Consider the following 72,089-nt stretch of genomic DNA (forward strand, 5'->3'; position numbering starts at 1 on the left):
CCATATGCACTTACAAAAACCCACATCTCCCTTCCCAGTTTCACCTTTATCCACATTATCCTTGAAGAAACCTTCCACTCCACTACACACCTATATCTTCACTTACTAGTATAGCCACCCTTTCTCTCCCTTGCCCTCTCCTCACTCATGAGAACCTCCCAACTACACTCCCAAACTCACACTTGCCCCTCCCTTTCAACTTAGTTTCACTCATAGCCAACACATCCATCTTTCTTCTCACAAACATACAGCCTATCTCTTCCCTTTTACTCTCGTCTGTACCACATCCATGCACATTAAAAGACCTAAACCTTAGGGTACTGGTTAGAAAACTCCTAGACCCTCTTATGCCTTTACTTTTTTAGGAATGTCCCCATTGGGGCTACAGGGAGAAGGATGCCTAGTCCTAATCCCCGTCCCATTTTTTGTCACCTTGTACAACTCAAGTGGGAAGACTTGCTGGCAGTATTCTTTTCCTCATCACAGAGAAAAAAGTATATAAATAATAATAATAAGCCCGTACCCAGTTTGGACGAGTGACAGAGAGTTCAGGCAGGATAATTAAACTCTTCATTAAAATTTCTTAAAAAAGAAAAAAAGAAAAATGGACATAGAACAATAAAAAATGGCAATAAATATGACATGAATTAAATGGTTAATTATTCTGGTTGCTAGAAGTCGCATCAACAGCTGATTTTCCAGTGTCGGGAACAAATGGGTAGTTTGAGGTGAGATGCTGATGCACAATAACTTCAGGTAGGGGGTTCTCCTGGTAGTTGGGAATATGTAAGATATTGGTTGATGTTTCCTAGTTGAGAATTAACAGAGAGTGTCGAGTCACACGTTGTCCAGAAGCAGTCTTGAGATGTCCGGATCAATTCGGAAAAAACACAAAGGTCTTGCACTTTGCATGGAGATAGGCAATCATTCTATTCACAATAAGGATGTGACACATATCTAGGTTTTCAATTATTGTCCCCTAGGCTATCAATTGTTCATGTGAACCCACACTACAGTATTCTTTGTCCTTACCATGTTTCCCACTATTGTCATCACATTTTGTTCATTTAGGACATTCTCGTTCTTGGATGGTCTAGATTATTAATATCTTTGGTAAATCTACTATAAACAAGATTCTGTTCTTGATTAGAGCTTGTCCCAAATTCACTACAACTCTCACTATTCACCATTTTTGTTGACTCACGGCTTCACCTGCCTTCCAAATTTTGGTATTCCTTCCTTCTGCTTTCCTTTAAATATCCCTCCAAAAATCACTTAATAGAACTACACTTTTCCCCCTCCAAATCCATGCCTATTTGTTATGTATATCACAATAAAGGAAGAGGAAAACAATAGTCATTCATTGTTGAAACTGTGACAAGTTGAGGAAGGTGGAAAAAAAGACATGGGTCTAATTCTGAGTTTATTCTGGACTGGTTTTGCTTTGAGCTCTGAAGAAGCTCAAAGCAAAACCAATCAGGAATAAACTTGGAACTAGATCCTTGTCTTCTTTTTTCAGCTTCCTCATATTAATCACTCTTGCATATTTTGGTTCACACAGCTATCATCTCAACATCACACCCCAGAGGCGGTTAAATTGATGCTCTGCTTCTCTCTTTACAGTTTCCATGTGACTTTGACAGCGAATGTCAACTGAACTGGAAGTGCTGCAACAATATTTGTAACACAGGGCCGGGCTGCCGGCCTCCCATTCTTTTAAAGAAATAAATTTAGATATTGTATATGCATATTACTGAAGCAAAATTGCCCTAACTAAAAGATGATTACAATATGAGAGGGGAACTTGGGTGATTTAATCTCCCCCCATACACACACTCTCTTTTCCTCTCTTCTGCATGTTTTGTGCAGTCAATATCTTAGGAACTTCAGTGACATCCCTACAGACCAAATCACTTAGCATTCTCTTTTTTAACTGAGAGTGAATTCTCTTCAGTATTCAAACAAGAATTGTTCATGATTGATGATGTGAGGGTGAACCTCATGTGTCTCTCCTTATGAGGTGGATAAAATCACTTTGCATCTGCCACATTAAAAATTTGAATGAGTACACTGTGCTTTCAGTTAATCCTTGCAATGTGATCTTCTTCCCTGCTGAACAAGATGGTCTGGTGACAGCAACAACAATGTTTGTAATGGTGTGACTGCAGTGAAAGGTGGAGGAAAGGGAAAAGGTCCAGGGGCATATATTCAGGGTGTGCTAGATGTGCCACACACCTTCAGCCAGAGAAATGCATGATAGTTATAATTAAATTCAGCAGTAAGTGGGAAATGATATTTTTCTTATTGTTTTATCCCTGTTATAATATTTGGCACTATAGCTGTTCTGTAGAAGCACTGCACACCCAATGATTTGCATCATTATGTGGCACAGTGTGTGCAATGGATTATGAGGGGAGACTGTACAGATCAATGAACACACACTGCTTGAGTTTGTTTTTGCTGCTGAAATTTTATGTTGGATAGAGAGTATAAAGTGTCTGTAATTCATTACATGGGCATAATCAAGATTTGTAGGAATTATATCATTTATTATGAAACCAAATGATAATTCACTCAATCAGAAATATAAGGTTTTTAGTGAAACCTAAGTCATGGACGCTGTTTATGAGTGAAACAAATGGAATTTTCTACCCTTAAGAGGATAAATTCATGCTACCCTGGAGCACAAAGTCAACAGAGGCCATATGGTTCCAGTTTGCTCTCCATAGAAAAGAACTTCCTGACTCAAAGTTAAACAGAGCCTCTTTCTAAAATGAAGTCATAAACAAGTTTATATCCCAAAGACAAAGAACAGTTTAATCATAAGTAATCAAATATGTCAACCAGTCTACTGTGTAATATAGATAAGCTAATCAAAATTAATAATTTTCATTATTTAGGATTTACACATATAATTTGCTTTATCTTCCAACTAATATACATACATATACCTAAGGCTTTTTCCCCCTACACAGGGGGTAGCCAAAAAGAAAAAGGCATAGAAACCACTCCCACCCATTCCATTTCCTATATATTCCACTCCCCTCCACCCTCCCTCTTTTCTTGGCACCTCCTGGATGATGGGTCATCCCTGCATCCTGTCCACTGCCCTGGATCAGAAGCAGTGTCGCAAGACAGCACATCCACAGCAAGGCCGCTTCATAAATTCGACGACCCCCCCTCTCCATCCCCCCATGCAGAAGAGGAGAAGACGGAGAGAAATCCCTTCGGGGAGTGTCAATTTTTTCTCATACATACTTCCTCACCCCCATCCCCCACCCACTCCCCCTCATGCATCACAGCATCATCCATACACAACCCCTCTCCATTCACCCCTATCTTCTGTCCTCTCCCTTCCTTCCTCCACAGACATTCCTCTCTTTTATAATGCCCCTTTCACCCCATCCATCCATTTCATCCTAGGATGCCCCCTCATATTCACTCCTTCCACCTCTGCCATCCACACTTCTTTTACTAATCTTTCTTCACTCATTCTTTCCATGTGTCCAAACCATCCTAATACTCTTTCATCAACCCTATCTCCCAGTTCCCTCTCCACCCCTGTTCTCCTCCTTACCTCCTCCAAGTAACAACATGAATAAATATAAAATTTTAACTATACACACACACAAACACACGTCAGTCAGAGTGGCAGCAAAATCTGGGCCCCAGTGATTTCTTTAAGTTTCAAGGATCACAACAAGGAAGTACCTGTGTTGTATTTATAGGGAAGGGGAAAGCTTGTGGTGTAGTGGGAAGGTGAAGAAAAAGGAGATGGGGAGGGATTACTGAGGAAAATGGAAGGAAATGAGGAAGGGGAAGAGAGGGCCCAGGAACAACTCAGACGCTATGTAAACAAGAGACGGCCTGACGGTGAAGTCGATGTGATTACCGTATTTTCCGGCGTATAGTGCGTGACTTTTTTCTGTTGGAAGGGCCTAAAAATGGGGGGTGCGCATTATCTACGGCCCACGATAAAAATTCTGCGGCTGTGTGTGTAATTTTTTTCACAACAACGTGACGATGTTGGCCGTCACAAAGTCGGGAGGCACACTTCTCCATGACGTTCCATGAGAACATGAAGAACAGCCATGGTGACATGAAAGAATACACCAGCATGGGCTACCGTATATAAATATTTGGTATAGGTAGGTATCTATCAAATCTTATTTTTCATGTTTAGATAGACCTAAACACCATGAAACATTATCAATATTCATGATATTTGCCCATGTTCACAGCATCCTAGTTTGAATTTTATGTTGGCTTTGTTGCTTCACTTTAGGTATGGTACAAATTCCGTTGCGGCCGTTCATAAAATCGTGTCAAACACCTGACTACAACACCCTCTTTCGGGAGTTATATTAACTAAATGTCACCTCGATGAGAGACTGTCCTATTTCACCACTGTCATTGCAGGTTCAAAGCTAATATGAAACAGTCTGTAGTTTCAGTGTTAGATGAATTATTTCCTCAAGATATAAAATGAACATTTTCTGTAAAAATCCTGAAATTTTTCTGTATATTTTACTTTCAATAAACTTTTTTTAGATCATATTTCCTACAAACTATTTAAGCTACAAACTAATAAGGGACCAACGCACAACATGAGTCATATACCGGTACATGTAGTTCCGACTTTTTCTTAGTTGTGTCCTCATTGATGCCTAAACTGACACTTAATTTAGTGACAAATCAACAGATTTCCCAGCGGTGGCTCTAGCCAATGAAAAATACTTCTCCATGTAACCTCGATCACATGATATAAATACCGAGGTAAAACTGCGTTATAGACAAATGCAATCGGGCATGTGTGTTATATGTCGGTGTATCTGTGTACTGAGATAACGAAGTGCATGGGTGCGCATTATAACCCGATGCGCATTTTAAGCCGGAAAATACGGTAGTAAAAATGTAAAAATTAGAAATATAGATATGAGCAGAGCAATGGAAGGTGAAGATAACTATTTCCATGGATTTAATGAGGAAGGATATGACAACCTCCCCCAACTAGTAAATTTAGAGGAGAAATTAAAAGAAATGAATGAAAATTGGGAAGCTAAGGTTAACCAAATGAAGTCAATTACTCAAAGAGTTGATAAGCTGGAAGAACTAAAGGAGAATCAAAACCTAAATAAAGAAATAGTAGAATTAAAAAGACAGTTAAGAGAAGTAAAGGAAGAGAATGAGGAATTGAAAAGGAGTAATAAAGAGAATAAAGAGTCCATAGCAAAAGCGGTAAGTGGTTGGAAAAAAGTACAAGAGCACAATAAAATTGAATTTAGAGGTATAATGGAACAGCAGATGAAAGAACAAACTGAAGACACAGTTATTAAAGTGATGAGGGAGAAGGAGAACATAGTAAGAGACTTAGCAAATAAAAAGAAATGTATGATAATATTAGGGATGGAAGAGAAGTATAATCTAAATAGGACTACAGTACAAGAATAAAGAAGGAAAAGGAAAAAGTAAACAAGATATTAGAAGTAGTTCAATAAGATGAACCAGAAATAGGGAAAGAAATATAAGAAATGTATAGGCTCAGAAAATACAATACAGATAAGACCAGACCAATAAAGGTTAATTTCAGGTCACAAATGACAGCAGACAATATCTTAACAAAAACAGGGAAATTAGCAGACAGTGAGCAATGTAAAAAGGTATGGATAAAAAGAGAAATGAATAAAGAGGAAAGAGAGGATGAGAAAACAAAAAGACTAGAAGCTAAGGAAAAAAACGAGAAAAAAAAGTCAGAAAAAGATAAATTCTATTGGAGAGTAGTGAATATGAAAGTGAGGAAATGGTTCATAGAGGAAAACAGAAAACACAATGGAAGTAGGAGAAAATTAAAATTGTCTTACACAAATATAGATGGCTTAATAACAGGCTTGAATGAACTGAATGATTCTCTGAAGGAAAAGGAACTGGATATAATGGGAATTGTAGAGACAACATTGAAAGGTCCACTACCACCCGACAGTGTAGGACATGGTGCATATAATTGTTGGATTAGAAACAGAGAGGTAAAACATGGGGGTGGAGTTATGTTCCTGACTAAGAAGGATATAAATGTGAGGAATGTCACATGTGGAAAGAATAGAGTAGAGATGATTATGATGGAAGTGGAGGACAGGGATGGGAAGAGCAGGAAGTTTGTAGTAAATTATGTGCCTCCTAAAACAGCCTTGTGGGAAGAGAGAGAACACAAAAGTATGTTAGAAGACACAAGGATAACACTAAATAAGATAATGGAAGATGGAGGAAGAATAGTTATAATGGGTGACTTTAACTGTAAAGAAATCTGCTGGGAAGAGATGACAGTGAAGGGTGGAGACAACCTATGGGGAAATGTACAACTTGATATGATTACAGAACATACAATAATGCAATGGATTCAAGAGAATACTAGGTATAGAAATGAGGAAGAACCATCGAGACTAGACCTAATAATCACATCAGAACCTGAAACAGTGGTCAAGATTGAATATATGACACCAAAAAAGTGACCACATATTGGTTGAACTGGAACTAAATGAGGAAAAATACATAAAAAAAATGAATATAGAAAGGGAAGATTGATGTATGAAAAAACAAATTTTGATAAAATAAGAAAATTCTTTAAAAAAAAAAGTAGACTGGGAAAGAATACACAAGGAGGAAACAACAGTAGAAGAGAAATGGAATATTTTGAGAAAAATTTATAAAAAAGGAGTGGAAAAGTATGTCCCAAGACAAAAGCAGGAAAAAGAATGCGTAAAGTTCTGGTACAACAAAAGATGTAGGGAGCTAAAAGACAAAAGAGATAAAGCTTGGATAAAATGGAAAAAAAGACAAAAGACCTGAAAAATGGAAAATATATATTATTTATAGAAATGAACATGTACAAGTGTGCAGAGAAGAAAAGAGAAAATACGAAAAAGATGTCATAGAAAAATGTAAAGATCAACCAAAACTATTTTACAGATTTGTAAACAACAAACTGAAAAACAGGCAGGAGTTGGAAAAACTACGACAAGGAGTTGAATACACAGAGGAAATAGAAATGGCAGAAATTATGAACAAGCATTTTAAATCAGTGTTTACAAGGGAGAACATGCAACCTAGAGATATCGAATGGGAGAAGAAAGTCCCCCCTATGAAAGAGATAGAAGTATCAAGGAATGAAATAATGAAACACTTGAGTAATCTTGATGTCATAAAATCGCATGGACCAGATGAAATAGCACACTTGATTTTGAGAGAATGCAGGAATGAACTGACAGACAAAATACATAGCCTAATAAACAGTTCATTGAAAGAAGGAAAAGTTCCAAAAGATTGGAAAAGAGCAAATATAGTACCAATATATAAAGGGGTACACAAGGAAGACCCTAACTATAGACCAGTCTCTCTAACAAGTACGATAGCATAAATTTGTGAAAGAATTATCAAAAGTAGATGGATAAGGCATTTGGGAAAAAAAAAAAAAAAAAATGTACTAAATCCAAGGTAATTTGGATTCAGACAAGGACAATCATGTGTCACAAACTTAATGTGTTTCTATTCAAGACTAATAGATGTAATATAAGAAAGAGATGGATGGGCTGATTGTGCATTTCTAGACCTGAAAAAAGCTTTTGATAAGGTGCTACATAAGAAGTTGCTTAAGAAATTAGAAACTGCAGGAGGAATACAGGACAAACTACTGAAGTGGATGGAAGACTTCTTGCATGAAAGAAAAATGAGAGTAGTGATAAGAGACAAACACTCTAATTGGGATGAAGTGATAAGTGGTGTTCCACAAGGAACAGCTCTGGCCCCAATAATGTTTGCTACATATATTAATGATATGGATAAAAGAATTGAAAGTTATATGAACTTCTTTGCGGATGATGCAAAGTTGTTGAAAAAAGTGAACACTGAAGAAGATTGTGAGTCGCTACAGAGTGATCTCAATAAAGTATGGGAATGGAGTAGGAAGTGGGAGATTGAATTCAATATTAAGAAGTGTATGATGGAATTTAGAAGAAGCAAAAAAAGAATAGTGGGATCATATAAATTGGGAGAAGAAATAAAAAAAAAAGTAGAAAATGAGAAGGACCTGGGAGTCATTATTATGAATAATATGTCACCTGAGAAACATATAAAAAAAAATTGGAGAAACTTATAATCTAATAAGAACAATCAAAGTAGCATTTACATACCTGGATGAAGAAATGGTGAAAAAAATACTAATCACTTTGATAAGACCAAGATTGGAATATGCAGCGATGACATGGTCACCAAGTACAAAAAAAATATATAACAAAACTTGAAAGAATACAAAGAGCAATTACAAAATTGGCACCAACACTCTCAGAACTATCATATGAAGAGAGACTAGCAAAACTTGAGCTACAGACATTAGAGCAAAGAAGAGAGAGAGGAGACTTGATAACTATTTATAGAATCATGAAAGGCATAGAAACTATTGATACAGAGGATCTAATAAAATGGGACAGTAGAAATACAATAGGACACAGAAAGAAAATCAAGAAAGACAGTTAAAGAAGAGACCTGAAAAAGAACAGCTTTCCCCACAGAGTGATAGACATTTGGAACAAGTTAGATGAGAAAGTGGTGTGTGCAAAAACAATAAATGAATTTAAAAACAATCTAGACAAAATGAGAAATGAAGATGGGACACCACGAGCATAGCTCCCTCTCCCGTAAAATACAACTAGGTACAACTAGGTAAATACACACACACACACACACACTTTCGTTGGATGGACGGCGAGAATTGGAGTTCCGAAGAAAAAGCAAAATCTACATGGATCTCAATGTCAAGGAAGTACCTTATTGTATTTATAGGGAAGGGGAAAGCTCGTGGTGTAATGGGAAGGTGACAAAAAAAGAGAAGGGGAGGGATTACTGAGGGAAATGGGAGGAAATGAAGAAGGGAAGGACTTGGTCCAGGAGGCCAGCCATCTTGTAAACAAGAGAAGGACCGAGGATGATGATTTTGGAGATGAAGGGACTAACAAAAATGTAAAGATTAGAAATATAGATAAGAGTAGCACAATGGAAGGTGAAGATAATAATTTCCAGGGATTTAATGAGGGGGGGGGGATACCAACCTCCCCCGATTAGCAAGACTAGAGGAAAAACTTGAAAAAATGACCGAATATTGGGAAAGTAGGTTTGGTAACAGCAAAGATTGCCAAGAGAGTTGAAAAATTGGAAGAACTAGAGAAGGTGAACAAAAACTTAACTAAAGAAATAGAAGAATTAAAAAGACAGTTAAAAGAAGTAAAAGAAGAGAATGAGGAATTAAAGAGGAATAATAAAGACAATAAAGAGGCCATAGCAAAAGAAGCACAGGGTTGGAAAAAAATCCAAGAAAATAGTAAAGTTGCATTTACTGACATAATAAAACAGCAAATGAAAGAACAAACTGAAGACTCAGTTATTAAAGTGATGAGACAGAAGGAGAATATAGTAAGAGACTTAGCAGATAAAAAGAAATGTATAATTATATTAGGAATGGAAGAGAAATATAACCTAAATAGAACCACAAGAATCAATGAGGAAAAAGAAAAAGTAAGCAGTTTACTACAATTAGTTCAGGAAGATGAACCTGAAATCATGAAACAAATTGAAGATGTATAGACTCGGAAAGTATAGTACAGATAAGACCAGACCAATTAAGATTAAATTCAGGTCACAAACGACGGCAGAGAATATCTTAGCAAAAACAGGGAAACTAGCAGCAAGTGAACAATATAAAATGGTATGGATAGAATGAGAAATGACTAAAGAGGAAAGAGAGGAGGAAAAAATGAAAAGACATGAAGCTAAGGAAAAAAACAAGAACAGAACAGTCAGAAAAAGAGAAATTCTATTGAGAGTAGTGAATATGAAAGTAAGGAAATACGACATACTAGAGAAAAACAAAAGGGAAACAGAGAATACAATGGAAGTAGGAGAAAACTAAAAGTGTCTTACACAAATATAGATGGATTAATAACAGGATTGAATGAGCTGAATGATAATTATCTGAAGGAAAAAGAACCGGACATGATGCATATAATTATTGGATTAGAAACAGAGAGACAAAACAAGGGGGTGGAGTTATGTTCCTAAGAGGGATATAAATGTGAGGTGTGTCACATATGGAAAGAATACAGTAGAGATGATTATGATCAAAGTGGAAGACAGAGATTAGAAGAGCAGAAAGTTTGTGATAAATTATGTGCCTCCAAAAACAGCCTCGTGGGAAGAGAGTGAACATAAAAGTATGTTAGAAGACACAAGGATAACATTAAATAAGGTAATGGAAGATGGAGGAAGAATAGTTATGATGGGCGACTTTAATTGCAAAGAAGTCTGCTGTGAAGAAATGACAGTAAAGGGTGGAGACGGCTCATGGGGAAATGTTCTACTCGAGATGATTATTGACTATACAATGACACAGTGGATACAGGAGAACACTAGGTATAGAAATGAAGAACCATCGAGACTAGACCTAATAATCACATCTGAACCTAGAATAGTGGACAAGATTGAATATAAAACACCAATAAGTAAAAGTGACCACATACTGATTGAACTGGAACTAAATGAGGAAAAATACATGAAAAGAAATGAACAATATAGAAAAGGAAGAATGATGTATGAAAAAACAAACTTTGATAAAATAAGAGACTTCTTTCAAAAAGAAAACTGGGAAGGAATATACAAAGAAGAAACAACAGTGGAAGAGAAATGGAATATTTTGACAAAAATTTATAAAAAAAAAAAAAAAAAAAGGAGTGGAAAAGTATGTCCCAAGACAAAAACAAGAAAAAGAATATATAAAGTGCTGGTACAACAAAAGTTGTAGGGAATTAAAAGAGATAAAGCTTGGACCAAATGGAAGACAAAAGACCTGAAAAATGGAAAATATATATATATATATATATATATATATATATATATATATATTTTTTTTTTTTTTTGCATCCAACCTATGTAATATGTACAAGTGTGCAGAGAGGAAAAGAGAAAATATGAAAAAGATGTAATTGAAAAATGTAAAGATCAACCAAAACTATTTTACAGATTTGTAAACAACAAACTGAAAAACAAACAAGATTTGGAGAAATTAAGACAAGGAGTTGAATACACAGAGGAAAAAAAATGGCAGAAATTATGAACAAGCATTTTAAATCAGTGTTTACAAGGGAGAACATACAACCTGAAGAGATTGAATGGAAAGAGAAAGTCCCCCCTATGAAAGAAATAGAAGTAACAAAGAATGAAATAATGAAACACTTGAGTAATCTTGATGTCAGGAAATCGCATGGACCAGATGAAATAGCAAACTGGATTTTGAAAGAATGCAGGAATGAACTGGCAGACAAAATATATAGCATAATAAACAGCTCCTTGAAAGAAGGAAAAGTTCCAAAAGATTGGAAAAAAGCAAATATAGTACCTATATATAAAGGGGGAAATAAAGAAGACCCTAACAATCATAGACCAGTCTAACAAGTACAATAGCAAAAATTTGTGAAAGAATTGTCAAAAATAGATGGGTAAAATATTTAGAAAAAATGTGCTAAATCCAAGGCAATTTGGATTCAGACAAGGACGATCATGCTTCACCAATTGAATATGTTTGTATTCAAGGCTAATAGATATAATACAAGAAAGAGATGGATGGGCTGATTGTGCATTTCTAGACCTAAAAGCTTTTGACAAAGTACCACATAAGAAGTTGCTTAAGAAATTAGAAACTGAAGGAGGAATACAGGGCAAACTGCTTAAATGGATGGAAGACTTTTTGCAAGAAAGAAAAATGAGAGTAGTGATAAGAGACAAACACTCAAATTGGGATGAAGTAATAAGTGGTGTTCAACAAGGAACAGTTCTGGCCCCAATAATGTTTGCTATACAGACGCTCCTCTACTTATGTTCATTTGTTTTATGTTTTTTTCGATTTTACGTTTGAACTGACTAAGAAAAAAAAAAAAAAATTGAGTGAATTTTTTAGTTTAGCGCGCTCTCTGTCGTACGAGATGTTCAAATGATACGCATGATGCTGCGTCCATTGTTTACATGGCACAAACAACAGACTGAATATGCCTTCCCTCCTCCTTCTCCTCCACAATCTCACTTTAAGCACCACTGCCAAAGGTAAGTAAATTTGAATTAAACTCCAATTAATATTATTATTTTACAATGTTATGTTTATAATTGATGATTCAGGGGTGTTTTATAAGATATGGTAATAGAATTTATGGATGTATAGTACAGTATGAATGGTCATACATTACTGGAACGTACAGTAACAGCTTACGTTCATTTTCATGTTACGTTTGGCCGTTCGGAACGTAACTACAATGTAAGTTGAGGAGCGTCTGTATATATTAATGATATGGATGAAGAAATTGAAAGGTATATGAGCTTCTTTGCAGATGACGCAAAACTGTTAAAAAAAGTGAACACGGAAGAAGATTGTGAATCACTACAGAGTGATCTAAATAAAGTCTGGGAATGGAGTAGGAAGTAGGAGATGGAGTTCAATACTAAAAAGTGTAGTATGATGGAATTTGGAAAAAGCAAAAACAGAATAACAGGATCATATAAATTGGGAGAAGAATAAAAAAAGTTGAAAATGAGAAGGACCTGGGAGTCATTGTTATGAATAATATGTCACCTGAGAAACAAATAAATAAGATTTTTGGTGAAACTTATAATTTAATAAGAACAATCAAAGTGGCATTTACATACCTGGATGAAGAAATGGTAAAGAAAATACTAATCACTCTGATAAGACCAAGATTGGAATATGCAGCAATGATGTGGTCACCAAGTACAAAAAATGTATAAAAAAAAACTTGAAAGAATACTAAGAGCAATTACAAAATTGGCACCAACACTCTCAAAACTATCATATGAAGAGAGACTAGCAAAACTTGAGCTACAGACACTAGAGCAAAGAAGAGAGGAGATTTGTTAGCTATTTACAGAATCATGAAAGGTATAGAAATTGATAGAGAGGGCCTAATAAAATGGGACGATAGAAATACAAGAGGACACGGAAAAAAAATCAAGAAAGACAGCTATAGAAGAGATCTGAAAAAGAACAGCTTTCCTCACAGAGTAATAGACAGTTGGAACAAGTTAGATGAGAAAGTAGTGTGTGCAAAAACAATACATGAATTTAAAAATAGTTTAGATAAAATGAGATATGAAGACGGGACACCATGAGCATAGCTCCCCTTCCCGTGAAATACAACTAGGTAAATACTAGGTAAATACACACACACATATATATATATATATTTATATATATATATATATATATATATATACACTGTACAGACGCTCCTCTAATTACGTTCATTCATTTTACGTTTTTCGATTTTACGTTTGAACTGACTGTAAAAAAAATTGTAAAAAAAATAAATAGAAAATAAAAATTGAGTAAATTTTTGAGTTTAGCGCATTCTCCATAGTACGAGACGTTCAAGGGGACCCCCGCCCCCAGATTTAAGAAAAAAAAAAAAAATTGTTTTATTGCATAAATACATAGTAGGGATCTTGCTCTAGATGCTGGTAAAGTGTTTTTATTGTACCGCCATTTTTAAAGGGTTTAAAGGGCCTACCCTCCCTCCCCCCGGCAGCCACATGCTGCGCACGACCATTGTTTACATACGTTTTGACCATATTTTACTCTATTTTTTTGCGTTTGATGCACTCATAAAGTTTTCTCTTACGTCCGGCATGCACGTGAGTATGTGGTGTGAGGAAGTTCAGCCTGTACGACTGGCAGTGGCCTGAGCCTTACAAAATAAAGGACATGTACACGTTAGCTTGCCGCATTCATTAATTTGCCATGTGAAATTTGCATCTATTTTTCAGTGAAGAGATATATGAAGATATTAGCCATGCCTAAGCTATCCAAACAAAAGGCACACTTGCAGAAGATAAGAACGTCTACATTAGCAACTCAAGGGGAGAAAGAAAGAACCCCAGCATCAACTTTGTTATCACCACCTCTGCCACCACCACTAGTAATCCCTCCAGCAGCTCTCTCCCTCCCATCTACATCCACATCCTCAGCACCTGATCCTCTGTCCTCTACACCTATATCAGACACGTTGTCTCTACACAAACAACTGTTTGCTAGCAAGTGGCTACAAGGATGCCTCCTTGTGGCAACACCTTGGGTTTAGAGTCTCAAACCTCACAGTGATGTCCCTGATGCAGCAAGAGCCTGTTCCAACACCAGAAAAGAAACCCAAGAAAAGAGAGCTGAATCCCAGCAATCAGACTACCTTGCTGGGTCATTCTAGACCAAGAACTCAAACTTTGCGACAAAGAGTGAGGTGGCGGCTTATGAGACCCTCACTTTGAGTGAATAATATCCTACACTGTAGGAGGGTACAAAGTGCCCAAGTTACTTGAAAGATGCAAAATCATCATGAAAATACAATGGAACCTGTTTTCAATGGGTCTTAGGAGGTCCAATGTAAAATTTAGTCAAACTAAGGAAAAAAAAACTTTAACACTTGCTTCTGAAAAATGTAAGTTTTTGACACACAAAGTCTATCTCCTCCCTCAATTTTCAACCGATTTTTGCATATGAGGTATCTATTAATAGCTACATAAATGAAAAAAATGAAATAGAGTTTTTTTGCATATGTTAAATAGAATTTTTTTAATAACGTGTCAAAGTCAAAATTTTGCGGTTTTTTTCGATAATTTTTTTATATTTCTTTTCCTCGGCGTTAAACAAAGATATTAAAAAAACCTTTCTATTTTGTTTTTTCATATATATAGAAGATTCTTTTGCTGTAAAATGGAAGACATCGAATAAAAATTGTAAGAGGAGATAGGATTTGAAAGAAGCCCAAAAATATGGTGTTTTTTAGGTTTTTTATTAAAAAATAAAAAACTACTTGTCAGATCTGAATAAAACTCAAGCTGTGAAGGTTTCCTCAGACCTAGATATCACACAGAAAAAATCAGCAAGATCCTTCAGAAAAAAATATTTTGGGTGGGGGGTCCCCTCAAACGATACCTACGCATGACGCTGCGTCCATTGTTTACATGGCACAAACGACAGACTGAATGTGCCTTGCCTCCTCCTCCCCTCCTCCTTCTCCACCATCTCACTTTATGTTGCATGAATTTAATTTATTTGAAATCAATGTTATTATTTTACAATGTTATGTTTATAATTAATGATTTAGATGTGTTTTATAAGATACGGTAATAGAATTTATGGATGTATAGTACAGTATGAATGGTCATACATTACTGGAATGTACAGTAACAACTTACATTCATTTTCACGTTACGCTCGGCCGTTTGGAACGTAACTAAAACGTAAGTTGAGGAGCGTCTGTATATATATATATATATATATATATATATATATATATATATATATATATATATATATATATATATATATATATATATATATATATATATGCAATCATGTTTGCCATATATATAAATGACTCTTATTAGTGGGAGAGGATGGCACTAGAGTGAGTGTGTACTCAAAAGAAACTGAAGGTTGCATTGTAAGGGGAGACAGTGACACCACCCCTGCTGCAGTGAGTGGCGGGTTGAGTCCTAGGTAAAGGATAGCTGTGGTTCTACACTCTAGCAGGTAGTGGTGAAGAGATTGTTGCACCTCAGCCCCACAGAGTCTACAGCATTCATGATTCTCTTCTGGCACATACCACTTGCCACCCACTGTGATATCCTAGGTGGATCCTGTGGACGGTAGGTTCTGCCCTTGTAACCAGAGACAAGAGGACTGCATCATACCTAGTGACAAGGTAGTACCACAGTACCGATTCTGAATTATGAAGTATGCTGTTTTAGTTACACACCATAGAACCACCAGTGAATTGATCTATTCAGCTGCATCAACAGACTTGCAGTGGTACTCCCCCAGGTAGGCGTAGCTCCTCCTTGGGGATCGGTGCCATCTGCGTAGAGCTGATGGCCAGGGGTAGTTGCTGCTGTTTGGCCCCCAACTCAAAGTCAAGGACCGCCTCGACATGAGAGGCACGCAAACACTTGCTGCGGCCACCACAAACGCATCACGCCCGCTACGCTGCATAGCAGAGCACCCGCACACACCGAGAAACATTAAAACTACACCCATAGACCTTTATTACACACAGATACTCTCTTCTCTTCCTCCACAACCACCAAATACCAGCCTCCGGAAACATATTCATAATCATATCACTCACCGCTCCATTAACACACTGAAAGACAACACACTGCTACATGCCAGACCCCCTGATATCCACCCTTCTGAATCCTCTCTCCCACGAAAGGACAGAGTCCACTTGGCCAGACTGCGATGCGGTCACCACCCAGCACTTCTAAGCTACCAGAAGAGGCTGGACAACAGACTTGCAGTTCTGCCAGTTCAATTGATACCTCCTTGCACATGGAGAGGGACAATCTGCATAAGGGTGTGGCCACACTGCACTCAGCTTGCTGGGAGGGTAGAGGGTAGTGGGATCCCTAGTAGGACAGATGCAAGCACAAACACATTATCTGAGTGGCCATACCAGACACAGGTAGTGGATAAGCTTGAGAAGAACCTGCTGCCTACTGTCCTCTAACTTCCCAGCAAACTGTGTACAGTGTGGTCACAACCTAAAATAATAATGATAATAATGATAAAAAAAAATAATAATAATAATAATAATAAGTCTATTGTTGCCTCGAATTATTTGTTACTGAAGAGTTCCCTTAAGAAAAAATAGATCTCAAACAAAACTGTGAAGTCGCTAGTCTGATTACGGATAAAATAAGTTAATAGTACACAGTATTCTTAAACCTGAGTGAATGTTGAGTGAATCTATTTCATAGGGAGAGTCTCTTCATACTTATACCATTTTTAAAAGGGGTGACCAAATCAAAGTATACACCCACCCTTCACCTATCCAAAACCCATTTGTGGTCCCTTCTATCTTAGCTCCTTGTGGATGAAGGGTAATCTCTGTCCCTAGCCCACTGTTCAGGTCAGAGACAATGCGGCAAGAAAGAATACCTCCACAGCAGGGCCCAACAATTGAATCTCGTTTACCTTTTCCCCTCCACCACCACTACATCATATGACAACCCTCTCCCCTTATCCACTAGAGAATTTACAGAGCAGACAAAAATAAATCACTTTGTGCCACATAAAATTTTCACACATCCACAACCACTCTCTACTCCTATATCTTGCCTTTTCCCTTCTCTGTTTGAGAGATATTCCTCTTTCACCCAATGTCATTTTCAGACACTATCCATCCACCTAATTATCAGTCTTATCCTCAATTTATTCCATCCATCTGCTTCACCTTCCTGACTCTTTTTAGCTGCTCTTTCATCACTCATTTTTTCACATACCCAAACCACCTCAGTATTTTCATCAATCCTATCTACCAGCTCTTTCCACCACAGCTCTGCCTCTTTTCTCACTCTATCCATCCTCATAACACCTACCATACTTCTTATATACTTCATCTTAAAAACATCTAAGCTCTTCTTTTATGCCTCCTTTAAACTCCAAGTTTCTGCTCCTTACAATGTTGTGGGTAAATCACCCTTTTGTACAGTTGTCTTTGTGTTTCACCCAAATACCTATTTCTCATGACATTTTTAATTTCCCACAAGACATTTACTTGCTTCCCTTATTCTATAATTTACTTCCATCCCCACTCTTCCATTCCTTGCTACATGTGACTAAATAATTCCTCCAGTCTCTCTCCTTTTAAACTCGTCTCCAACTTACTGCTAGCCCCTCCCCTTTTATATCCTATCACCTTACTTTTGCCCACATTTACATACAGCTTTCTCCTCTCACATACCCTCTCAAATTCACCCACCTCTGGCACTTATCTGCTTACATCCTTCCCCCCTTCCAATTTACCTTCACTCTTTCATTTCCTTTTTACTAGATAGTGATTAAAGAATTCCTGCTCTCTCCCCTGAATACATTTACACTCAGCACTCTTCCAATCCTCCCTTTGGGTATCATTACATAGTCCAGTAATCCCCTCTCAACCACCCTCCCATCCATCACCCTGTCTCATGTATACTTAGGCTTGCCTTTCTTCTTAAATACTGTTACCAGCACCTCCTTTCCTAAACATATCTCTAACATCTCTCCACTATAGTTCTCATCTGAGACTCTGTTCCTCCCCATCTATCATCTTTTGCTATAGCATGAGACCAACCAACATCACTACATATTTTTTCCATAACTATATACACTCATTTTAATTATTCCAAAAACCAACCTCTCTTTATTTTTCTCACTACCAGGACTGAGTTTGGGAGAGTATGTGATAGAAGAAAGCTCAAGATAAATGTGGGTAAAAGTAAGGTGATGAGATGTACAAGGGGTGACAGTGGCAGTAGTCTGGAAGTCAGCATTAAGGGAGAGCGACTGGAGGAAGTGGATACTTTTAGATACTTAGGTGCAAATGTGGCAGGAAAAGGTGTAGTGAAGGTGGAGGTAGAATGTAGATTGAGAGAAGTGAGGAAATGCCTTGGTGGATTAAAAAGTGTAATGAAGAATAGACATTTGGGAATGGATGCTAAGAGGAGACTATTATCTATATGAAGGAGTGATTACAAAGGATTACAAAGGCGGAGCATGCCGACAGGAGACCTTTTGGTCCATATCTAGGTTGGATGCAAAAAAAAATCATAATAATAAAATAATAAATAAAAACTATAATAATGTAAATAACAAACAAAATACATAAATAAATGCATAGGTATAATTAAATAATAAACAAACAGGTAAATAGTAAATAATAATAAATTGACATATAACTAATAATAAATGAAAATCAGACAGACAAATGATAAAAAAAAATAATAATAATAATATAAAATAAATTATCATCGTTACAGCATCTTGCTTAGGTGTTTATCTAAATGAGTCTTAAAGCTTCAAACTGAACTACATTGCACTACCTGCGCAGGAAGTTTATTCCATTCATTAACTACATGGTTGGCAAAGTTGTTTCTACCTACTTCCAAATTTAATCTATTTCCGGACAGTCTGAGACCATTGTTTCTTGTCTGATTCTCATTCAATGTGAAAATTTTGTCACTTTTGATGTTGTCAATTCCCTTTAAAATCTTAAAAACCTGTATCAAGTCACCTCTGAGTCTACGCTTTTTTAGGGAAAACAGATTCATGTTTTAGTCAATTTTCGTATGATTTATTTTTGATATTTGGAATCAGTTTTGTGGCTCGCCGTTGTACTTTTTCCAGTCTGTCAATGTCTTTAATGAGATTCGGTGACCATACAGAAACAGCATATTCCAAATGTGGACGAACTAACGATTTATATAGCTTGTTAATGAGTGATGTACTTTTGAAATCAAAAGATCACGCAATCAGTCCTAGAATCTTATTTGCTTTCTCAGGGGCTGAAATACACTGCTTGGATGATTTGAGGCCGTTACTGATAATTACGCCGAGATCTTTTTCACTATCCACTTTTGTTAACGAATTTCCAAATAACTTGTAATCGTACTTACTGTTATTTTTACCTATGTGCATTACCTTGCATTTACTTGTGTTAAATTTCATTAGCCACTTTTCAGACCATTGCTTTAATTTATCTAAATCTTCTTGAATATCTAATTGGTTTGAGTGATCATTTGCCACTCCGCACAGTTTTGTATCATCAGCAAATTTGGAAACAGTAGATTTTAGTCCATGGTCTATATCATTTATATTATGAATAGAAGTGGCCCAAGAACAGAACCCTGAGGAACTCCACTTGTAACATTTTTTCCATCTAGAGGTTTTTCCATTTAAAACAACTCTCTGTTTTTGATCATTCAACCAATTAGTCCAACCTAATAGGCTACCACTTATTCCATGTAAAGCTAATTTAGTAAGTAGTCTACCACTTATTCCATGTAAAGCTAATTTAGTAAGTAGTCTTTCGTGTGGGACAGTATCAAAAGCTTTTGCAAAGTCTAGATATATTAAATCTATATTGTTTCTTTTGTCATAATTCGAGATAACTGTGTTGTAGAATTCGAGTAAGTTAGTCACGCAAGAACGTTTCCGTCTGAAACCATGCTGGCCATCATTTATCAAACGGTTACTTTCTAAATGATGTTCGATAGCATCTCTGATGATAGTTTCCATTATTTTTCCTACGATTGAAGTCAAACTTATAGGCCTTTACTTATTTGGCTTCTTTTTTGAATATGGGAGTAACGTTAGCTAGCTTCCATTCTCTTGGGACATCTCCAGATATAATGGATTTCTTGAAAATAATTTCTAATGGAACAATCTCATTTTTCATTTCCTTTAAGATTCCTGGATGCCAACCGTCAGGCCCTGGTGTTTTATTAACTTTGAGTTTATCTATACACCTTATAATTTTTTCTTTTGTTATATTTACCATAGTGAGTAAGTTTACCCTAGACTTTTCACAGGTTTCAGTTTGGAATTCACTTTGAGGTGTTTTGTTTACGAATACCGAGCTAAAATAATTGTTTAAGATATTACACATTCCTTCATTTGAATATTCGAGTTGACCGTCAGCAGATAATAGTGGACCAATGTGATTCCTAACAACATTTTTATCTCTAATGTAACTATAGAATTCTTTGGGATTCTCTTTGGATTTATCAGCGATGTTCATTTCGTATTGTCGTTTTCTTTTTCTTATTGTCTTTTTTAAATCTCTTTGTATTGATACATAACTTTCATAGTCATTAGATGCACCCGAGTACTTATATTTCTTATAAGCCTGTCTCTTTTTAGCAATACTTTTTTCAGTTTCTTTGTCGAGCCACTTTGGGCGAGCCTGATTTGGGGGACGTCTGTCCTTAAAAGGAATGTAAGTTTGAATCATCTTAGTAAGCGTATTTTGAAATATTTCCCACATCTGATCTACAGGTCTTTCGTTTAATTTTGCCTCCCAATCTGTAAGCTGAAGCTCCTGACGTAGTCCTATGAACTGAGCTTTACTGAAATCGGGTATTTTAGAAACATAAGTATCTATTCTAAAACTGTTTAGGAGTTTGAATCTAAGTTGTGATCGCTATTTGCAACAGATTCACTGACTTCTACATCAATTACCATGCTTTCGCGGCTAGTGATCAATAGATCGAGTAAGTTTTATCTTGTGGGCTCTTTTACATGCTGAATTAAGTAATTGTCACCAAGAAAATCAATCAAGCGACTACCTATATGGCCATGTTCAAGGGTCATCCAATCAATGTCAGTAAAATTGAAATCACCCATTATCAATAAATCCCGGTTGCAGAAACTAGACAGTTCTTGAAATAACAGTTTGTCGTCTGCTACTGATAATGTCTTTGGCCTATATATTACACCTATATTCATTTTTTGTCCATTTGTTTGGGTTAACTCAACCCACAAACTATCATATGCATCCTGTTTCGCTTTCTCTAAAACACAAGCATGAACATTGTTTTTAACGTACAACAGAACACCCCCACCTTTCTTGTGGTTTCTATCCCGATGAAAGTGTTTAAATCCCACAATATTAAATTCAGCTTCGAACTCTGTACCATTTAACCATGTCTCAGTTATTCCTATCATATCGAGATTTTCGCTTTTGACATACGCCTGTATTTCTTGAAATTTGTTCCTAATACTACGAGCATTAAAGTACAGTCAAACCTCGAAAGCCCGGACTAATTGGGGGGAAGGGTGGTCCAGTCATGCCAAACGTCCGGTCCTCGAAAATATCGCCCTAACACCCGTATATTTTCATAGCGGTATACGTATAGGTAGTGTATATGGCATAGAAACACATAAGAATAATACTCTAACACTGTAATAATAATAATGCTATAATACTAATAATTCCGTAATAATAACTGCAATACAGGCATGTAAATGTACTATATATACAGTGTACTGTACTGTATTTTTTATTATATACACTGTAAATATCGGAAGGTATGTACGCGGGACAGTGGTGGCGGCCAGGGTTGCCGCATTTTCTACACTGCCGTGTAGAATGGGAGTGTTGCCATACCGGGCCATACATTTTTCTCGGGCGTGTGCAGACTTTCATAGCAAGATATACTTGTCAAACTTTGACAAAATGTTGGTTCTAGTTTTTTTATTCTTGAATGTATATAAGGCCCCCATGCCCTAACATATTCAGTAAGATATAATTTTTTTCTTTTATTATTATCGCTAAAAGAAAGCTGAAACTTTAGCGTAGAATTTTTTTCTACACGGTAAAAACGTATCTTTTGGGGTATAATATTTTATAAGTAACACAATTACCAATAAGTCATATTTTGATGTACCATTTATTATTTGATAACTAGTTCTATGATTTTTAAACAAAAGTTTGAGTTTTTGAACGTTTTTAACAGCCCGCTGATATGTAGAAAAAATTTCCTCGTGTCCTGGTGCAGTTGCCACATGCCGCTATTTTACTACGTTTTGGTACAAAATTCTACGAAACGGCAGCCCTGGTGGCGGCTTGACTGGGCCGGGTTTGAGTACACGTGTACGGCCGTCGCTGCCACCTACCGGACAAATAGGGAACTTTGCTTGAAAAGTCCGCCCTTTGTTTATTTCGACCGGTCATTTGAGGGTCCGGGCATTCGAGGTTCGACAGTACATGGTTTTAAGAAACTCATGATTATTTCTTTTTGACACATTTTGAGTTTCAATATCATGTCTTACATTATCATTTTGTTTTTTATTTATACCTTGCTCTATATTATTATTTGGTCTTTCATTGACATTCAATGCCTCATTAACATTTCTCCCATCAAAATTAACATTTCCCCCATCACGGACATCTGGTCGATCATGGTCATCCAATCTCTTTTGTACATTTTGTCCCCCTATGTCACCGTGATTCTCGCCGGCCTCCCGTTGTTCATTGACATTATGTCCGGCATCCCTTCCTAAAATTATATTTTGTCCTCCAGTGACATTATATCCTACCGTGATATTTTTTCCTCCACTATAATTACATCCCATCGTGATCTTTTGTCTTCCACTGTATGGGGGCAGAAACATGGAACATAAGAGAGGAAGAGAGAAGGAGTTTGAATGTGTTTGAGATGGGGTGTCTGAGAAGTATGATGGGGGTTACTAGGCTGGATAGAGTGAGAAATGAGGAGGTGAGGAGGAGAACAGGAGTGGAAAGAGGGTTGGGAGATACGGTTGATGAAAGAGTATTAGGATGGTTTGGACACATGGAAAGAATGAGTGAAGAAAGACAAGTAAAAGAGGTATGGAAGGCAGATGTGGAGGGAGTGAACGTGAAGGGACGTCCTAGGATGAGGTGGATGGATGGGGTGAATGGGACTTTGGGAAAGAGGGGAATGTCTGTTGAGGAAGGATGGGAGAGGACAGAAGACAGGGGTGAATGGAGAATGGTTGTATATGGATGATGTTGTGATGCATGAGGTGGAATGGGATGGGATGGAGGGCGAGGTAGTATGTGTGAGCAAATTTTGATGCAGCCCAAAAGGATTTCTCCCCGTCTTCTCCTTTATGCATGGGGAGACGGAGAGGGGGGGGTCACCGATTTAATGAAGCGGCCTTGCTGTGGATGTGCTGTGTCTTGCGACACTGCTTCTGACCCAGGGCAGTGGACAAGGTGCAGGGATGACCCGTCATCCAGGAGGTGCTAAGATGAGAGGGAGGGTGAAGGGGTGTGGAGTGTATTCAGGGATGGAATGGGTGGGAATGATTTTATGCCTTTTCCCTTTTGGCTACCTCCCTTGTAAGGGGGAAAAAGCCTTGGTATATGTATGTATGTATGTACCAGGACTGTATGCACTAGAACAGGGGTTCTCATTAGGGGTGAAATTCACCCCCAGGGGGGAATTTTGGGATTTCTGGGGGTGATTTGTGACCACAGTCAGCTTACGGGGTGAGGAAAGCAATTATAGGTTTTGGCCTATACTAATTTGGAAAAAATAAAAGGGTTTTTAGTAATATTTGCATATTATTTAGAATGCACCTTTTGAAACAGACAATCTTGGAAAGGAGGGGGGGAATGACATTCTGACAAATGGTGAAAGGGGTGAATGGGCCAAGTAAGGCTGAGAACCCCTGCACTAGAAAATCCATATTTTCCATCCTAGCATCAACTTCGAAGATAATATCCTCAACATTTCCCTCCAGTCCACAATACACTTGCATATTTCATCACTTACCAGCAGTGCCACTCCTTCCCTCACCTCACCCCCTTGTCACTCCTGACACCCTACTCACCACATTTCCAATTTCCAGCTCTTTCCTTTTCAATTCAGTTTCATTCATTGCAAACACATCCCTCTTGCTTCTCACAAACATACTCCCATATTCACTCTTAATCTGTACCACATCCATACTACAATTGGAGCCCTTCTACAACACCCTCTGCCTTGAATGTTCATAGAAGAAAAATGCAGTGTAAAGTATCCCCAGTCCCATCACTCCACCCCTTTTAATTGCTTCCCACAATATGCATGGGATTATGGTGGCAACATTCTTCTAACATACCCTACACCACCACCACAGAGGTATAAAGAAGAGGTAGTCACAGAAATGGTAAAGGACAGGTTCATGGAGACAATATGAAAGACAAATGAAGTACAAAATTATAATAATTACTTTTATGAGAAAAAAAATTAAACTTTAACTTAAATGAATGATGTGATGCTCTGTTCATTAAAGGCACCCCATAATAGTCCCTAAAATATTGAGTGCCTGTTACTATGCAGTACAAGGATTGTCATTGTAGTTCCTAAAATACTGACTGCTTAAAACTCATGTTGTCAATACCCTGTATAGAGTACAAGAGTGATCAATACCAGAATCATCTCAGTATCTAGTGGGTGTCAGTGATCAATTTCACATTTCATTTATTAATCTATTTATTTAGAAAAGAAAATAGGTGGAGAAGTCACAATATTGAGTTAAGAGAATTCACCAAACAAGAAAAGATTATTGAAATCATGAAGAGAACAAAATCGTATTGGACAGGGCACATCATCTGAATGGAGGAAGATAGAGTGCTAAAGAGGATCCTACTACAAGAGGTGCATGGCCAAAGACCAAGAAGGTGACCAAAGAAAAGGTGGACTGACGATTTAAGGAAATCTATAATGATAGAACTGGAAGGGAAGATTGCTTCGCAGCTGCACAAGACCAAAAAGTATGGTGGGGCATGTTATCAGTGGATATGGGTTAAGAAAAGGCACAAGACCCAACGGAGTAATCATTGTAAGTATTTAGAGTGCCGGAGGACTGGAGGAGTGCCTATATAGTTCCACTTTACAAGGGTAAAGAGGACAAGTGTAAGTGTAGTAGTTTCTGAAGGATTAGCTTGTTATGTGAAGTTGGAAAGGCTTATGGGAGGTGTCTTGATTGAGAGGATTAGGAGAGGAACAGAGGGAGTAATTGATGAGGAACAGTGTGGGTTTAGGACAGGTAGAGGTTGCGTAGATCAGATTTTTGTGGTAAGACAGACGTGTGAGACAGCTATAGGAAAAGGTAAGGATGTTTTTTGGGGTTTTATGGATCTGGAAAAGGCTTATGACAAGGTAGACAGGAAGGCACTATGGGAGGTATTGCAGATATATGGGATAGGAGGAAAGCTTTTAGGAGCAGTCAAGAGTTTTTACGAGAGTAGTAGAGCGAGTGTCAGGATTAGAAATGGAGAGAGTGAATGGTTTGAGGTAAAGGTGGGACTTCGTCAGGGATGTGTTATGTCATCCTGGCTGTTTAACTTATACATGGATGGGGTGGTGCGAGAGGTAAATGCAAGGGTGGTGGGTCAGGAATTGGAGATGGTTAAAGAAAATGGAAAAAAGTGGGAGATAAGCCAGCTGTTATTTGCGGATGACACTGAGCTTGTAGCAGGATCAGAGGAGAGATTGAGGAAGTTAGTGACACAGTTTGGGAAAGTGTGTGAAAGAAGGAAATTGAAGATAAATGTGGGTAAAAGTAAGGTGATGAGATGTACAAGGGGTGAAAGTGGTAGCAAACTGGAAGTGAGTATTAAGGTAGAGAGACTGGAGGAAGTGAATAGTTTTAGATACTTGGGTGCAAATGTGGCATGAAAGGGAGTGGCGATGGAGGTAGAATGTAGATTGAGAGAAGTGAGGAAATGCCTTGGGGGATTAAAAAATGAAATGAGAAATAGACATTTGGGAATGGATGCTAAGAGGAGATTGTATGAAGGAGTGATTGTGCCGACAGCACTGTATGGGGGAGAAACATGGAACATAAGAGAGGAAGAGAAAAGGAGTTTGAATGTGCTTGAGATGAAGTGTCTGAGAAGTATGATATGGGTTACTAGGTTGGATAGAGTGAGAAATGAGGAGGTGAGGAGTAGAATGGGGGTGGAAAGGGAGTTGTTGTTGTTGTTGTTGTCGTTCCCTAGACTGTCTGTCCGAGCAGTCCCGTCTCCCCAAGGAAGGCCACAGCCGAAACTGGGTTTTCCCACAAATCCTTTATAGAGTGTATGTTGTGTTGTTTGCGTGCATGATTGTGTATAATGCAGTCTTCCATTATGTGTTGTATGGTATGGGGTGAAGTGTTACATCCTGGGCAGCTGTTCACAACACGGTCGTCCAGCCTCTTCTGGTAGCTTAGAAGTGCTGGGTGGTGACCGCATCGCAGTCTGGCCAAGTGGACTCTGTCCTTTCGTGGGAGAGAGGATTCAGAAGGGTGGATATCAGGGGGTCTGGCATGCAGCAGTGTGTTGTCTTTCAGTGTGTTAATGGAGCGGTGAGTGATATGATTATGAATATGTTTCCGGAGGCTGGTATTTGGTGGTTGTGGAGGAAGAGAAGAGAGTATCTGTGCGTAATAAAGGTCTTTGGGTGTAGTTTTAATGTTTCTTGGTGTGTGTGGGTGTTCTGCTATGTAGTGTAGCGGGTGTGATGTGTTTGTGGTGGCTGCAGCAAGTGTTTGTGTGCCTCTCATGTCGAGGTGGTCCTTGACTTTGAGGACTTTTGTTTCATGGTGTAAATGGTCTGTAGGTGATGTATTTGTGCAGCCTGTAATTGTTTTTAGGGCTTTGTTTTTTATGATTTGATGGGTGTTGTGGTGTGACTCAGTGAGATAGGGAGCCCATGCAGGACTCGCATATTTCATCACTGAGCGTATGCATTGTTTGTATATTGTTATATTAGTTTCTTTGTTTTGTCCAAATGTTGTTCCAGTGATTGACTTAAGTGCGTTAAGTCTAGGTGTGCATTTGTTTTTTATGTTTGTGAGGTGTTGTTTGAAAGACATGGATGTATCGTATGTTACACCAAGAATTTTCGGTGTGTTTGTGTGTGGTATTAGAGTGTTGTTGATGTAGAGATGAGGTATGTATTTGTGTTCTTTTGTCCAGTTGGTGAGAAGTGTTGCTGTAGATTTGGTTGGAGCTATTTTGAGTCTGTTTGTGATGAACCATGTGTTGAGTGTGTCAAGGTAAGGCTGGATTATTTCTGCCTGTTTTGTCTGTGTTACGATGTGTGCATGTGATTGTTATGTCGTCTGCGTAGGAAGAGATTTGTATTTCTGAGGTGTCTGGCGTGGGTAAGTCATGCATGTATAGATTAAATAATGTGGGGGATAGAACTGAGCCCTGTGGTACTCCGTTCTTAATGTTTCTGATGTGCGATGATTGGCCATTATATGACACATGAGCATTCCTGCCTGCCAGATAATTGGCCAGCCATCTTTTGGTGTTATTGTGCATGTCTGTGTTATATTTTATTTGTTAGGTTGTGGCGGGGGATAGCATCAAAAGCTTTACTAATGTCCAATGTTATAAGAAGTGTTCTGTGGTGGGGCCTATCTGAATTGATGCCATCTAAAATTCTTTGTGTGAGGTTTGTCAGAAGAGTGTTTGTGGAGTGTAGTGGCCTAAAACCGTGTTGTGAGTCAGCAAGGGGAATATATGGTGTGACAAGTTTAAGTATTAGGCGTTCAATGATTTTAGAGGGGGTGCAGAGAAGTGTGATTGGGCGGTGCGATGTTGGGATTGTTGGGTCTTTGTTCGGTTTTGGAATGGTGATTATTTTACCATGCTTCCAGATGTCGGGTATAGTGTTGTGTGAATAGCTGTAGTTTGCAATGTTTGTGAGTGCGTGTATACACTTGGTCACAAAACAAACACCAGCAAATTGTACAAAACACTCAACAGCATCACACTATCCAACACTAACACTACACGCCCTCACGCAGCAATAATCACAACAACAGATAATCTACCCTCAAACAGACAACAAGCAAACGCACTCATACGTCATTTTGCACAGACGAGCCATCTTACATCTCACCCTGACGACCGACGCACCATTCGACGTAAGAAAGACTTCCCCACAGACTCAGACTATACACCCTTCATAGACAGTCAGACAAAACTCATAATGCATAATCTCAAGCACTCATCTGCCAGTGACCCTGATAACATAAGCAACATCCACCTAAAACACATTGGAAAGGGAGTTGGGAGATAGGATGAAAGAGTATTGGGATGGTTTGGACACATGAAAAGAATGAGTGAAGAAAAACAAGTGAAAGAGGTGTGGAAGGCAGATGTGGAAGGAGTGAACATGAGGGGGCAACCTAGGATGAGATGGATGGATGGAGTGAAAGGGGATTTGGGGAAGAGGGGAATGTCTGTTGAAGAAGGATGGGAGAGGACAGAAGATAGGGGTGAAGGGAGAATGGTTGTATATGGATGATATTGTGATCCATGAGGTGGAACGGGTGGGGGATGGGGGGTGAGGGAATATGTGTGTGAAAATTTTGATGCAGCCCGAAAGGATTTCTCCCCGTCTTCTCCTTTTCTGCATGAAGGGACAGAGAGGGGGGGGGGGGGTCACTGTGACTGCTTGAGACGCCATCTTTGTTTTGGTGGATATGGAGTTTGAAGAAATTAAAGTATGATAAATTTGTCTATTCTAACCTAACCTAACTTGCATTTAGTAACATAGCACCTGTAATCGTAATGCTAGAGATCATTAGGGTCATTGTTGTCATCTTTGACCTCCAAATCTACCAAAACAAAGATGGCATCTCAAGGGGTCACCACGACTTCATTTGTGTATCACTTTTACCAACGTTTTCTGTTATTGATTTCCACAAAGAAAAACATATATTACATTGATGTATTATAATTTACAAATCTAATATTTAATTTTCTAATACAGTATCATGTAAGTGTACACTTCTTTAAAAAAAAAAAAAATCTGCAAGAGAGACCAGGGACAATGGATTGATCAATTTGTTTTATTTTATTTTATTTTATTATTATTATTATTTTTTTTTTTTTTGCTTTGAAAAGATTTTTTTTCAAATATTTCACTTTCAACACTAAATCATTGGAAATGTATAATAACAATATTATGGAATTTCTATATCAATATAATCCATACGTCACTTATCATTTATTTTTGGATGATGAGCAATTTCACCTTTTCTCTTTTGTACTTAAAGAAGATAACTTCTTGTCAGAAAATTATTTTTAATAAGAAATTATAAGAAATAAATACTGGTTTGGCTGGTTAATTATTGTCTATAAGCCCCCCCCAAAAACTACAAAGAGGGTGCACACTATTGGTCATGGCAGAGCAATTTTATCAATTTAAAAAATTAATGATTAATTACTAATTATTAAATTATCAATTACTTATTTCTGACAATATGTTACTGGTATTGAAAAAATCTCTGAGTATCTTCCACCAAACAAAATGTATAAATTAATTCATATACATTTCCTATTCTAAATTCACTAGTAAACAAGTTCATCCCATTTAAAGACAACCAAGGTGCATGTCCATAGAATGGACAAACAGATCAAAATTATGAGAGAGAAAGAGAGAGACAGAGATTGAGAGAGAGAGAGAGAGAGAGAGAGAGAGAGAGAGAGAGAGAGAGAGAGAGAGAGAGAGAGAGAGAGAGGCAAAGAGAGAGAGTAGATAGGAGAGAGGAGAGGAGAGACAGGAGAGAGACAAGGAGAGAGAAGAAAGGAGAAGAGAGAGAGGAGAGGAGAAAGGAGAAAGAGGAGAGAGGAGAAAGAGAAGAGAGGAGAGACAGAGAGAGAAAGAGAGGAGAGAGGAGAGGAGAAAGAGATATATCCCTCTCACACTTGCATGCAGGAAAGTAGCATTAAGACAAATGATATCAGGAGACTGAATTTTTCCTCTTTGATAGTTGTAAAATCTGTTAGGAACTTAAGACATAATTCTAGATTGTAATTTGTCATTTAAAGATCAAACCAACCAACTGGTGAGAACAACTGGCTACCATTTAAGGATATAGCATTTGTTAATACTTGGATGAGAAGACCATGAAGATACATATCTATAATCATGTGATCACTATATTATGGGCTACCTAATTATTTGCTGAAAAAATACTACTTGTCATGAATAGTGACTTGGCAAGGCTGATCAAGAGTCTGTCCTTGCATGAAAGGGTCACATCTGTACTAATTGACCTACACTGGCTACCTATCAAGGAATGTATGTTTCTTTTTTTTTAAACATGTGTATCGACTTATGAAGCTGGGAAGTCTGACAAATCAGGATATATGAGAAACCTAATGCAAGATTTCAATTTGGATACTGTGATGTCATTAAGACATAGCAAAGATTAGCATAGGTTTAATGAGCCTAGAGTTAATTTAGAATTGGTCTTTGGAGCATTAGAGAAGTGTTCCCCACATCTCAATGACTAACCTATGGATGTCAAGGAAAGTGAAAGTGTACAAATTTTCAAGAAAGCACTAGAAATTAATTTATTCATAAGATCCTATCATCCTATAATGTCAACACGTGCATTGCCATTGAAGATTATTAACAGTGTTAATATAAATATTTATATGAAATGAATACTGGAGTGCTGCACTAGCAATGGATAGGGGCCTGGATCTTCATCAACGGTAAGTGGTAAACAAAATAGGCCTGGCCATGATTATATCAAACTGCCATGTTGTAACCATTACTATTTACTGTTTGAGAGGGCAGTAAGTTACTAAGTAGTTTATGATCTCATCCTATACTCAGTACTGCCCCACACTATCCCAAGAGCACAATCCAATATGAATATACATAATACAGTATATTCCTTCAGTGACGTATGGGTCTGGCGACTGTTCCTATTTTCCTGATAAACATGGGTCTTCTATAATAGACGCTTAAAGCAATGGATTGAATAACAGTGACATACCTACAATCACGAAAGAATACTGAGTGACTTGGTTTGTAACAAACCAAGTCACTCAGTATTCTTTCGTGATTGAAGACTTCCACGTCACTTTGAAAAAGGGAATACTAATCGCTTTACTTCTACTTTTCCTCCAGTCTGCTACCTGCCTTTAATCTCTCTATCACATCTTTGACATCACCTTGGTCTTATATTGTAACTGTTCCAAAGGCTGGTAATTCGTCATTAGATTAGGGTGACCTGAAAAAAATTATTCAGGAAGCAATGTAATGTTAAAATTGGGAACCCTTAGTTTGTAAGACCGGAGCCTGTTTCTCTCTCTTTCTTAAACTAGGTTGCTGTGCATTAAAGACTGTGTCTTGCCATTGTACAGGTTTTGATAAGTAAAGTATTATTCAAAAAATGCACAATGGACCTGCTAATATGTGAAGAAAACAAACACAATCCATTATAACTATAGTTGGACTTAATCCAACAATAAATACAACAACATCGTATAAGGAAGTATGTAATACTATATAGAAGATTCAACACTAAAATCAAATCAGTACCAACAATGTGCCGCTAGTGCGTCGTAACGTTGTAAACATGGCAAGTCTTGTTGCGGATTATGGATCGTCTTCGGAGGACGATAACTCAGATTCTGAAGTAATAGATAAATTGTAAGTTATATGATTATGAATGTAATCAAATCTAGAACTCAAGCATTATGTAATGTGTATGTTATATTGGAGTCATGCGATACAAAGGTTTATTTAATGATAATTCTTACATTCATGTAGTCAAAACAAAAAGTGGTAAGAATTATAAAATTAATTTGCATCATGTAGATGCTACATTTTTGCATTCCAGGAGCAAATAATTTAGAGTAGGGTAACCTAGTTGCATTTGACATAATTGACTTAGTGCAAATGATTCGAAGAGCGAGCTGTGGTGGACCAACAGTAACACCGATTTACGATTAATTTACCGTGATAGCCGATTAAGGCACGAATTGTGCACTAGATATTCAGTAAGACATGCTAGTCATTGTATATATATTTACTTAATTGTAGTATTCAGGAAATGAGAAACGCTCGTGTGGTCCCATCTCTTTAATTTATCAAACCTAGCCTCAAATTCATGTACGGTTCCCACTTGGTGTATCAGATTTGAATTCATAGATATATTGATATGGTTTCAATTTATATCACCTTCTAAGCTATTCCAAGTATTTATGCATATATATGGAAAATTATTTCTTCATGTACTTTAGACATGTAGTCGTAACTTGTTCTCAAGACTTCTTAAAACCCTCCTATCCTGAATTGAGATCTCTTCTGTCAATGTAATCTATCTCCTATTAGCAATATGAACAGTGTAATCATATCACTACTTATCTCTCTGAACTTTCAAAGTTGACAGACCCAGTGATTTTGGTCTCCTTAGATGGTTCATTTACCAGGTCAGGAACTATTTGGTTGCTGCCATTGCATTGGTAAATGTTTAGTTGTGTACATGGACGCGATATAGCGTTAAAAATTTAATTATTAATTTTGTAAATTATACCATATCAATGTAATATGAAATTTTCATGGCAGAAATAAAAAATAAAAATGTTGCTAAAACAGATTTCGTAAGTAAAGAAGTCGCGCCAGACGAATGGTACGCCATGTTTGTTATGATAGATGCTGACGTGGAAGAAATGAAAGGGCGATAAATTCGTGTAACCTAGCCTAACCTAACGTGTATTTAGTAAATCGGTACCTGTAATTTAAGGTCATCCGGATCGTCGTTGTTCTCACAGATGTTGGAGGCCTGTTCAATCACTCTTTCTGATTGTGGGGTATATGGGTTTTCATAGCTTGAAGGAATGCACATATTTCAGCTCCATAGCATTCCTTCAAGAATGCTATGGAGCTGAAATATGTGGCGGTACTTCCGCCAGTACCTCAAGAGGCACTGGCGGAAGTACCAAGGGCGTACACTAGGCTTCAACTGGACAGGGCAGACAACACTTAACAAATGACAAGATGGCGTCTCGATCCTATGCTAGCGACTTCGTTCATTAATATATTTGCTTGTAGCAAGGTATTTTTTATTTCTGCCAAGAAAATCTCATATTACGTTCATGTATTATAATTTACAAAATTTATATTTAATTTTCTAACGCTATATCACATTCATGTACACAACTGAACAAATACTCTGCCATTTTTTGTGCGTGCACATATTTACCTAATTCTTGTATATAGGAAAAGAGTAATACACATGGAGTCCTGTCAGCAACTACTCAGTTTATCACACCTAGCCTCAAATTAATGTATAGTTCTATCTTGGTGTTCTTAATTTCTAATTATAAAATTAATTTGTATAAGTTTTTGTGTATTTACTTGGTTGTATTTACCTAGTACATGCATTTGCATATTTATTTTCAATATTTCAAACTTTGGCAGACTGGTTCATAACCCCCCATATCTAGCTCATGCCTCTCTAGTGGGGGGTGCCCCCCAGTTTGGGAATCACAGATCTAGTGGGACCTGTGTGCTCACGCGTGTGCAAGAGAGCACACAAATACACACACATAAATAAACAAAATTGTTGGAGAATCCTATAACTTGCTAAGGTCAGTGAAAATGGCAATTACCTATTTAGATGAAGAAATGGTGAAAAAAATATTAGTCACGCTAATAAGGCATATATTGTATGCTGCAACATCACAGTCACCCAGCACCAAAAAGAATATAAGGAAAATTGAAAGAATCCAGAGAGCAACCACAAAAATGGCCCCAGCACTTTCAAACTTATGAAGTTGCCGACTTTGGAACAAAGAAGAGAGGTGACCTACTGACCATCTATAGAGTCATGAAAGGCACAGAAATACTTGGTAGAGAGGGCTTACTAAATTGGGACGAGGACATTGAAAAAAAAAGGATAGTCATAGAAGAGGTCTGGAAAAAAAAGTTTTCCACAGAGAGTGGTGGACACTTGGAACAAACTAGATGAAACAATAGTGTGTGCAAAAACCATACACAAACTTAAGAGCAAACTAGATTCTGTGAGATACAAAGATGGGACACCATGAGCTCCTCTTCCTGTAAGATACAACTAGGTAAATACACACACACACGTCAGTCAGGAAAGAGAAGATAACTGCTTTTATGGATTTAATGAGGGAGGAGGTGACAACCTCCCCGACTAGTAAATCTAGAGCAGAAAGTAAAAAAAATTAAGGAGAATGGGAGGTTAGGTTTGACCAATTTACTCTAGTTGCCAAGAAATTTGATAAACTAGAAGAACTAGGGAAAGAATCAAAATCTAATTAAAGAAATAGAAGAATTAAAAAGACAGTTAAGAGAAGTAAAGGAAGAGAATGAGGAATTAAAGAGGAATAATAAAGAAAATAAAAAGAGTCCATAGCAAAAGAGGTAAGTGGTTTGAAAAAAGAACAAGATAACGATAAAATGGAATTTAGTGGTATAATAGAACAGCAGATGAAAGAACAAACTACGGACACAGTTATTAAAGGGATGAGGGAGAAGGAGAGTATAATAAGAGACTTTGCGGATAAAAAGAAATGTATAAATATATTAGGGATGGAAGAGAAGAATCAAAATAGGACTACAAGAATGAAGGAGGAAAAGGAAAAAGTAAATAATATATTAGAAGTAGTTCAAAAAGATGAACCAGAAACCGGGAAACAAATAGAAGAAATGTATAGGCTCTGGAAATACAATACAGATAAGACCAGACCACTTAAGGTTGAATTCAGGTCACAAATGACAACAAAGAATATCTTAGCAAAAATAGGAAAATTAGCAGACAGTGAGCAATATAAAAAGGTATGGATAAAAAGAGAAATGAATAAAGAGGAAAGAGAGAATGAGAAAACAAAAAGACTAGAAGCTAAGGAAAAAACGAGAAAAGAACAGTCAGAAAAAGATGAATTCTATTGGAGAGTAGTGAATATGAAAGTGAAGAAATGGTTCATAAGCAGAGGAAAACAGAAGGGAAACGGAAAACACAATGGAAGTAGCAGAAAATTAAAAGTGTCTTACACAAATATAGATAGCTTAATAACAGACTTGAATGAACTGAATGATTCTCTGAAGGAAAAAGAACCGGACATAATGGGAATTGTAGAGACAACATTGAAAGGTCCACTTACCACCCAACACTGTAGGACATGGTGCATATAATTATTGGATTAGAAACAGAGAGGTAAAACAAGGGGGTGGAGTTATGTTCCTGACTAAGAAGGATATAAATGTGAGGAATGTCACATATGGAAAGAATAGAGTAGAGATGATTATGATGGAAGTGGAGGACAGGGATGGGAAGAGCATGAAGTTTGTAGTAAATTATGTGCCTCCTAAAACGACCTCGTGGGAAGAGAGAGAACACAAAAGTATGATAGAAGGCACAAGGATAACACTAAGATAATGGAAGATGGAGGAAGAATAGTTATAATGGGTGACTTTAATTGTAAAGAAATCTGCTGGGAAGAGATCACAGTGAAGGGTGGAGATAACCTATGGGGAAATGTACAACTTGATATGATTATAGAACATAAAGTGACGCAATGGATTCAAGAGAATACTAGGTATAGAAATGATGAAGAACATCGAGACTGGACCTAATAATCACATCAGAACCTGAAAAAGTGGACAAGATATAATATAAAACACTAATAAGTAAAAGTGACCACGTATTGGTTGAACTGGAACTAAATGAGGATAAATACATGAATAAAAATTAACAATATAGAAAAGGAAGATTGATGTATGATAAAACAAATTTTGATAAGATAAGAGAATTCTTTCAAAAAGCAGACTGAAAGAATACACAAGGAGGAAACAACAGTAGAAGAGAAATGGAATATTTTGACAAAAATTTATAAAGGAGTGGAAAGTATGTCCCAAGACAAAAGCAAGAAAAATAATATGTAAAGTGCTGGTACAACAAAAGATGTAGGGAGTTAAAAGACAAGAGATAAAGCTTGGATAAAATGCAAAAAAAGACAAAAGACCTGAAAAATGGAAAACATATACTAGTTATAGAAATGAATATGTACAAGTGTGCAGAAAAGAAAAGAGAAAATACAAAAAAGATGTCATAGAAAAATGTAAAGATCAACCAAAACTATTATACAGATTTGTAAACAACCTGAAAAATAAGAATTAGGGAAACTATGACAAGGAGTTTAATACACAGAGGAAATAGAAATGGCAGAAATTATGAACAAGCATTTTTAAATCGGTGTTTACAAGGGAGAACATGCAACCTAGAGATATCGAATGGGAGGAGAAAGCCCCTATGAAAGGGATAAAAGTATCAAGGAATGAATTAATGAAACACGTGAGTAATCTCGATGTCAGAAAATCGTATGGACCAGATGAAATAGCAAACTGGATTTTGAGAGAATGCGGGAATGAACTAACAGACAAAATACATAGCCTAAAAAAACAGTTCAATGAAAAGGAAAAGTTCCAGAAGATTGGAAAAGAGCAAATATAGCACCAATATATAAAGGGGGAAACAAGGAAGACCCTACTAACTATAGACCGGTCTCAATAAGTACAATAGCAAAAATTTGTGAAAGAATTATCAAAAGTAGATGGATAAGGCATTTGGGAAAAAACAATACTAAATCCAAGGCAATTTGGATTCAGACAAGGACGATCATGCGTCACAAACTTTGTGTTTCTATTCAAGACTAATAGATGTAATACAAGAAAGAGATGGATGGGCTAATTGTGCATTTCTAGACCTGAAAAAAGCTTTTGATAAGGTGCCACATAAGAAGTTGCTTAAGAAATTAGAGACTGCAGGAGGAATACAGGACAAACTGCTGAAGTGGATGGGAGACTTCTTGCATGAAAGAAAAATGAGAGTAGTGATAAGAGACAAACACTCTAATTGGGATGAAGTGATAAGTGGTGTTCCACAAGGAACAGCTCTTGCCCCAATAATGTTTGCTATATATATATTAATGATATGGATAAAGGAATTGAAAGTTATATGAGCTTCTTTGCGGATGATGCAAAATTGTTGAAAAAAGTGAACACTGAAGAAGATTGTGAGTTGCTACAGAGTGATCTCAATAAAGTATGGGAATGGAGTAGGAAGTGGGAGATGGAATTCAATATTAAGAAGTGTAGTATAATGGAATTTGGAAGAAGCAAAAAAAAGAATAGTGGGATCATATAAATTGGGAGAAAAAAAAAAAGTAGAAAATGAGAAGGACCTGGGAGTCATTATTATAAATAATATGTCCCCAGAGAAACATATCAACAAAAAAATTTGGAGAAACTTATAGTTTAATAAGAACAATCAAAGTAGCATTTACATACCTGGATGAAGAAATGGTGAAGAAAATACTAGTCACTTTGATAAGACAAGTTTGGAATATGCAGCGACTATGTGGTCACTAAGTACAAAAAATGTATATCAGAACTTGAAAGAATACAAAGAGAAATTACAAAATTGGCACCAACACTCTCAGAACTATCATATGAAGAGAGACTAGCAAAACTTGAGCTACAGATATTAGAGCAAAGAAGAGAGAGAGGAGACTTGAATTTAAAAACCGTCTAGATAAAATGAGATATGAAGATGGGACACCACGAGCATAGCTCCCCTTCCCATAACATACAACTAGGTAAATACAACTAGGTAAATACACACACAACCAACCAAGAAGATCAAAATTAATTTTAATTTTTTCTCATTACAAAGTTTATTTTTACACTGTAATATGCAAATTTTTACTGTTTTCCAAAAAATGTAATTAAGGTGGCAAGAGAACATGAATGTGCTACTTGTAACATTGACAGAAATTTGAAGGGTAGATATGCAGTAGTCTGTGAGAATACGGCTGTGCTAATTCTTTCAGGGCTAAAGATGGTGCAACAGCTCAAGGTGTCAACTTCTTTCCTGTGGATGATAATGATGAAGTAGAGGAAGAAGAAGAAGAAAATGGTGAAAATGGGCAGGTCACCCACAGGCCGAAAGAAAAGGAGCATAAGAAGAAGAAGAAGGAAGTAGTTGACAATCCTTTGAGGTATGAAACCTTGTCATCACCATTTGAAAATGATGCATCATCATCAGTATTTTATAATCCTTTTCAACTTGAGCAGCAGGCCAAGAAGACAGCTCTTGAGAAGCATGTGAAAATGACACAGAATCCCAAAGATGTGAAAGAGATCAATGGGAAAAGAATCTGCTGGAATTACAGGAAAGGTCGGTGTAAATTTGGACACAAATGCAAGTATGCCCATGATTCTGATCTCATTTTCTCAGGTGCTGGTAGTGAAAAGGACACCAGTGCAGAGGATTTACAGGGAAACATTAGTGGCTTACAGGAAGAAGTGCAAGATTTTAGTCATGCACTAGTTGTTTCAGAGGAGCCATCCAATATGAAAAAGAAAAACAACAAGAGACCAGGCCTCTCTGATGGCTTAGTCCCAAGCAAGAAAGCGCAAAAAATGTATAAAGCACAACAAGGGAAAGAGAGACCCTGGGCTGTCAAAAGATAATTTTTCACTCATCCAATGTATCTTTATTGATGTCACATTTTCTTCATTATTACCAGGTGTCCTTATTACCAGGTGTAAGTTTGTTGCTCCTTTTTTTGTGTACTGCAGTAGATATCGAGCATCATCTCACATCCCAGAAAGTAATGATATTAATGTTCCAAATATACTGCAAAAAATGCATGTTGTAGATTATAAAGAGAATTTTTGAGGATTCAAAAATTTCTAAAATTGAATATGCAAACTTGCCTTCATTTATTAGGAGTAGGACAGTCACCTCAGTGGCAGGGTTCATTGTCTTGTACTACAGAAATATTTGATATGTAAATATTTTAGTTTACAGGATTTCAAATTTATATAGAATTATCTTTTACAAAGGCAATAAATTTGATACAATGTTTGTTGGCCCATTTTTCAAAGTACAGCATTTACATGAATATCCATAATGTAAAGTACCACACTTTACATGAAGCTTCATCTCATAGCTTGTTAACTTTCATACAAAATAGACTGTTGAACAGTGACATATACTCACAATTTATCCATGCTTATTTGTTAAGCACTGCATCAATTTTATCTTTACAATGTGTAAAGTTGAATATCTTGTAAATCTACACAACTATTTTTTGTAGTTTCATCAAGCCAAAAAAATATTTATAAATCTTCTATGGTCCCACAGCCAAAAGAAAAATATATCCATTTTATATATGGATTATTTTCTACTGTATTTTCAGACTATGGACATACTGAAACACAGGAAATGTTGTCTTTTTATGCTGTATCATTAAGGTTAGATTGTTTTGTCAGTCAGTAGGCATTGAAAGTATTGTCTCCAGTAATCTAAGACACACCACTACAGTGTGAAGTACAAAGTAATGTGCATTGCTTTGTTGTACATGATTAACCTGTTGAGTGCATGGGTTCACATAATTATGATCAGGATTTTTTCTTCAATCCCTTATTTTCTTTTTGTATATATAATTAAGAAGTTTTCAGTCTTGTTAGCACTCCTTATTATGATCTCTCTATCATATTGAGCATACTTGTACATTTGAAATTAGTGTAAGACATTTTCTTGTCATCCTTCAGTTGGAGATGCTACTGAAGTAAATGTATCTAGTGTAGTTTTAAATCATTGTTTTATTTTCCTACACTTGTTAATGTTTCATCAGCCACTGACATTGGGAGGAAAGGTAATCTTTGGATCATGCTTAAGGCTCTTCCAGCTGATTCCACTTTTTTTCTTCAAGGAGTTGATCTTTAGCTACTGTTCTCATTTGCAAGGAACCCACACCTCCCTAGGAAAACTGGGCACATCCACTACATCCAATGCTTCAACCCATAAGTGAATAAAATTTTCTCGGCGGGTTAGGGTGTCGTTAGTCACGGCGAAGGTCAAGGGGATTGTGGTTTGAATCCTGCCACCGGCAAAGTTGAACCATGCTACAAAGCCCTCTGTGAGGGGCACCATCCTAGTCTTCCGATAGGGGGGAGTTTGTGATGTTAAACCACATCATCATCATCATCTAGATTTGGAATTTAAGAGAGGCAGAGAGGAAAATTTTATATGTAATTGAGATGAAATGTCGGATAGAATGAGGAGGAGAGTGGGAGTGAAAAAAGAGATGACAGATAGGGTTGATGAAAGAGTATTGGGATGGTTAAGACATGTGGAAAGAATGAGTGAAGAAAGATTGGTAAAAGGTGGAGGTAGATCTTTAGGGGCATCGATAAACATGAGAATGTTGAGCAAAGAAGGGAGAAGACAGGAGATAGGGATGAGTGGAGAGTGGCTTTGTAGATGATACCGTTATGCAAGGAAGGGAGGGGGGCAGGGGGTGTTTATATGTGAATGATATTTTGATGCATCCCAAAGGGATTTCTCCCCATTTTCTCTTTTTCTGCATGAGGGGACAGAGGGGGGGGGGGTAAATGATTAAGTGAAGTGGGCTTACTGTGGATGTGTCTTGCTATATGGCTTCTGACCCAGGGCAGTGTTCAGGATACAGGGATGACCCGTCATCCATGAGGAGCTAAGATGAGAAGGAAGGAGAGTGGAATGAGTGGGTATAGGTACATGGCTTTGACTTTACCTTCCATGTATGGGGGAAAAGCTCTTGGTATATAGACAGATCTAAAATGAAGGACAGTGTAATATTAGGTGCTCTGTATCTTCAATACAGTGGTTGCATCGTGGGCAGTTGTGTCATGAATTAGGTAAATTTTGCACGAGTACTGTTTTAGTTTGGGGATAGTGATCTGAAAGTAAGCACACCAGTACAATAGATGATGGTCCTAGGGGTGAATAATATGCTGGGGTGATTGTTGTGGAGTTTGGTGTACTACAGTATTTGGCAGTCTGTTAAGGATGTAGTGACCAGGCTCCCACTTTTTTGTCTATCTTGGATTTTTCAGTTGCATGTAATATGTCCTTCATTTTTATTGTTATCCCACTTTTTTAATTTTAATAAAACTTTGACTACTAGTAATTAGTAAAAGAGGTGAAGGGGAGAGTGGAGGTGGAAAGAAAGTTGGCAGATAGGGATGATGAAAGAATACTAGCATTGTTTGGGCACATCAAAAGAATGAGGGCGGAAGGTAAAGGTGGATGGAGTGAAATTGAGGGAAGACCAAGAATGAGTTGGATGGATGGGATAATGGGGGCCTTGAGTAAAAGGAGAATGTATGTTGAACAGGGAAGGGAGAAGGAAAGAGATTGGTGTGAGTAGGGAATGATTGTCAATGTATTATGATTTGACATGACAGAGGAGTATCTTCTCATTTTCTTTATTTTTGTATGAGGGGACGGGGAGGGAGGGTCACTGTAAATGAAGTGGCAGTGCCCTGCTGTGGATGTGCTTTGTTTTGCCACATTGCTTTTGACCCAGGCAGTGGGCAGAAGACTGGGATGAACTTTCATCCACAAGGAGCTACAATAAATGGATGACAGATGGAAGTGGGTGCATGCCTTGAGTGGCTACCTCCTTTATGAGAGGGAAAAGGCCTTTGGCATATATAGATAGGCAAGTAACTTGAGCTTAACTATAGTATTTCAAGGGGACTCGGTCAACTTTTTTGGTTATCGTAATAAACATCATGTGAGGACGGGACCTTTGTTAGTATGATGTTTAGGTTGTTACAGCTTTTTCAAGTACATAGTCGTAATACACATACATATACCAAGGCTTTTTTTCCCCTTACCAGGGAGGTAGCCAAAAAGGACAAGGCACAAAAACATTCCCACCCATTCCATCCCCGAAAACACTCCACACCCCTCCACCCTCCCTCCCATCTTAGCACCTCCTAGATGACGGGTCATCCCTGCACCCTGTCCACTGCCCTGGGTCAGAAGCAGTGTCGCAGGACACAGCACATCCACAGCAAGGCCGCTTCATTAAATCGTCGACCCCCCCTCTCCGTCCCCCCATATAAAGGAGAGGACGGAGAGAAATCCCTTCGGGCTGCGTCAAAAATTTTTGCTCACACACACTACCTCACCCCCCATTCCCCCGTCCAATCCACCTCATGCATCACAACATTTTCCATATACAACCATTCTCCATTCACCCCTGTCTTCTGTCCTCTCCCGTCCTTCCTCAACAGACATTCCCCTCTTCCCCAAAGCCCCCTTCACCCCATCCATCCTTCTCATCCTAGGACGTCCCCTCATGTTCACTCCCTCCACATCTGCCTTCCATACCTCCTTTACTAGTCTTTCTTCACTCATTCTTTCCATGTGTCCAAACCATCCTAATACTCTTTCATCCACCCTATCTCCCAGCTCCCTTTCCACCCCTGTTCTCCTCCTCACTTCCTCATTTCTCACTCATCTAGCCTAGTAACCCCCATCATACTTCTCAGACATTTCATCTCAAACACATATAAGTTCCTTCTCTCTTCCTCTCTTATGTTCCATGTTTCTGCCCCATACAGTGCTGTTGGCACAATCACTCCTTCATACAGTCTCCTCTTAGCATCCATTCCCAGATACACATAACTGAGGTTAAGTAAGAGGAATGGGGGAGGCAGGGAGAGGGGTCAGTGAATACTAGGAAAGGTTAAGAAGGTGGACTGAATGTTTGGGAATAGGAAAGGGTAAGGATGAGATGGATCAATTGGTTGGGTGAAGAACATTAGCTCATAACCAAGGAATGAAAGGAAGAATAAAATAGACTGATGAACAATTGTCTACTGAGGGTAGACAACAACATTAAGAGGAAAAAGGGTGATTCTGGAGGCAACTAGGGATAGCTTAAATTTTTGTTGGCAATGGTATTAAAGGAATTAGGTGGGGTGAGATATTAAACATGCCCCTATTTTGTTCAATTGTGTTGGTTCCTTGTATGATGGCTGCTTCAAAAAAAATTCTATTTATTTTGTTGGGCTCATGTACCAGAAGTTCTGTGCATCAGATGGTTGCTACTGTTCATCACAAGCATTGGTGGTGACATCATATCGGTGTTCTTTGATCTGGATTTTTAGATTGTATGACATTTCCCCAATGTAGGATTTTTCACATCCCAAGCATGGAATCCAATATATAACAATATAAACCTAACTGGATCTGCTTAGAAAAAAAAAAATGCTAGGCACATACACACACCCCACTTAAAAGGCAACACTGCATACCTAAACCCCCCCCCCCCCATGCCATCATACTCAAATGGAAGGAGTTCCTCAGGGAAGCATTCTCATCATTCTTCTTTTCAGATGACTTCACAAAACAAATCCTCCCCAATATTAATTGCTAGCTTGTCAATGACCTAGTTCTCATCTGTGTTGGAACCCAACCTGCTCATATCAACTACCTTCTCCAAAATGCTATAGGCCAAGTATACCAATAGGTAGAAGATCATGGATTTCACTTAAGGTATGCACTGTAGTGAGGTCACAAGCACCACCACACTGAGATTTGAGTTATCAGTTAGGCATTTTTTGTCAGATCTTCCTCCATCCAACAGTAGGTTATATGTGCCCTTTTGCATTTGTTCTTATGGTCTAGTGAGCCTTGAAACACCAATGAAATAATTTTGGGATAAGTAGTAGAGAGAGAAATTCCCTTTAAAACAGTGTAAACTAGATGAAATTTGTGTGATTGGTTTTGGAAATTTTGTTGAAAACTAAATGCATTTTTCATGGATTTTTAAAGAGTGCTTATGGCCTTACTATGGCATGCACATCATTTCTCAACCCTCAAAATCAGTCACTAAGCACTTCAGTAGATGACATCACTGCAAAGATATGCCATCAATATAATTAGGAAACACTACCCTCCCAAACTTGATTTTCAACAACAGACTCGTCTGAACTCCTCACCTCAACTAAAAATATCCTGCCTCTGAGCTTGTGATCTGAAACTACTATGCCACACAGGATATGAAGTAGATAGACAATCATTAGAATTTAAACATGCTCTTGTACAGACCAAACTTGACTGTGTCAAGCCTACTACTCTGTTACACCCACAGCCCTTCAAATGCTAAACCCATACACTGTTGGTCTACACCTTAGCATAGATGCCTTTCACAGTACTCCAGTAAAACCTTGTATACAAGAAGTGGACAACCCCCTGAATATCCACCACATTTTGACATCACTAAAATATCTCTACTGCATCAAGAGTATTTCTACCAACCCAATCTCCCGCAACAATGAAACTTCAGCTACTCGCTTTTGCCTTTTAACAAAAGATCAAATGCTAACTGCAGCTATCAGACAAGAATCTCTCCTCCACCTATCTACCCATTAAATGAATGCTTACTGTTCAAACCATAGAATAGGTAATGCAGCAGTATCTTCAAGTGAAACAAGATCTGGATCTCTCCCTCCCATTGCCTCAGTCTTCACTGCTAAACTCTTTACTATCCTCACTGTCCACAAGAACCCTTGCACCCTATATATTAGATTCATGAAGTGCTTCACAAGCAATCGCCACCCATCACTCATTGGACCACAAAATTTTTTCATGTATCATCCAGATTTGTACCCACTTCTATCTGTATCCATATGCTGGGTGCCATCTCAAATAGGCATACCCAGCAATGAAAAAGCTGACAAGATGGCTCAATGGGGATCATCCACCCTTTTCAATACCTCTGTTTCACTACCAGTAATAGACTATGCTCAGTTCTTCAATCAGTAATGCTAGGTTCATCTGACCTAGATATGGACCAAAAGGTCTCCTGTCGGCATGTTCCGCCTTTGTAATATGGCAAGAACACTGAGAGCAACACTCAAATCAATCTTAAAAACTGTCCAACCCCATATTTGTACATCCATGATTGTCTTCACATCAACATAACCAAGTATGCCTAAGAATAGGGCATTCCTGTCTCACACATGACCACCTCATGATAAAAAATTACCTTCCCATTTGCCAATGTAAGGCTCCCCTCACTATGTCCTATTGCTAGATAGCTCAACTTACAAAACATCCCACAACAACTACCTACTCTTGTCATATACCTCCTCAAACAGCAATGAATTTATACCAAATTCTGGGTACAAAACACCAATATTTCTATCATGTCTTCACAAGTTCCTACAGAAAACAAGACTTAACCAAATTAGAAATACCTTCTGCTAACTAAACCAAGATATGAAATATAGGATAATGCAAGATTGTGGTGCAAATTTTTTCCAGAGATAGAAGCACTGGTATGCAAATAAAAGCCCTCTGATGCATCTTCATGCCACCCCATAATGCCCTTGTAAAAGGAGAGAATAACCACATTCAAATCTGAAAAATCTATAGGGGTAACACCAGAGTAGAGACCAATTATAGACACCAGCATATGGTAGTCTTGCAAGATGAACAGTGAAGCTGTCCATTTTCTTTGTCTGGAGGTGCTGTCCTGAGGGGCTAAAACTTGTTCACACAAGGCTTAAGATCTCTTTTCCATCAGTTACATATTTATTTCTTACACCGATTCATGCATGGAAAGCTGACAACAAGTGATCACTCCCCTCCTCCTGCACTTTCAACTGGTGACATTAAGTCCCACGCACAGACAACAATCCAAAGTTTCTTCTAAGAGATCTGTGGGAGGGCCCACAGACCAGTCAGCCACTGTAGAGCTGGAGTTTTTTCACTTAGTGAAACTCAAAGCAATATATGTCATAAAAAAAAAAGCAAATGCCCATCCTCCCCCAAAGAGGATAGCCACCATCACTGCCATTGTGAAGAAGCACCATTGCCAGAATCAATGACCGCATCTCCAAACCTACTAGTGACATTGCATCCCCAAACTTTTCCTTACTACAGGGGGTCCTGAAGTTTAGACAGAGTTATGTTCCTTTGCTAAATAAAAACCAATTTTCAGCATAGATCAGAACCAGCCTAATTAAGCACCTTCTGTGGTGATCATTTTCATTTTCTTTTTATTACTTTAAAAAATTTTGGTCATATTCTTACCCCATTTCACATCTGCTCTCCTCTCCATCTGCACCTTTTACCCTTTCTTCTCTACTTAATTTGTCTCCTCTTCCTTTCTTATTTTCTTTCCAAAACATTTTTATTACTTTCAAAAAATTGTCACTCTTACCTCATTTCACATCTGCTCTCCTCTTTGCTTCCTTTATCTTATGCTTTACTTTTCTTCTCTTTTCTTTGTACTTCTTATATGATTCTTTCGTCCTATTTTGTAACCAATCTGTGAATGCTTGTTTCTTCTTGTCTACAAGCTTCTTTGGTTCCTCATCCCACCACTTGCTGCCTTTCCTTCTATTTCCTCCCATCCTCCTTGTTCCACACACCATCTTTGCACACCTTACGACTCCCTCCTTGAACCATCCCCATTCCTCCTCCACTCCTAGTTCTACTCTATCCTTCACTCACTCCCAGTAATGTGCACAGACATTGCAAAGGGCAGGTGCTTTGGGCTGGAAATTGGGCACTTCACTCTTTTGTATTATTTGTATTTGGCAACTATCCGGTAGGGTGCAACACCATTTTCTACATTATAATTTCTGAATGGTAAGAAAATGGAAAAAGCCTGAGAAATAATTTTTCATTCATTTTTATATATTTTTGTGAAAGGGCACTTTTGGGGCAGAGGGCAAAGGGGCAGGTGCTTGGGCACCCCCAGCAGCCCCCCTCTGCATGGGCCTGCTCCCTCCCACTCCTCTCTCTTTTTTTTTTTTTTCTACAAAGGATTACAAAGGCGGAGCATGCCGACAGGAGACCTTTTGATCCATATCTAGGTCGGACGCAAAAAAAAAAAAAAAAAAAAAATCATAATAAATAAAAACTATAATAATGTAAATAAATAGAATACATAAATAAATGCATAGGTATAGTTAAAATAATAAACAGGTAAATAGTAAATGATAATAAATTGACATATAACTAATAATAAATGAAAATCAGACAGACAAATTATAACAAAACAAAAACAAAAAATATAACATAAATCATAATCATTACAGCATCTTACTTAGGTATTTATCTAAGTGATTCTTAAAGCTTCGAACTGAACTACATTGCACTACCTGTGCAGGAAGTTTATTCCATTCATTAACTACACGGTTGGCAAAGTTGTTTCTACCTACTTCCAAATTGAATCTATTTCTGGACAGTTTGAGACCATTGTTTCTTGTCTGATTCTCATTCAATGTGAAAATTTTGTCACTTTTGATGTCAATTCCCTTTAAAATCTTAAAGACCTGTATCAAGTCACCTCTGAGTCTACGCTTTTTTAGGGAAAACAGATTCATGTGCTTAAGTCGATTTTCGTATGATTTATTTTTGATATATGGAATCAGTTTTGTGGCTCGCCGTTGTACTTTTTCCAGTCTGTCAATGTCTTTAATGAGATTCGGTGACCATACGGAAACAGCATATTCCAAATGTGGACGAACTAACGATTTATATAGCTTGTTAATGAGTGGTGGACTTTTGAAATCAAAAGATCGCGCAATCAATCCCTGAATCTTATTTGCTTTCTCAGAGGCTGAAATACACTGCTTGGATGATTTGAGGTCGTTACTGATAATTACGTCGAGATCTTTTTCACTATCCACTTTTGTTAACGAATTTCCAAATAACTTGTAATCGTACTTACTGTTATTTTTACCTATGTGCATTACCTTGCATTTACTTGTGTTAAATTTCATTAGCCACTTTTCAGACCATTGCTTTAATTTATCTAAATCTTCTTGAATATCTAATTGGTTTGGGTGATCATTTGCCACTCTGCACAGTTTTGTATCATCAGCAAATTTGGAAACAGTAGATTTTAGTCCATGGTCTATATCATTTATATATACTATGAATAGAAGTGGCCCAAGAACGGAACCCTGAGGAACTCCACTTGCAACACTTTTCCATCCAGAAGTTTTTCCATTTAAAACAACTCTCTGTTTTCGACCTTTCAACCAATTACTAGTCCAACCTAATAGGCTACCACTTATTCCATGCAAAGCTAATTTAGTAAGTAGTCTTTCGTGTGGGACGGTATCAAAAGCTTTTGCAAAGTCTAGATATATCAAATCTATATTGTTTCTTTTGTCATAATTCGAGATAACTGTGTTGTAGAATTCGAGTAAGTCACGCAAGAAAATTTCCGTCTGAAACCATGCTGGCTATCATTTATCAAACGGTTACTTTCTAAATGATATTCGATAGCATCTCTGATGATAGTTTCCATTATTTTTCCTACGATTGAAGTCAAACTTATAGGCCTATAGTTATTTGGTTTCTTTTTGTCACCTTTTTTGAATATGGGAGTAACGTTAGCTAGCTTCCATTCTCTTGGGACATCTCCGGATATGATGGATTTCTTGAAAATAATTTCTAATGGAACAACAATCTCATTTTTCATTTCCTTTAAGATTCTTGGATGCAAACCGTCAGGCCCTGGTGTTTTATTAACTTTGAGTTTGTCTATACACCTTTAAATTTTTTCTTTTGTTATATTTACCGTAGTGAGTAAGTTTACCCCAGACTTTTCACAGGTTTCAGTTTGGAATTCACTTTGAGGTGTTTCGTTTACGAATACCGAGCTAAAATAATTGTTTAAGATATTACACATTCCTTCATTTGAATATTCAAGTTGACCGTCAGCAGATAATAGTGGACCAATGTGATTCCTAACAACCTTTTTATCTCTAATGTAACTATAGAATTCTTTGGGATTCTCTTTGGATTTATCAGCGATGTTCATTTCGTATTGTCGTTTTCTTTTTCTTATTGTCTTTTTTAAATCTCTGTGTATTGAAACATAACTTTCATAGTCATTAGGTGCACCCGAGCACTTATATTTCTTATAAGCCTGTCTCTTTTTAGCAATACTTTTTTCAGTTTCTTTGTCGAGCCACTTTGGGCGAGCCTGATTTGGGGGACGTCTGTCCTTAAAAGGAATGTAAGTTTGAATCATCTTAGCGAGCGTATTTTGAAATATTTCCCACATCTGATCTACAGGTCTTTTGTTTAATTTTGCCTCCCAATCTGTAAGCTGAAGCTCCTGACGTAGTCCTATGAACTGAGCTTTACTGAAATCGGGTATTTTAGAAGCACAAGTATCTATTCTAAAATTGTTTAGGAGTTTGAATCTGACTAAGTTGTGATCGCTATTTGCAACAGATTCACCGACTTCTACATCAGTTACCATGCTTTCGCGGCTAGTGATCAAAAGATCGAGTAAGTTTCCATATCTTGTGGGCTCTTTTACATATCACTTTAAGCACCTCCCTACCTTCTGTCCTTTTCCTCTTTCTCCACTCTCAATTTACCTTCCACCAAAAAATTACCTGATACTCCCCCACTCTCTCCCTGTACAACATGTACATCCTTAACTCTTCCTACTATTCTCTTGGTTAACACTATATAGTCCATTAACACTATCTACCACCCTTCCATCCACCACACCTCTCCCATATATACTTATGCTTGACTTTCTTCCTAAACACTGTATTTGCTATCATCAACTTTCTAGACACATCTCCACCATCAACTCTCCACAATTTTTTATCTATTTTTTTTTTTCTGGAACTCCACACTTCCCAACCACTCTGTTGGTTCATTTCCTAATCTAGAATTAAGATCTCCCAATACCATCCCCTATCCACTCATTCAAATCTATCCAAAAAGGCTCCCTTTCTTCTACACTCTTCTCAGTACTAGGCCCATATGCGCTTACAAAAACCCACATCTCCCTTCCCAGTTTCACCTTCACATTAACCTTGAAGAAACCTTCCATTCCATCACACACTTACCTATCTTTTCACATGCTAGTATAGCCACCCCTTCTCTCCCTTGTCCACTCTTCATTCCTGAGATCCTCCCAAATTCAAACTCGCCCCTCCTTTTCAACTTGGATTCACTCATACCAAAACCTCCATCTTTCTTCTCACAAACATACAGCTTATGTCTTCCCTTTAATCTCATCTGTACCACATCCATGGATATTAAAAGACCCAAACCTTGGGTTGAAAAACTCCTCCCAAACCCTCTTATGCCTTTACTTTTTATAGGAATGTCCCCTTTAGGGTTACAGGGAAAAGGATGCCTAGTTCTATCCCTGTCCCATTTTTGTCACCTTATACAACTCAAGTGGAAGTACTCTTTTCCCCCTCCACAGGGTTCAGCGAAATGAGAAAATGAATATTCAGAGAAGTTGTACAGGACAGTAACAAGAGTTGGAGGACAGCATAACAGAAGGACAGTCGCAGTATAATAAAGTATCATCATTTCTCTATGAATAAAGATTTCCTCTACCAGAGACAAAATGATGTGTGGCTCTGGTCTGTAGGGGCACCCCACATAGACCATAAAGTATCAGCTGCATGTTACACAGCTTTTAACCCCACAATAATATGCACCCAGTACCCCTTCAATTCCAAGTTTCTGCCCCGTACAGCATCATATGCACAATTACCCCTTCTCTTTGCATCCATCCCCTTATACCTATTTCTCATTCTCTGCTACATGTATAAATGTAGGGACCAGTGGTGGGTACCTGGTTGTGATAGTCATCCAAGATGGACAGCAAAGCTGCCCATATTCAAAACCTGACAAGCCCCTTCCCTCCATTAGGAGGTGCAGCCCTGTGGGGCTGGCACTCAGTCTCTGGACTGAACCCAAGATCTCCTATAAAATTCAACTGTATTTCTTACTTTTTCGTACATGAAGAGCTGACAATTAGCAACCACTCTCTTCTCCCCACAACTTTGAGCTGGTAACATAGAAACTGTTCCACATTGATGCAATACAGACATCAGTTCAAAGTTTCTTCTCAGAGAGATCTGTGGGGGGTTCTGAGGACCACTCCCAGCCACTGTGGGTTTTCCATTTAGTAAAACTTGAGGTAGAATCATCTACAACAAACCTACCACCCAAACCACACAAAACATCCACACATAAACACATTCTATCTATATACCAAGGACTTTTTCCCCCTTATACGGAAAGTAGTCAAGTCCTTCCTTACACATTCACACCTACATAACTAATTAAGCCCTTCAAGAATGACTAATATCACAACAACAATCCCTAGAAATAAGTCCCACAGAGAAAACCCTTCCACACCAGACAAAATCTGACTGACTACACTTTGGAAACCATCCATCATTAAATCACTTCGGTATGATGATGCATACATAGGCATCATGAGGTGTGAGTGGGTACATAAGGATGCTGGTGTCTGTGTCTTGATTATATATATTTTTTGTAATTGTACACAAGTTACCCCTGGATTCTGTGAACTGGTTTGATCACATTTTCTATATTTATTATTACTCAGAATAAAAGAGAACGAGTTATAAAGCAGTGACTTTATATTTTTTTATATTAAGGTGATGCATTGTTCATATGGCAGCCCATGTGAATTTGACTCGTACTTGAGTGGTTAAGACAATACATATACCAATGGCTTTTTCCTCCTTACAAGGGAGGTACTCAAAGTCAAAGGCATAAGTCCATTCCCAGGCAACACAATATCTCTTCTCTAAATGGTTTATAGTCCTGACTGAGAGCTGTTGCCAGTTTCCAGGAGGTGGAGTTCTTCTGCAAAAGAGACAACGGCCAATGGATTGATCAATTGATTGAAACTTGAGGCAATGACTGATTGTATACATTTATATTTACCTAGTTGTATTTACCTAGTTGTATTTTGCGGGAAGGGGAGCTATGCTCGTGTTGTCCCGCCTTTGTATCTTGCAGTGTCTAGTTTGTTTTTAAACTCATGAATGGTTTTTGCGCATACTATTTCATTGTCCAGTTTGTTCCAAGTGTCCAAAACTCTATGAGGAAAACTGTTTTTCTTCAGTTCTCTTCTATAGCTATGTTTTTTTATTTTCTTTCCATGTCCTCTTGTGTTTCTTTTGTCCCAGTTAAGTAAGTTCTCACTATCGAGTACCTCTGTGCCTTTCATGATTCTGTAGATGGTCAATAGGTCACCTCTCTCTCTTCTTTGCTCCAGTGTCGGTAACTCCAGTTTAGCCAATCTCTCTTTGTATGATAGGTTTGCAAGTGCAGGTGCCATTTTTGTAGCTGCTCTTTGGATTCTTTCTATTTTCTTTATATTCTTTTTGGTACTGGGGGACCACAATGTCGCTGCATACTCTAATCTAGGCCTTATCAATGTAACCAATATTTTTTTCATCATGTCTTCGTCCAAGTATGTAAACGCCACTTTTATTGATCTTAGCAAATTGTAAGTCTCCCCGACAATTTTGTTAATCTGTATATCATAGGACAAGTCGTTCGTGATAATTACTCCCAAATCTTTTTCGGATCCTACTTTCTTTACTTCTTTGGTTCCAATTGTATATTTTCCTGATATTCTGTTTTTGCTTTTTCCAAACTCCATTATGCTACACTTCTTAGTATTAAAGTCCACTTCCCATTTCTGACTCCAGTTCCATACCCTATTTAGGTCTTCTTGCAGTGCTTCACAGTCCTCATCAGTTTCTATTTTCCTTAGTAGTTTGGCGTCATCGGCAAAGAAGCTCATGTAGCAGTTCACGTCCTCATCCATGTCATTCATATAGATAGCAAACATTATTGGTGCCAGCACAGATCCTTGCGGTACTCCACTGATCACCTCTTTCCAGTCTGAATATTTTTCTCTGAGCACTACTCTCATCTTTCTACCAGTCAGAAAGTCCTCTATCCATTTTAGTAGGTTTCCCTGTATTCCTCCTATGTGTTCCAGTTTTTTTAGTAGTTTTCTGTGTGGTACTTTGTCAAAGGCTTTTTGCAAGTCTAGGAATGCACAATCAGCCCATCCATTTCTTTCTTGCACTATGTCTATTAGTCTTGAGTAAAAGCATATTAAGTTTGTGGAGCATGATCTTCCTTGTCTGAATCCGAACATAATGGATAAATAAGAACATAATGGATGGAGGAGACTGCAAGAGATCATAAGGCCTACACTGGGCAGTTCCATATCTATTACCATCTATCATCTCTAACCATAAAATTATCTAATCTTCTCTTAAAACATTCAATAATTTCAATACTCACTACATGGTTACAAAGTCTATTCCATTCATTAAACATACATACATACATACATATACCAAGGCTTTTCCCCCCTTACAAGAGAGGTAGCCAAAAAGGAAAAGGCATAAAATCATTACCACCCATTCCATCCCTGAATACACTCCACACCCCTCTCATCTTAGCACCTCCTGGATGACGGGTCATCCCTGCACCTTGTCCACTGCCCTGGGTCAGAAGTAGTGTCGCAAGACACAGCACATCCACAGCAAGGCCGCTTCATTAAATCGGCGACCCCCCCTCTCTGTCCCCCCATGCATACAGGAGAAGACGGGGAGAAATCCCTTCAGGCTGCGTCAAAATTTGCTCACACATACTACTTCACCCCCCATCCCCCTGCCCATTCCACCTCATGCATCACATCATCATCCATATACAACCATTCTCCATTCACCCCATCTTCTGTCCTCTCCCGTCCTTCCTCAACAGACATTCCCCTCTTCCCCAAAGCCCTTTTCACCCCATCCATCCACCTCATCCTAGGATGTCCCTTCATGTTCACTCCTTCCACATCTGCCTTCCATACCTCTTTTACTAGTCTTTCTTCACTCATTCTTTCCATGTGTCCAAACCATCCTAATACTCTTTCATCAACCCTATCTCCCAACCCCCTTTCCACCCCTGTTCTCCTCCTAATTTCTCACTCTATCCAGCCTAGTAACCCCCATCATACTTCTCAGACACCTCATCTCAAATACATTCAAACTCCTTCTCTCTTCCTCTCTTATGTTCCATGTTTCTGCCCCATACAGTGCTGTTGGCACAATCACTCCTTCATATAGTCTCCTCTTAGCATCCATTCCCAAATATCTATTCTTCATTAAACACTATTGGTAAACCAGTTCTTACTTTCTTACTAATTTATCTCTTAAACCTAAATTTGACTCGTACTTGAGTTATTACAAGTCCAACTCCATTGTCTTAATATATGATGACCCTAACTACATCACCCTTGTTAAAGCATTTGACCCATTTGAATAACTCTATTAGGTCCTCCCACACTCTACATTTAATATATATATATGTCCTCTCCTTTATATGGGGTCGCCGATTTAATGAAGCGGCCTTGCTGTGGATGTGCTGTGTCCTGCGACACTGCTTCTGACCCAGGGCAGTGGACAGGGTGCAGGGATGACCCGTCATCTAGGAGGTGCTAAGATGGGAGGGATGTGGAGTGTTTTCGGGGATGAAATGGGTGGGAATGTTTTTGTGCCTTGTCCTTTTTTGCTACCCCCCTGGTAAGGGGGAAAGAAGCCTTGGTATATGTATGTATGTATGTATGTATATATATATATACATACATACATATACCAAAGGCTTTTTCCCCTTTACAAACTATAAGGGTGGTCAAGGTACAAGTGATTAACAAGGCATAAGATTTAAACAGTTTTCTAGAAGAAAACAAATGTTTTAAGTAAATAATATTTAGAAATTTTATTCAGTATTTACAATTCTAAGTTATTTCAATATCAAAGTTTAAGGCCATTGGGTTTTAGCAGTATAGCCTTTGTATTTTTTCTTATATTTCAGTCCTGTCACAACTGTTGACTCCTTAGGGTATGCAGACACACCACCAAATAATGTGTCAGTTTCTGCAAAAGAAAAAGAATTAATTATCCAATAAACATCAAGGCAGCAAGTAAAACTGAATATTTTTGTGACTGTGTATGAAAATAAATATTGCCTTGAATTTTTTTGACTAGAAACCCACAACTCATTAGTGGCTGACAATAGTCCTTGGGCCCTCTCATAGATCTCTGAAAAGAACCTTTGGACTGCTGTCTGTGTGGTATTTTTGTGATTCACTAAGGTTTTGATGATGAGCAGCAGGGAAATGATTCTTTATTTCATCCACATTGCCACCACTAGCAGACGCCTGTCATTGGTTCTTGTAAAGTGTTTGAAATACATGCTAGGTGGTACAAGAATGGATAGTGAAGGACCAGTGATGGATGATTCTGTAAGATGGACAGCAAAGCTGCCCATTTTCAAGACCCAGCAATCCTCTCACCTCCATACATTGGAGCACTGAAAGGCAGACACATGGTCTCTAGATTGGTGCTTAGATTTCAGTCAACTTTGACTTTATTTCTTACAACCTTTTCACACATGGAGAACTGACTACTGGCGACTTCTCTCCTGACCATTTTCAGCCAGTGATATAGAGACAGTCCCAGACTAATACAACACAGACAACAGTCCAAATTTCTTCCTAGAGAGATCTGTGGGAAGGCCTGAGGATTGTTGTCAGTCACTGTGGTGCTGTGGGTTTCCCACAGTGAAACTAGAGACTACAATTAATTCAATTAAAATAGATAGCAGTCTTGCTGTGGATGTACTGTAGCTTGCAATCATTAATCCTGATAGTGTTTGGGAAATATGTTGGTTGCTACAAGAATGAATAGCAAGAAAGGTGATGAGACTGAGAAAGGTGGAAAGCTATTGGATAGCATAGATCAAAGAGTGCTGAGGTGGTCTGGGCATACAAAAGAATGAATAGAAAAAAAAAAAGACAAGCAAATAGAGAATGGACAACAAATGGATAGAGTGAACTTGTGAGGAAGATCTAAAATGAGGTGGACAGTTATGGTGAAAGGGGCTCTGGATACACACACAATGTCTGTCGAGTTGAGATGAAAGAGTAAAAAAGGAGTTAATGGAAGGTTTTTAATATATGAAAGGATGCTGTAGCCTGTGGGGAAATTCTTTTCATCTACATAAATTATTTTGAATTGATGAGGCATGGGTAACCATATAATGAAGCAGGGAGAGGGGTAAACCAACTCCAACTGTCAAGTCCTGATCTCCAGGAACACATCTGTAGTGCAAATCAAGAACTACCTCTGTAAAAACAGTTACTACCTGGGTTTCATACATACTTTCCCAAGAACACTCTCCACCACATATGAGGGGGTACACACACTGGAGCACACATATGCATCCCATTCCAATCAAAACACATTCATAAAACTTCCTATCTTAGCATCTTATGGAGGAAGTATCTCCATCATCTGAGCAGTGTGACACATGACAGGAATTACCCTTCATCCATGAGGTACTAAGATGAAAAGAGTGATGAATGGGCTTTGATGGGTATGGGGTATGTGTGTGCTTTGACTCAGCCAGTCCCTTCAAAAGGGGAGCATGCTACTTGGTGTGTATGTAACTCAACTTGTAACTATCTATGTATATCTAGTTTTGTGTACAAGCTAGTCACAGTCATACAGTTGAAGGGTATTATATAATGTGTGTTTTAATAACATCCCTAAGTGTATATAGTTATTGATGGGGACCAAACATTATCTAGAACATTCTCTCAAAACCTATTAGTACACATAATGTAATTTCAACATTTTACTTGCTTTTAAACAGCTGGGTAATGAATTCAAAGAATTAGCTAGAACAACAGCCCATAACAAAATGCCACCAAAGCAACAGTCAATAACAGTACATGTATGCTTTTAAATTTTTTCATAAGTGATCTCCCAAGACCAAATAATATATCACTAAAGCAACTTAAGATATTGGCTTGACAATAATAACCTAGAATAGCAACTACAAAATACAGGGTATGAACACCCAAGTTTTCTTAGACAAACTAGAACAATCGCTTTGAAATAATAGAATACATACAAACATAAGAATGGGGGAGACTACAAAACACTACGAGGCCTACACTACGCAGTACCACGTCCCTTATCACCTTTCTTCTCTATCCATAGTTATCTAATCTTTTCTTAAAACAACCAACTGTTTTAGTGCTCACTACATTGTTATGAAGTAATTTCTATTCATTAACCCTGTTGGTTCACCAGTTTTTCCCTATTTCCTTCTTAAACCTAAATTTGTCCAATTCAAATCCATTACTATGAATCCTACCTTGCTGTCTGAATATGATAATTTTGCCTGCATCTCCCTTGTTAAAGCCCTTGACCCATTTCAATACTTCTATTTGATCAATCCATACTATGTCTTTCCATAGAGTGTAAGTTAAGGTGCTTAAGCCAGTCTTCAGATGGTAATTTTCTAAGCCTTTGTATCATTTTGGTCATTCTCCTCTGAAGTGATTCTAGAGAATGGAGGTCTCACTCCTGGCAATTATTTTCTGTAACACTGCTCACTTCAATCAGAAAAAAAAAATAATAATAAATAAATAAAAATAATAATAACAAAAAAAAGTAAAACTACATGGCCAAACCTTTCCATAGGCAGGAAGGGGAAGACAGAGAGAAATAGAGATGAAAAAAGAGAGAGAGGGGGGGAGAGGGAGATGGAAGGAAAGAGTGAAAGAGAAAGAGAGGGAAATAGAAAGAGATAAAGAGGAAAACGATAGAAGGTAAGAGAAAAAAAAGAGAGAGGGGGGATTCTAGGCCTCACTTTTGATACTCACAAGACCTTCAGCCCGTAAGTCACAAATAAAAGTAAAATTCGACAAGAAGAAGAAAAAAAAAACATTAAAGCTAGTTGCAAGCACAGACATTGGACAGTAGAAGGAAACTCTACTCACAATCTACAAACAGATTTTAAGGACCACATCTGACTACACTTCCACTGTATAGTTTCCAACAATTGGTAAATGAAACACTGACTCTATACAAACTAAAGAATTGAGAATAATAACTATCTATATACCAAGAGCTTTTTCCCCTTTATAAGGGAGGTAGCTAAGTAACATGCATGTACCTATTTCCACCCATTTCCCTCCCCTCCACCACCCTTTCCACCCCTCCCATCTCAGCTCCTCATGGATGACAGGTCATCCCTGTATCTGCCAACTGACTGCTGTGGGTCAAACACACTGGGAACAGAATAATAACAAGATGTACTAAAACCACCCCAACAGAACACATGCATACAGAAACCAAAATCCTCATCATTGATTGCCATATGGATTTTATAGGTATGCAATTGTATGCAATAGCTCTCAACTTCTTTATTTTGTACTGTATATGTGTATAAGTTAACAGAAAACTACATTCTATTTGCTAACTTACACCTATGCTATAATAAAACTAATATATAACCTAAGAAATTACTTACCTGGATGAAATCTTACATAATCATACTGGATATGCAGATTCTTTGGAAGGTCTATACTCTTCATCATATCCAAAGGAACAGTTGTCTCAACTGGTGTCATGTAGAATGTTAGCAACTCCTCTGCAAAGAAAATTTATGAGCCATGCATATGAAAATTATTTAAATAGTGTCCCATTAAAATACATGAAGGAATCTAATGTCAGTTAACTAATCAATTAAATAATAGTTGCTACAAGTTTTACTAAATGGAAAACCCATATTCCAGTGGCTGTCAAAAGTCCTTGGACAATCCATAGACCTCTCTGGGAAGATACTTTGGACTGTTGTCAGTATAGTATTTGTCTGAGATTGTTTCTATGTTTTCTATGTCGCTGATTGAAAGTGGTAGGAGAAGGGGAGCTGTCACTTCTAGTCTGCTCTTCATATAAGTGTGAGAAATACAGCTGAAGTTGATAGAGAGAGATCTTGGCCCCAGTCCAAAGACCAAGTGTCAACACCTCAGGGGTGCACCACTTGATGGAGGTGAGGGAGTTGATAGGCTTCAAAAAAGGGGCAGCTTTGCTGTCCATCTTGCAGGACCACCACATGCAGTTCCTGTCATTTGTCCCAGTCTAATGTTAATAATATATAATCTTCATCTTTGCATTCATCCCCAGATGCCTATTTCTCATGATACTTTTTAATCCCCCAAAGGCATTTACTTGCATCTTTCAATCTACAATTTACTTCCACCTCCACTCCTCCCTTTCCTTCCACATGTGACCTCGAGCAGTTCAAATCTAAATATAATAATTGGAAATTAGGGATATGGACCAATTTGGTACTGTACATAAACTTGGAGCTCAGTATGATAAACTGTATAGTAGATGGGATCCTATAAGTATTGCTCCCTCCCTGTATACTAAAATTAGGTAAACACATACTTATATACATACATATATCCCAAATACCCTCTCCCCCTTCAAGGTATGTGGCCAAGTCAAATCTCATGTCAACTACATACACATTACACCTTTTCCATTTAAAAAATGTTATACCATTTTCTTCAGATGAATGGGCATCACCATGCTACATGACCTGAGACCATCTTTATAACCCTTTTAACTATGATGACTTTTAAAAGGTTTTCAAACAACTGATAGAAGGGACCCTGGGAGCATTGCTGCCTTCCTGTACACTAAAATTAGGTAAACACATACTTATATACATACATATATGCCAAACACCCTCTCCCCTTTACAAGGTATGTGGCCAAGTCAAATTTCATGTCAACTACATACACATTACACCTTTTCCATTTAAAAAATGCTTTATTATTTTCTTCAGATGAATGGGTATCACCATGTTAAGGCCTTGAGACTATCTTTAACTATGATGACTCTTTACAGGTTTTTCAAACAATTGACAGCTTCAGTTCTTTCAACGAATCAATCAGTTGCCCCAAATCTATCTTGCCAAAGACCCACAGCTCCCAGTAAGTGGCAACAGCCACCAGACTGGTCATAATTCAAAGAAGAAAGAGAATGTTGCTGTTTGGTTATGACAATGGTGGGGGACAATAAGATAGGTTGTTCTGTATTTACTTAATTGTAGTATACAGGAAAGGAGTAACACTCATTAGGTCCTGTCTCCTATCCTCTAATTTTCTAACATACCTACACTCAAATTCATGTACAGTACCAGCTTAATCTATATCTCTGATTTTCCACTATCGATTTGAACTCATGTATTGTTTGAGCTTGGGCTATATCACCTAAGCTATTCCACATATTTAAACATCTATATAGAAAACTGTATTTCTTCATATCCTTTCGACATGTGGTCTTTCTTAATTTACTTCCATCTCTTAAACCTTTCCCATCTTTAATCAGATCTCTTCTATCAATGCAACCTATCCCCTTTAGTGACCTGAACACTGTAATCATGTCAACTCTTTCTCTTTGATCTTTCAAAGTTGGCACACCCATTATCTTTAGTATTTCCCCATATGGTTTACCTGCCAGGTTGGGGACCACTTTAGTTGCTGCCCTTTGTATTTTCTCAATCTTGCTTATATCCTTCACTCTGTGTGGGGATTATACTACTGACACATATTCCAGTCTTAGGCATATCAGGATTTTGATGAGCTTTTTCATCATCTCTTTCATCCATATAATGGAACACCACTTTAATCTTCTACAGTAGTCCATATGTCTCTCCCACAATCCTGCTGATATGTCTGTCAGGTGACAGATTGTCTTTCATCAACATTCCCAAGTGTTTCTCCTCTTTTGCTTTTGTAAAATGTTCATTTCCAAAGGAATAGTTTAAGGATGGCCTTTTGTCACTATTGCCCATTTCCAGTACTTTGCATTTTTGGTATAGAACTTCATTTCCCATTCTTGGCTTCATGCAAAAATAGTATCTAGATCTTTTTCCAATATTCTACTGTCCTCATTTTTTCACTTTTCTTATTATTTTTACATAGCTTGTTCCTTCCACCATGTCATTAACATAGACAAGAAACATTATTGGTGCAAGCACTGAACCTTGTGGTACTCTGCTCATTACTGCTCTCCAGGTTGACATCTTGTCCTTTACTAATGTCCTTATGTATCTTTCCTTCAAAAAGTCTTTAACCCATTCTCATAATTTGCCTCTCAGTACTCCTACATGCTCCAATTTCCACATTAGTCAACTGTGAGGTACTTTATCAAATGCCTTTGCTAGGTCCAAGTACACACAGTCCACCCACCCTCTCTCTCTTGCAGCACATCAATCACTCTCAAGTAAAAGCTTAAAAGGTTCAACACATATGACCTTCCAGATCTGAATGTGAATGTGCTTTTGTATGGATGTGTTTTACTGTGGTAGTGAAAGGTAAATGTTGAGTACTATGTTGCTGATGTAGTTTTTTTTTCCAGTTGGTTATGCTGTGTGATGTAATGAAATGGGTGAATAGGGTTGAGGGTTCTTGCATAGAATAATGTACCTATCCATTTCATTTGATGTTCTAAGGGAAGGATTTTGGTTTTTGTGTATAGATGTTCAATTTGCATGGTTTGGTGCACTGTTATTATTCTCAATGCTTTGTTTTGTACAGTTTGTAAGGTTATATTTTCTTATTTGTTGGAAACCATGTTGTCAAAACAGTCAGTTGTGGTTCTCAAGATCTGCTTATAAACTGATTAGGATTTTCTTTTGCTGTCCAAAGCCCATGTTTGCAAATTACTTGAGTTTTATTTTGTTGATTTTCATGATCAAATCTTTGACATGTAGGATGAAGGTTATACAAGCATTAAAAGTATGGCCCAGAATTTTTTGTTTCTTTTCCAATGAAGGAGTTTCGCCATTCATTTTATTTTTGGATTTCATGGCTGCCTGGAATGAGTAATGTTACTGATGATTTTGGAGGAAGGCCTCCATTCTTTCATGAAAGACTGTTGATGGGTTTCTAATCAACAAACAGGTAATGGGCATCCCTCCTGCACTGACACATTCTCTGGGAAGTCCTCTGCTCATTGATACATGTTCACTACATGTTGGCACCCATCTTCAGACCCTTGTAGATTTTATTTTGGCTAGTGCCAAATGAATTAATTTCTGACAGGGGCATTACTGTACATTACATACTTACCAACACTAGTAATCTTATGCATGAGGGAGTTAGGAACAGCATGACTGAATGCCTTGCCACACTCATTAAGTAGTAAATATTTTATCTTCTGATCATGAATGGTGGTCCCTGCCTCTGATGACTGTAAATACTTTTCACAGAACTTTAACACTTTTTGCTGCACATCAGAAGGAGGAGCATATGGTTTCTGGTTCCTACAGTACCTGCAAAAATAAATTAATAAATTAAAATAACATAAAATAAATACATAAATTATTAATCAATCCTGTTCCCCAAGTTTCTCATGTACAAGATCCACAACTCCCATGAATAAATTATAGATACCAAAAGTCCTTTCTTTCATGAAAAAGAGGACAGGTGACTGAACCAAAGTAAATACCCACATTACATACAATTAATATTCATTATCAACCCACTCATTCCATCTCAATAATTCTGGGATTCTATCAACACACCCTCTTCCTTTCCTAAACCTTTGCTGTTCTTTCCCCAATTACAGTACTCCCTTTGTTCCTCTCCTAATCCTCCCAATGAACTCCCTCCCACATGCCTTTCCCTCTACTGCTACTGCATTCATGTCCCCTTTTTTCCTTTGTACAGTGAAATTGATATACATATATATATAATATATATATATATATATATATATATATATATATACATATATTGCTGATAAAATGAAATGGCCTTGCTGTGGATGTGCTGTGTCTTACTACCTTGTTTCTGACCCAGGACAGTGGGCGAGATGCAGGGATGACCCGTCATCCAGGAGGAGCCAAGATAAAAGGAAGGGAGGCAGGGGAATGGGGATCGAGTATGTGGGGATGGAATGGGTGGAAGTGGAGTTTATGCCTTTGTTTTTTGGCTACATCCCTTGTAAGGGGAAAATTACCATTGGTAAATGTATGCATTTACCTAGTTGTATTTTATGGGAAGAGAGCTATGCTCGTAGTGACCTGTTTTCGTACCTTTCAGCATCCAGTTTGATCTTAAATTCTTATACAGTTTTTGCACTCACTGTTTCTTCATTCAGTTTGTTCCAGATATCTATTGCTCTGTGTGGGAAGCTATTCTTTTTCAAATCTCTACTGTAACTATCCTTTTTAAATTTCTTTTCATGTCCTCTTCTTTTTCTCCTATTCCACTTTAGTAAGTTGTCTCAATCAAGGACTTCCATCCCTTTCATAATTCTGTAGATGGTTAGTAGGTCCCTTTCTCTTCTTTGTTCCATGGTTGGTAGTTCGAGTTTGTCCAATCTTTGTTCATATGTCAATTTGGAGAGTGTTGGTGTCAGCTTTGTCATTGCTCTTTGAATTCTTTCTAAATTCTTTATGTTCTTTTTTAGTACTAGGTGTCCATAGTGTTGCAGCACACTCCAATTTTGGTATTATCAATGTAACTAATATTTTCTTTACCATTTCTTTACCCATGTAGTCAAAGGCCACTTTCATTGATCTTAATAAGTTGAAAGTTTCTTCGACTAATTATCTGTTGATATGTTTGTCTGGTGCTATGTCATTGGTGATAGTTACTCCTTGATCCCTCTCCAAGTTGACTTTTTTAACTTCCTGTGACGCTCATGGTTACATATGATTGGCTAGAAAGAAAACAGGCATACCTCAAAAATGTGCCATTTACTACGGAAATGCCATGGAAGAAAATAGTCCAAAATAATAGATAATCATGGTTATATAATTGAATTTGTTGCAGGTGTAATACTGGATATTTTTTTTTTTGCACTCATCAGCTGAGTTACTTGAAAACTACAAGATTTACTAGATTAAAAAAAAAAAAAAAAAAAAAAAAAAAAAAATCAAGACACCCAAGGTCAAAGTAAAATAATCCAAGATCTAGTAGAAAATTTCAAGACATGGCAACAATGGCCAAGAAGCAGACAGCAATGAGCTAGCCATGAGTCACTGGAGACATTCCTCATGACTCGTGCCTAGCTAGGTAGAAAGGAGCCTTCGCATCAGTCACAGGAATCATAAAACATCGCTCTAAGTGTAAGCAAATCACTCATTATGTGCTACTGAGAACACTTCATGCCAGAGAAGCAAAATCACCATTTTTTACAAAAACATTTACATTAGTCCATCTCGAGAAGATGAGAAACACATCAAAGACATTGTCTTTAGAAATTATAAACTGGTACATGATAACAATGTCTTGCATATAGTAATTTTTTTTACAAGAACCCTCGCACTAGTTCCTTGGGGCAGAAAAATTATCTGTCTGGTAACTCTGGGACTTTGTCAAAAACCAATGTCATGTACAAGTTTAATTGTAATTCTGAAGACTCTGTGCTCTGCAAATGTTCATACATTGGATTTATGACACGCAGTCTCAGTAAGTGCCTGACGCTTCATCCCCAAAAGGAAGCAATTAAAAATAATTTCCAGAACCAACACCAGTCTTAGATAGAGTAACCATTGTTGATAACACACAAATAGTTACTCAATGTAAATATTAAAGAGTTGAAAATGTTAGAAGCATTGTACATTAGGGAATGGTCACCTACCATAGATATTCAGTTCAGTATGGTAACGGCCATTCCTTTATTCAATAGCTCTTCGAGACATTTGAACACAAACTGCATCAGTAGGATTGTGTCCTCCCCTCCAGCATTGCCCACTGACCCAACTCTCCCACCCCTGAGAAGATTGGCTTGGGTCAGGTTGGTGATCCATGCACCTATATAAGCCTTTCCATGTCCCCTGTATGTATTTACCTAGTTTTACCTAGTTGTATTATATGGGAAGGGAGCTATGTTCATGGTGACCTGTCTTTGTATCTTTCAGCATCAAGTTTTTTCTTAAAATCTTGAATAGTATTTGCACACACTGTTTCTTTATCTAAGTTATTCCAGGTATCCAGCACTCTGTGTGGGAAGCTATTCTTTTTCTGATCTCTTCTATGGTTATCCTTTTTGAGTTTCTTTTCATGACCTCTTGTTTTTCCATTGTCATTTTTTAGTAAGTCATTCCTATTAAGGTTTTCCATTCCTTTCATGATTCTAAATATAGTCAGTAGATCACCTCCTTCTCTTCTCTGTTCCAGTGTTGGTAATTCCAATCTGGATAATCTTTGTTCATATGTTAATTTGGAAAGAGCTGGTGCCAACTTTGTCATTGCTCTCTGTATTCTTTCTAGTTTCCTTATAGTGTTTTTAGTACTGGGTGACCAATTTTGGTCTAATCAATGTAACTAATATTTTTTTAATAATTTCTTCATCCAAATAATCAAATGCCACTTTCATTGACCTTAATAGGTTGTGTGTGTGTATATACATATATGTGTGTGTGTGTGTGTTTTTATATTTTTATATATATATATATATATATATATATATATATATATATATATATAAAATGACCGTGATGAGTGAGGAAAATGGAGGAGAAATATGGAAGGATGAAGTGAAGGCAGTTGTTAGATGATGAGAGCAGGTAAGGTACCTGGTCTGGATGGATGCTATGCAGAATGTCTAAAAAAGGAGGTACAGTTATGGTGGACTGGCTGGTGAGGTTATTTAATGTTTGCTGGAGAGAGGGTAGAGTGCCAGAGGACTGGAGGAGTGCCTGTATAGTTCCATTCTACAAGGGAAAAGGGGACAAGCATGAGTGTAGTAGTTACAGAGGGATTAGCTTGTTAAGTGTAGTTGGGAAGGCTTATGGGAGGATCTTGATTGAGAGGAGTAGGAGAGGAACAGAGAGAGTAATTGGTGAGGAACAGTGTGGATTTAGGTCAGGTAGAGGTTGCATAGATCAAATTTTTGTGGTAAGACAGATATGTGAGAAAGCTATAGGAAAAGGTAAGGATGTTTTTTGGGCTTTTATGGATCTGGAAAATGCTTATGACAGGGTAGACAGGAAGGCACTGTGGGAAGTTTTGCAGATAGATGGGATTGGAGGAAAGCTTCTAGGAGCTGTCAAGAGTTTTTACAAGAGTAGTAGAGCATGTGTCATGATTAGAAATGGAGAGAGTAAGTGGTTTGAGGTAAAGGTGGGACTTCGTCAGGGATGTGTTATGTCGCCCTGGCTGTTCAACTTATACATGGATAGGGTGGTGCGAGAGGTAAATGCATGGGTGGTGGGTCAGGGGTTGGAGATGGTTAAAGAAAATGGAGAAAAGTGGGAGGTGAGTCAGCTGTTGTTTGCAGACGACACTGCGCTTGTAGCAGGATCAGAGGAGGGATTGAGGAAGTTGATGACAGAGTTTGGGAGAGTGTGTGAAAGAAGAAAGTTGAAGATAAATGTGGGCAAAAGTAGGGTGATAAGATTTACAAAGGGTAAAAGTGGCAGCAGACTGGAAGTGAGCATTAAGGGAAAGTGACTGGAGGAAGTGGATGGTTTTAGATACTTGGGTGTGAATGTGGCAGGAAAGGGAGGAGTGGAGGTAGAGGTAGAATGTAGATTGAGAGAAGCGAGTAAATGCCTTGGTGGATTAAAAAGTGTAATGAGGAATAGACATTTGGGAATGGATGCTAAGAAGAGATTGTATGAAGGAGTGATTGTGTCAACAGCACTATATGGGGCAGAAACATGGAACATAAGAGAGGAAGAGAGAAGGAGTTTGAATGTGTTTGAGATGAGGTGTCTGAGAAGTATTAGAGGGGTTACTAGGCTGGATAGAGTGAGAAATGAGGAGGTGAGGAGGAGAATGGGGGTGGTAAGCGAGTTGGGAGATAGGGTGGATGAAAAAGTATCGAGATGGTTTGGACACATGGAAAGAATGAAGGAAGAAAGACTAGTAAAAGAGGTGTGGAAGGCAGATGTGGAGGGAGTGAACATGAGGGGGCAACCTAGGATGAGATGGATGGATGGGGTGAAAGAGGTATTACAAAAGAGAGGAATGTCTGTTGAGGAAGGACGGGAGAGGACAGAAGATAGGGGTGAATGGAAAATGGTTGTGTATGGATGATGTTGTGATGCATGAGGTGGAATGGGTGAGGGGATGGGGGGTGAGGTAGTGTGAGAAAAATCTGACACAGGCCAAAGGGATTTCTCCCCGTCTTCTCCTTTTCTGCATGAGGGGACGGAGAGGGGGGGTCGCCAACTTAATGAAGTGGCCTTGCTGTGAATGTGCTGTGTCTTGCGACACTGCTCCTGACCCAAGGCAGTGGACAAAATGCAGGGATGACCCGTCATCCAGGAGGTGTCAAGATAAGAGGGAAGGTAGAGGGTGGAGGAGAATGGGGTCTATTAGGAATGGAATGGGTGGGGATAGTTTTTGTGCCTTTGTTTTTTGGCTACCTCCCTTGTAAGGGGGAAAAAGCCTTTGGTATATGTATGTATTATTGGAGCCAATACAGATCCTAGTGGGACTCCACTAATCACCTTCCAACCTGAATACTTTTCTCTGAGTACCACTCTCCTTTTTCTACCATGCAGGAAGTCCTCCATCCAATTTAGTAGGCTACCTTGTATCCCTCCTATGTTTTCCAATTGTTGGAGAATCCTATAACTTGCTAAGATCAATAAAAGTGGCATGTACCTATTTGAAGAAATTATTATAAAAAATATCAGTCTCATTAATAAGGCCTAGACTGGAGTATGCTGTGACATTATAGTCAGCCAGTACCAAAAAGAATATAAAGAAAATTGAAAGCATCCAGAGAGCAATCATGAAAATGGCCCCAGCATTTTCAAACTTGTCATATGAAGAGCGACTGGCTAAACTGAAGTTACCAACTTTGGAACAAAGAGAGAGAAGCGACCTACTGACCATATGTGTACTGACTGATATTACTCATGACTGTCTTTGGTCTCCTTAACCCCTACATATGTTGTCTGTGTAACTTAGTGTAGAAAAACAGTCTAATGAGGACCACTTGCTCTTTTGTGTTATCCTTGGCAATTGTAATTGTTATTTCGAACTGTGTTCTTTTCATTATCTGCACTTCATGTATACTGATTCAATGCCAAATAAACTTATTATTATTATTATTATTATTATAGAATCATGAAAGGCATGAAAATACTTGATAGAGACGACTTACTAAATTTGGACAAGAGAAACACAAGAGGGCATGGAAAGAAACTCAAAAAGGATAGTTATCGAAGAGATCTGAATAAAAACAGTTTTCTACACTAAGTGGTGGACACTTGGAACAAGTTGGACAAAACAATAGTGTGTGCAAAAACCATACATGAATTTAAGAGCAAACTAGACACTGCTAGATACAAAGGCGGGACACCATGAGCATAGCTCCCCTTCCTGTAAGATACAACTAGGTTTATATATATATACACATTTATCAACCACAATTCACTTTAATTTTAAGCCATCAACATCGAGAAAATCGAGGAGGCATACATGCAGAAATTGAAATGTGGTACAGCCAAGGACTCAAACCTGTGTTAGTACATAAAAAGTGATAGTGACTTAACTGATTGCACCATCAAGAGAGATATAAGTTGAGCGCAACTTTTCATATATATTTGTATGCTTGAGTTACATACATGTACACATAATTTTGTATTCAACCCATCTCCTCCATGATGGTACAACTGGTAAGAATACAATGTGGGAAAGTATTTGTACAACACTGAATGGGTCCCAGTGAACAGATTTACATTTATCAACCACAATTCACTTTAATTCTGTTCACTGGAACCACTACCTCCCTTCCTCTCTCCCTCACACTCTATTTCCCCAGTTCTTATTTAATCTCAGTCGTGTATTATGAAATGTCATAGTAATAAAGGCTCTGTCCTCACATGGTGTTTATTTCAATAGCCTTGACAGCAACTGCCACTTTCATACAGATGACAACAACACACCATCTCATATTTCCCTCTTCATCATGAATTTTTTTTAACAAAAGCAACACTTCCCCTGCCCACCCTATTTGCCTCACTTGGCATTTCTGCAATATTTTCCTCTTCCTCAGATTGAAGATCAAGTTGAATGGCTTCCTGTTTAACACAGTTTAGGTGATCCAAGCATATGTGCAGGGAGTGCTGGTCACATTCACAGAATATGAATTCCAGGATACAGTTAACTTCTTCAATATGAGTTGAATACTTGTGCAGAGCATCAGCTCCCTGATGTATGTTGATTCAATGATGCATCACAATACTCACATTATAAAATATAAAGTTACAGTTGTATTACTTGTTCTCTTTCATCCCGAATGTTACATACATACATACATGCATATACCAAGGCTTTTTCCCCCTTACCAGGGAGGTAGCCAAAAAGGAAAAGGCATAAAATCACTCCCACCCATTTCATCCCTGAATACACTCCACACCCCTCCACCCTCCCTCCTATCTTAGGACCTCCTGGATGACGGGTCATCCCTGCACCCTGTCCACTGCCCTGGGTCAGAAGCAGTGTCACAAAACACACCACATCCACAGCAAGGCCACTTCATAAAATCGGCGACCCCCCTCTCCGTCCCTCCATTGCATAAAAGGAGAAGACGGGGAGAAATCCCTTTGGGCTGCGTCAAATTTTGCTCACACATACTACCTCACCCCCCATCCCCCCGCCCATTCCACCTCATGCATCACAATGAATGTTAATAACCACAAAAAATACAATCAAGCCTGTTCACAGAATATGGGGGTCACTCAGCTACAACTACAAAATATAATGAAGATGCTGACACTGGCATCTTTGTACACACACTTGTGTATGATAGGGGTTAAGAAAAGGCATAATCACAAGCACCAATTGCCTAAGTTGAACTTTAGATCACATGGCTGTCCCAAAAATATTGGAAAGAATTATGTACAATAAAGAAATTCAAAAACTTCTAGGCATAAGGCCCACACAAGATTTCTAATATTCATCTACACAATACTAACACAGAATAGTCTGACCACTGAAACAAACTGATTAAGGTGTAACCATCACACTAACAACAATGAACATGTCATCCTACACTGATCCACCCTAGACCGTGTATGGGCGATAAATCGCCCATACACGGTCAATTTAATTGTCAATTCAGAGTATTGACAATGAAATTGCACAATATAATTGATCGTGTATGGGCCGCTTAAGACAATAGCACAATATTTTGTGTTGCCAGTTATTTGGGAAGCATGGGTATCTTGCAAGAGAGATTTAGGGTAACAGATTGGTTAACTTCGGAGGCATAACAGACATTAGAGATGGAAAATATGCCTTACCCTCTAGCTGCTAGGGATGCAGCATCAAAGTCAAACCTTCGATCTGCAGGCAGTGATTCTTCATCGCTGTACTTTGGGAGGTTTGAAGAAAGCCTAGTGCCCTGAAAAATCAAAGATCTTAGAGCTCTCCCTTATTTATCTGTACATACATACATACATATACCAAGGCTTTTTCCCCCTTACAAGGGAGGTAGCCAAAAAGAAAAAGGCATAAAATCATTCCCACCCATTCCATCCCTGAAAACACTCCACACACCTCCACCCTCCCTCTTATCTTAGCACCTCCTGAATGACGGGTCATCCCTGCACCTTGTCCACTGCCCTGGGTCAGAAGCAGTGTCGCAAGACACAGCACATCCACAGCAAGGCCGCTTCATTAAATCGGCGACCCCCCCTCTCCGTCCCCCCATTGCATAAAATGAGAGGACGGGGAGAAATCCCTTTGGGCTGCGTCAAATTTTGCTCACACATACTACCTCACCCCCCATCCACCCGCCCATTCCACCTCATGCTATCACAACATCATCCATATACAACCATTCTCCATTCACCCCTGTCTTCTGCCCTCTCCCGTCCTTCCTCAACAGACATTCCCCTATTCCCCAAAGCCCCCTTCACCCCATCCATCCACCTCATCCTAGGAAGCCCCCTCATGTTCACTCCCTCCACATCTGCCTTCCACACCTCTTTTACTATCTGTACAATCTCAATTTATATTCAATAGTCTCAAAGTGGTTCAGTACGCCAATGTGATGTACTGCACTATAATAGATGTGGCCAAAACAATCACCTATGCTTTATATGCTTAGACAATCAGTGATGTAATTCATTGTTAATTACAGGGATCAGAACTGGGGTAACATAGCTATGAGTCAAATGCAATACTCAACACACCCCAATAGCACACAAAGGCACAAGTAAATTTCATTTAAACTCCTTCCTTCACTGACTGACTGATTGTGGAACTCCCACATGCAGGTTGGCAAGAAATAATGAAACAAAAATAAGTTTGGATGCTTTCCTTTAGTTATAAACCTAAGTTCATATCACCAAATCATGTATATATAAAAAGAGGTTCCTCTTGATATGCTTTATTGGACTCTATCACTTCCACATACTATGGTTGCCCATGGTTACTGGTCAGGACCAAACATCAGTTTATGAAGATCTGCTGTATTTGCAATAATGGAGGTTATATTTTGTTTTATGTATGATGCAAATATTTAGGATATGTGGTGTCTGGAATTATCTTTCTTTTCTATTGTTTAACTTTTTTAGTGTCAGATATTTCAACTCAATGACACCTTAAACATAATCATACTAAGTTAAAGGAAATATCCAGCAGTCAGTGGTTCAACCTTATCACAACTAACCCATTTACTGCCAAATTGAAACATACCAATTATAATTATAATAATAATAACAATAATAAAAAAATAATATCAAATACTTAATCATGAAGACATGAAAATTTTCCATGCACAATTTCTCTAGATACCAAAAAATATCAATGCATGTATACACATACACACATATCGGCTTGATCACAAATTCAGTGATTAGAGTTTGAGTCCCACCCAGGGGTGAAAAAATTTCAGTATTGCTACATTGTAAGCCAGCATTCCAATTTTGGTGGGCAAAGAATTGTGTGTGTGTATAAGGTCACAGCAATACCCATGGATCAGGCCATATATGAGCTCTGAGCTGTCAATCATGGGTCTAACATGTGATCCAAGACCATGTCGAATAACACACCCAAAAACTAATTGTTGCAATAGCTGTATTTTTAAGTCACTGATTAATTCAATACAAGGTTGTACAAATGACTCTACATATCTTAATATTCTACATTTAAAGATTATTGGAATGGTTTGGGCACATGGAAATTATGAGTAAAGAAAGAGTGTGGAAAGCCGAGATGGATGGAGTGAAATTAAGGGGACGACCGAGGATGAGATGGATGGATGGAGTGAAATTAAGGGGACAACCGAGGATGAGATGGATGGATGGATGGAGTGAAAAGGGCTTTGAGCAAAAGGGGAATGTCTGTTGAGAAGGGAAGGGAGAAGGCAGGGGTTAGGGATGAGTGGAGAAT

The 72,089-nt window shown here is 38.0% G+C and overlaps 3 protein-coding genes across 4 annotated transcripts in view; 2 read left to right on the top strand and 1 right to left on the bottom strand.

Annotated features, from left to right (window-relative positions):
• The window catches only part of LOC143018895 (uncharacterized), a 13,179-nt gene extending 11,111 nt beyond the window's left edge, over nt 1-2,068 (top strand). For both annotated transcript variants that reach the window (XR_012965783.1, XM_076174462.1), the window contains one exon: nt 1,624-2,068. Coding sequence is in view for 1 of the 2 variants with exons in the window: in XM_076174462.1 (XP_076030577.1) it covers nt 1,624-1,728 (105 nt within the window). In the remaining variant the exon portion in view is untranslated. The remainder of the gene's footprint in view (nt 1-1,623) is intronic.
• A 29,620-nt stretch (nt 2,069-31,688) lies between these two features.
• On the top strand, nt 31,689-39,826 carry LOC143018896 (uncharacterized). Its single transcript, XM_076174463.1, has 2 exons — nt 31,689-31,842; nt 38,055-39,826. Exons 1-2 carry the CDS (start codon nt 31,769-31,771, stop codon nt 38,695-38,697), a joined length of 717 nt encoding a protein of 238 aa, XP_076030578.1. The 5' UTR covers nt 31,689-31,768; the 3' UTR covers nt 38,698-39,826.
• Nucleotides 39,827-54,602: 14,776 nt separating this feature from the next.
• mRpL50 (mitochondrial ribosomal protein L50) overlaps nt 54,603-72,089 on the bottom strand; it is a 24,609-nt gene continuing 7,122 nt past the window's right edge. Inside the window, exons 2-5 of the mRNA XM_076174464.1 lie at nt 69,995-70,095; nt 61,851-62,053; nt 58,235-58,354; nt 54,603-54,786 (exon numbers count right to left, since the gene is read on the bottom strand). Coding sequence (XP_076030579.1) covers nt 54,671-54,786; nt 58,235-58,354; nt 61,851-62,053; nt 69,995-70,095 — 540 coding nt within the window. The 3' untranslated portion in view covers nt 54,603-54,670. The remainder of the gene's footprint in view (nt 54,787-58,234; nt 58,355-61,850; nt 62,054-69,994; nt 70,096-72,089) is intronic.

This window comes from Oratosquilla oratoria, chromosome 36 (assembly GCF_046742065.1).
Source record: "Oratosquilla oratoria isolate Oo_2021 chromosome 36, ASM4674206v1, whole genome shotgun sequence".
Classification (NCBI taxonomy): Eukaryota; Metazoa; Arthropoda; class Malacostraca; order Stomatopoda; family Squillidae; genus Oratosquilla; species Oratosquilla oratoria.

Bases quoted from the DNA above. Each gene is read 5' to 3' on its own strand.
- LOC143018896 (XM_076174463.1), top strand. From the start codon at position 31,769: ATGGCAAGTCTTGTTGCGGATTATGGATCGTCTTCGGAGGACGATAAC. The intron at 31,843-38,054 runs GTAAGTTATATG...TAATTCTTTCAG, and splicing joins TCTGAAGTAATAGATAAATT to GGCTAAAGATGGTGCAACAG.